At 32.7% G+C, this 70,503-nt stretch overlaps 9 protein-coding genes across 15 annotated transcripts; 4 read left to right on the top strand and 5 right to left on the bottom strand.

Moving 5' to 3' along the window:
- The first annotated feature begins 15,020 nt into the window (after nucleotides 1-15,020).
- On the top strand, nucleotides 15,021-20,342 carry LOC123883460 (U-box domain-containing protein 44-like). Its single transcript, XM_045932272.1, has 5 exons — nucleotides 15,021-15,442; nucleotides 15,748-17,123; nucleotides 17,203-17,506; nucleotides 17,707-18,194; nucleotides 18,851-20,342. Exons 2-5 carry the CDS (start codon nucleotides 15,894-15,896, stop codon nucleotides 19,847-19,849), a joined length of 3,021 nt encoding a protein of 1,006 aa, XP_045788228.1. The 5' UTR covers nucleotides 15,021-15,442; nucleotides 15,748-15,893; the 3' UTR covers nucleotides 19,850-20,342.
- A 941-nt stretch (nucleotides 20,343-21,283) lies between these two features.
- LOC123883461 (pentatricopeptide repeat-containing protein At5g08510) lies at nucleotides 21,284-25,341 on the top strand. Its single transcript, XM_045932273.1, has 2 exons — nucleotides 21,284-22,335; nucleotides 22,681-25,341. The coding sequence occupies exons 1-2, from the start codon at nucleotides 21,412-21,414 to the stop codon at nucleotides 23,275-23,277; spliced, it is 1,521 nt and encodes a 506-aa protein (XP_045788229.1). The 5' UTR covers nucleotides 21,284-21,411; the 3' UTR covers nucleotides 23,278-25,341.
- Nucleotides 24,050-29,320, bottom strand: LOC123883459 (calcium-transporting ATPase, endoplasmic reticulum-type). 3 transcript variants are annotated; one of them, XM_045932269.1, is made up of 8 exons: nucleotides 28,946-29,320; nucleotides 26,670-28,157; nucleotides 26,450-26,571; nucleotides 25,937-26,215; nucleotides 25,465-25,848; nucleotides 25,259-25,368; nucleotides 24,944-25,172; nucleotides 24,050-24,778 (listed from the first exon to the last, which is right to left on the bottom strand). In XM_045932269.1, the coding sequence occupies exons 2-8, from the start codon at nucleotides 28,138-28,140 to the stop codon at nucleotides 24,218-24,220; spliced, it is 3,156 nt and encodes a 1,051-aa protein (XP_045788225.1). In that variant the 5' UTR covers nucleotides 28,141-28,157; nucleotides 28,946-29,320; the 3' UTR covers nucleotides 24,050-24,217. The 3 variants fall into 3 exon arrangements, with proteins under 3 accessions (XP_045788225.1, XP_045788227.1, XP_045788226.1); XM_045932271.1 differs by having other exon boundaries at nucleotides 28,849-28,946; XM_045932270.1 differs by lacking the exon at nucleotides 28,946-29,320 and adding an exon at nucleotides 28,802-28,926.
- Nucleotides 29,321-33,742: 4,422 nt separating this feature from the next.
- LOC123883463 (serine/arginine-rich splicing factor RS31-like) lies at nucleotides 33,743-36,455 on the top strand. Of its 3 annotated transcripts, none has more exons than XM_045932275.1 (6): nucleotides 33,743-33,871; nucleotides 34,051-34,189; nucleotides 35,179-35,291; nucleotides 35,415-35,638; nucleotides 35,751-36,047; nucleotides 36,131-36,455. In XM_045932275.1, exons 2-6 carry the CDS (start codon nucleotides 34,084-34,086, stop codon nucleotides 36,159-36,161), a joined length of 771 nt encoding a protein of 256 aa, XP_045788231.1. In that variant the 5' UTR covers nucleotides 33,743-33,871; nucleotides 34,051-34,083; the 3' UTR covers nucleotides 36,162-36,455. The 3 variants fall into 3 exon arrangements, with proteins under 3 accessions (XP_045788231.1, XP_045788232.1, XP_045788234.1); XM_045932276.1 differs by having other exon boundaries at nucleotides 33,802-33,871; nucleotides 34,051-35,052; XM_045932278.1 differs by lacking the exon at nucleotides 33,743-33,871 and adding an exon at nucleotides 34,642-35,052 and having other exon boundaries at nucleotides 34,054-34,189.
- A 1,693-nt stretch (nucleotides 36,456-38,148) lies between these two features.
- On the bottom strand, nucleotides 38,149-38,788 carry LOC123883465 (calcium-binding protein KIC). Its single transcript, XM_045932280.1, has one exon. The coding sequence runs from the start codon at nucleotides 38,659-38,661 to the stop codon at nucleotides 38,281-38,283; it is 381 nt and encodes a 126-aa protein (XP_045788236.1). The 5' UTR covers nucleotides 38,662-38,788; the 3' UTR covers nucleotides 38,149-38,280.
- Nucleotides 38,789-51,777: 12,989 nt separating this feature from the next.
- Nucleotides 51,778-52,836, top strand: LOC123886391. The gene is made up of 2 exons (XM_045935711.1): nucleotides 51,778-51,794; nucleotides 52,314-52,836. Exons 1-2 carry the CDS (start codon nucleotides 51,778-51,780, stop codon nucleotides 52,834-52,836), a joined length of 540 nt encoding a protein of 179 aa, XP_045791667.1.
- Nucleotides 52,837-54,403: 1,567 nt separating this feature from the next.
- LOC123886390 lies at nucleotides 54,404-54,781 on the bottom strand. Its single transcript, XM_045935710.1, has one exon. The coding sequence runs from the start codon at nucleotides 54,779-54,781 to the stop codon at nucleotides 54,404-54,406; it is 378 nt and encodes a 125-aa protein (XP_045791666.1).
- Nucleotides 54,782-57,771: 2,990 nt separating this feature from the next.
- Nucleotides 57,772-59,979, bottom strand: LOC123883458 (protein yippee-like At4g27745). Of its 2 annotated transcripts, none has more exons than XM_045932266.1 (3): nucleotides 59,834-59,979; nucleotides 59,154-59,280; nucleotides 57,772-58,281 (listed from the first exon to the last, which is right to left on the bottom strand). In XM_045932266.1, exons 2-3 carry the CDS (start codon nucleotides 59,244-59,246, stop codon nucleotides 58,054-58,056), a joined length of 321 nt encoding a protein of 106 aa, XP_045788222.1. In that variant the 5' UTR covers nucleotides 59,247-59,280; nucleotides 59,834-59,979; the 3' UTR covers nucleotides 57,772-58,053. The 2 variants fall into 2 exon arrangements, with proteins under 2 accessions (XP_045788222.1, XP_045788223.1); XM_045932267.1 differs by lacking the exon at nucleotides 59,834-59,979 and adding an exon at nucleotides 59,397-59,542.
- A 595-nt stretch (nucleotides 59,980-60,574) lies between these two features.
- On the bottom strand, nucleotides 60,575-66,023 carry LOC123883457 (probable serine/threonine-protein kinase WNK10). Of its 2 annotated transcripts, XM_045932264.1 has the most exons (7): nucleotides 65,239-66,023; nucleotides 63,968-64,005; nucleotides 63,655-63,882; nucleotides 63,346-63,566; nucleotides 63,078-63,235; nucleotides 62,160-62,538; nucleotides 60,575-61,746 (listed from the first exon to the last, which is right to left on the bottom strand). In XM_045932264.1, the coding sequence occupies exons 1-7, from the start codon at nucleotides 65,353-65,355 to the stop codon at nucleotides 60,917-60,919; spliced, it is 1,971 nt and encodes a 656-aa protein (XP_045788220.1). In that variant the 5' UTR covers nucleotides 65,356-66,023; the 3' UTR covers nucleotides 60,575-60,916. The 2 variants fall into 2 exon arrangements, with proteins under 2 accessions (XP_045788220.1, XP_045788221.1); XM_045932265.1 differs by lacking the exon at nucleotides 63,968-64,005 and having other exon boundaries at nucleotides 65,239-65,276.
- Between the last annotated feature and the right edge of the window lie 4,480 nt (nucleotides 66,024-70,503).

The following is a 70,503-nucleotide window of genomic DNA, read 5'->3' as shown; positions in this document are numbered from 1 at the left end:
GATTTCAATGGATTTTAAAAGACTTTTTTATGATTAAAAAGTGGTGAGCACTCCGGTATACGTCTTATGTGGATGTGTACCGGTACACTGTTGAGGTGTATAATTTTAATTGGTCCACATATAATGATAATTTAACATGTCATTTAAAGACTTATTTAAATAGAAGTTTTCTAAATTACTCTTTTAATTTACAAAAATTTCAAAATGGAGATTATTGTAATTTAGAAACCTTAAAAAAGAAAGTAAATATCTCGCCTCTCTCTCTCCTTTAATCTTGGATTCTGGTTTTAACTTTTAATATATGTATTTTTTTCCATCAATTTCTATTTATTTTTTTTGTAATTATAGCACCCATTGAATTCAGTCTGATCTCTTTTTTTTTCCATTAAGTTTATATTTTTATTTGATATCTGCAATTTCGTGATTTTTCAATGTCTGACCAATGGATTTTTTTTTAGGCTGTGGGTGTTGGATTTTTTGTTTTAGGTTTATTAAGTATTAGGGGTCATAGAAAATTGCCCTTATTTTTGTTTTTTCTAGTGGGGTTAGGATGAAACACGAAACTAAAGAATTTTGAAACCGAAAATTAAAGAGAATAGAAATCTCATGATAAATTTGAACTGGCTTAGTTTAAGACAAAAATTTGAGAGTAGAAACCGTATATTTGCCATGATACCATGATTATATATTGAAGGGTCGTATTTCTGAAAATCAAAGTTGAAAGATGTTGTTAATTTTTGTTTAGAAAAATAGTATTTTTGAAGAAAATTAAAGTCGAAAGGTGTTGTTAATTTTTGTTTAGAAGGGTAGTATTTCTGAAGAAAATCAAAGTTGAAAGACGCTGTTGAGTTTTGCTTAGAATATTTGTATTTCTCGAAGAAAAAAAATCAAAGTTAAAAGATATTATTAATTTTTGTTTTCCGTGCGTGACGACGGAATGACATTGGGGATGTTGTTTTAGTAATAGCTTATGCTCTTTATATATATATATATATATATATATATAAAACAAAGGGTTAAATATGTTTTTGGTCCTATAGTTTCCCATAATTTTCGTTTTAGTCCCTAAAGTTTGTTTTCACACTTTTTAGTCCCTGAAGTTTCATCGGTCAATGTTTTTAGTCCCTACTTTTCATTCAACTCGTGCGTACCATTTGAAATTTTAATTTTTTTTCCGCGGTCATGATTAGTACATTATATGAATATTTGTTACTAAAGTTTAAATTTTTTGTAACAAAAGATGAATTAAATATGAATTTATTAGTTATTTGCACATAAAGTTTAATATATATTTACGGTTGAACCATTAATCTATATAATTATTAAAATACATTTTTTTTTACAAAAAAACTTATAATTCTTAATATGTTTATATATTATTGTAATACTGTTAATTTTTAGTGTTTCCTAATATATTTTATTGGTTAAATAAATTTAATTTTTTGTCTTCATAAAAATATGTCATGCTTTCATCCCTACAAATTGTTGATGCATGCAATTATCGCCATGTTGTTAAGTTGATGTGTATTTATGATAATTTTGCAAATACGTGTTGAACATTATAAAAAGTTTGTTCAAAAATAAGGAGCTCAATATTTGGTTTTTAAGTCAAAATATTTGTTACTTTTATCTTCATATTTTGATTTCAAAAACTCATATTTAATTCATTTTATTTTGAAAAATGCTAAAGTTTTGTAAATGAACTTCTTAGATTGTTTTATAAATGTTTGATTGTGGAAATTTAAATTCATAAGTTATTGTTAGTTCAATTAGGTGATATTGAACGACTTCATTGAGAATATTAGAAATCCTTAATGAAAGTAAGTATAATTATAATGATAGTAATTTTGAAAGAAATCAAACTTGAAAGATGTTGTTAACTTTTGTTTATAAAGATAGTATTTTTGAAAAAAATCGAAGTTGAAAGATGTTGTTGATTTTTGTTTAGAAAGGTAGTATTTTTAAAGAAAATCGAAGTTGAAAGATATTGTTGATTTTTGTTTAGAAATATAGTATTTTTGAAGAAAATTGAAGTTGAAAGATATTGTTGATTTTTAGAATGGTAGTATTTTTGAAGAAAATCAAAAATGAAATATGTTAATTTTTGTTTACTATGATGGCAGAATGACATTAAGGAATAAAGTTGGGATTTTGTTTTACATCTTTACTTTTATTACTTTAACAAGATGATTATTTGTCTTGTTGGTAAGTTGTATGTGTTGTTAACGTATGGTCATGGGTTCTGATTCTAATCCAGATAAATTATAATACAGACCACTTCATTAAGTGGTCCATGGTGGACCAGTCATTAATAACATTATAACGAATATAAATTTTACAAAATTCACCGTTGGATTGAAAGTTTATATCATATAAAATGATTTTCAATTTTTCTAATTTTTTTTATAGATGATCTATATAATATAAACTTTCAATCTAACTGTATGTTTTGTAAAATATGTATTCGGTAAATCACTTGTCCACGGTGGACCACTCGTGAAGGCGGTCCACCATAGCATTAGCCTTCTAATCCATCCTAGGCCAAATTTTGTTTTACTATTTTTTTACTAAATTTTTAGTCTTTACAAAATTAGAATCTTTTGGTCTAGTGGTGAAAGGTTTGGGTAGTCGCTTGAGGTCATGGGGTAGTGGTAAAAATGTCTATTTGGATTAAATTATTTCTAAACTTATAAAAAAAAATAACTTATGCAAATAAATAATTGTTAAATCTCAACTATAACTGAAATAACAGTTACTTAAAATTTCTTCATGAACCAATTTTTATTTTGCTTTTATTTTTTAGCTTATGAAAAATATTTTTTACAAACAACTAAACTTTGATTTATAAGTTGCTTAAAAAAAATATTAATTTACAAGTTTTCCCTAGTGAAAATGGTGAAGGCTAACATGCACAAATGTCTTAAGTGGTGCACGTGTGCTTGTTAAAATTATACAAAATTCACCGTTTGATTGAAAGTTTATATCATATAGATCATTCATACAAATTTTTCATAAATTCTTTGACAAGCTTATAAATAATATATAAGAGGTTATTTATTTTTCCAAGTTTAAAAATAAGTAAATCCAACAGCCCATAAGTTTTATCCTTAAATCATATTTAACCCTACGAACCTACTAATTTAAAAAATCCTAACTCAACTCTTAACGCCGATATTAAATCATATTTCAATTAGATTATATTGTTCAAAATCACTTAATTGGGATGACATACAGTAGATACTTAGAAATTGTAATTTTGATAATCTAATGGTTAGTCGAACAGATTGTGGTACCATCCGTGGGATTTCTGTAAATACCTGAAATGGAATGATGGCAGAAAGAATTTCGATACAAGCATAACGACTGTGACAAGGAAAATCAATTTTCTATGAAACAATTCAATACCACCTAGTTGGAATGACACACGTATGATTCAAATTTTTGACAATATAAACGCCTCAATATCAACTAGTTTGATTAATTGTTATTCAAAAAACCTAGTTATCAAGAACTGATAATTAAGTCTCTACCAATTCTTTTTTTTTGTCAATAGTCTCTACCAATTCTACCATAAGAACTAAGGAAATAAATTGACCAAATTGAAATGAAAAATATTTAAGAATTTAAATGTCGACAATCTAACGGTTCAACATCAACTAATTAGATTAACTATTACAATAAAATATTTAAGCATATTAAAAAATTTAAATTTTTTTGTACAAAAAAATAATTATATGTGTTAATGGTTAAACGGTAAATAAATATTAAACTTTGTAAATTAATAATATTAAAAAAAATGAAAGAAAATAATAATAATAATATAAAAAAATTGTTTAAATCATACGTTTTTTTTTATAGAAAATACAATGTGTTGAGTGTTGTTAAAATACTAAAATTATATTATTTTAAAGGATATTAAATAATATTAAATTATTTGAATCTTGTTAAAAAAATGTGACATAGATTAAAAGATTTGATGCATGTTTTGATTTATTGTGGAACATGATTGATTTACTATATTTATGTGAATGATACATTTATAAATATTAAAAAGTTGTGTCTAATGATGAAAACTTAATAAAGAAACGAAATCTACATTAAATGGTTGACACCTATTAACCACCTCAGCGGTGTACCGGTACACATCCACATAATATGTGTACCGAAGAATTCACCTTAAAAAGTCTTGTGGTATTCAATCAAGACTTTTATAAAAGTTAAACAAATCTTGAGGTATTCAATTAAGACAATTATGATTTTTTTTAAGGTAACAAAATCTGTAGGTATTCAATTGAGATTTCTCATACTTTTTAAAATGTCTATTGGTATTCAAAAATCTGTAGATTTTGATGACTTTTTTATGGAATGGATTTTGATAGACTTTTTTGTTCAAATTACACGTAAAATACTTTTCCAACAATCCCACTCAAACCCTTGAGACTTTTCAGAATTTTCCAAGACTTTTCTCCAGCCGTCAGGACTACCATCATCAGGTTCTTTCTTACAACTTTGATCAATTTTTTCATACGGATCTGTCTGAAATTTGTTCATGCTAGAATTTTTTCATATGATGATTGATTGTGTTTTTTTGATCAATTTGATATGATGATTTTTTCATACGATGCTAGAACTTTGAATGATTTTTTCATACAGGTTCTTTCTTAATACTTTTTCCAAAAAAATTTCATATGATGATTGATTGTGTTTATTATTATACTTTGATTGTGTTTATAAGGGATTGGAAAAAAACACTATATGAAAAAATATGCCAGCATTGTTACGGTTCTAGAGACAACTTTTCAATTTTTTCATATGATTGATTGATTATGTTTATGCACTTTTTATGTTACGGTTCTTTTTTTTTTATATATACATCATTGTTATTATTTTGATTAAAAAAAAACACAATCTTTACAGTTCATTGTTTTTAATTTATATATTATTGTTATTATTTTGATTCAAAAAATCACTATTATTACTTGTCCTTTCATTACAATGTTATTTATTAGGTTTGATTTTTCTATTAAATTATATATTATATCGGTGTATAGTTGTTATTACACTTTCGACAATTAGAAAATCAGCTATCAAATAATTAGTTTATTATATGTATATATATTAGTGATCAAATGGGAGACTCGCAAGAAAATAATAGAGGAAAAAGTAAAGACAAAGATTATGTAACTTGGACAATGGAGAAAACCAATGAGTTGTTACATCTCTTGGTGGATGCTATGAATAGGGGGATGCGTGATGCTAATGGATCACTTAGCAAACAAACTGTAGAACGGTTAATACTTCTTGAACTAAATGCTAAGACTAGGTTCCCTAAAACTTATAGTCACTATTTGAGTCGGATGAAGTGGTTTAAGAACCAATATAACATGATGTCAACACTTATGCGTCACAACTCTGGTTTTGGATGAGACTCAATTTCAAAAACTTTCACCGCTCCTGAGGAAGTATGGAAAGATTACTTAAAGGTGAGCTAAGTTCACAATCTTTTAAACATATCTAATAGTTACAATTTTAGTACTTTATAATATTTGCAGTATATTAACAATGTTTTTTTTAGTCACACCCAAGTCACAACAAACTTCGAGGAAAGACTATGATTGATTATGTGCTTGTTTGGTTTGGAGTTTTAACACTCCTAACGTGCGTTTGAGACTATCAAACGTGGTTTGACTGAACTTTTGTATGTTTGGCTTGCCGTCAATGTAAATCGATTGTATCCTAAAACGCACGTTGATCCGAAGCTAGGATTCGGAGCTTCTGCGTTTGCGTGAAGCGATTCTGAATTTCATGTTTTGTTTCCCAAAGTTATCTATCCTTATTACCCTTTGTGTTTGTTATGGTAACCAACGCTGTTGTTCCAAACAGTTGAAGAAAAGGAAAAGAACACAGAGTGGAGGGTTCTTCAGTGAGAAATTGCTGCCCACTTCCAGTGGTAGAGTTTGTTTTTGACGGCGAGTCGGTGAATGGTCTCAGTCTCAGATCTCAATTTGTATGACGATACAATACGATATTTGTTTATGAATTAATTATGTAAACGTCTCACATCTCAATTCTTTTTTATTTTGGCATCACACCGTTTGATGCTTTGTACTACTCCTATATATATTAAAAGTAACACTTATACTTGACAAAAAAACAAGTAACACTTATAAATTAATTAATATTATATGTACACAAAAAATTAATTAATATTATTGAATGAATGTGAGAACTGAGAATTATTTGCTATTATATATTTTATTAAATTGTAAGTTCATAATATAATTTGCCAGAAAATAGTTTCTAAATATTTACTGTTTATTATTTTTCAATTATTTGTATAAATTTTTTAAATGTGGTTTTTTTTTTATTGTTGTTTAAAAACCCATTTTAGTAATTAGCCACCCCAAAAGCAATTTTGATCTAAACTATCCAAACAATATAAATTGGTGAGAATCACTTTTACTAAATGCATCCAAACATAATTCAATTCTGTTCAACTCACTTTTAACCAAAATCAATTCTCTCAAACTCAATTCTGTCAAACTCAATTCTATTCACCGCCAAACCAAACACACACTATGAGAATTTAAAGATTGTTGTTGGGGGTGGAGTTTCTACCGGGAATAATTCCATAGCAGTAGATCCAGATGATACAGATGCAACAACTTTAGAGCCAGAAAATGCAACAACTTATGAGCCAGAAAATAGAAGTGTTGGGATAGAAGAATTTTCATATGATGCTAATAGTGACACATTTGTACCTCCAGATAACTATGAACCACAATATCAAACTTTAGAATTGCTATAAAAAATTTCGTTTTTATTTGCTTTATTCAAACTTTAGAATTTATTTATGTAATAAATAAAAAGTTAGAATTATATGCACCAAAAAAAAAGTTATCATCCTTTTTATTCACTTTTGTAATTTTTTTGCTTAAAATTCAATGAATTCTTCAAAATCTTAAAAAATTCAATTAGTTATTCGAAATCATAACAATCTATAAAGTAGTTTGAAATCTGAAAAGTCTGTATTGTAAATCCATCAAAATCCTGTTTAAGAATCTTGATTATAAAAAGTCATTTAAAAAAAGTCATTTACAATCCCACAAAATCAATAAAATCTCACGAAAACTTTAAAATCTTCAGGATTTTGTTTTGCCAAAAAAGTCTTTTAAAATCCCAATCCAATACACCCCCCATTCACTCCACACATTCTTCATACATTGAATTTTGGTTAAATTGCACTTTTGGCCCCTTAAGTTTCAGAAAGTTGTGATTTTGGTCCCCTATGTTTCAAAATAGCACTTTTGGCCCCCTTAAGTTTCAGGAAGTTGCAATTTTATGAGGAGAGGGGAGGGAAGGGGAGGGATTCAAAACACATTTTAGACAACTTTTTGCTTCCCCCCAAATTGGGGGGATTTGGAGAGGAGGGGAGGCATTATATGTTATTACAATTTTAATTATATCCTTAATATATTAAGGCAAAATACTGTTGTACACACTTTAGGCGCCTAAATCATCCACAAATCCCGCTTAAACCTCTGCCTTTTTTTTTTTTTTTTATTTACTCTGCCTATTTATTTATTGTTCACGCCTAACACTACTTAATTAATACTATCACGTGCTAATGTTCCTTGATTAGCACCCAACCATTTAGTTTCCAAATTCCAACTGCAAAATGCTTTTCCCCAAACCTCACCCATTCACTCCACACATTCTTCATACATTGAATTTTGGTTAAATTACACTTTTGGCCCCTTAAGTTTCAGAAAGTTGCGATTTTGGTCCCCTATATTTCAAAATAGCACTTTTGGCCCCCTAAGTTTCAGGAAGTTGCAATTTTGACCCCCTATATTTCAAAATAGCACTTTTGGCCCCCTAAATTTCAAAAAGTTGCTATTTTGGCCTCCTATGTTTCAAAATAGAAATTTTGGCCCCCTATGTTTACCCCTTTTGCAATATGAAAGTTCAAGACACTTTTCTAAATGGAAGTTCAAGACACTTTTCTAAATCAAAATGACATAACAAATCAAGTCATTACATATATGAAGTCATTACATAATTAAAAAGACATAACAAAAAGCACGAAGAGTTTTCAATTTCCATTGTTTCCTATTTTTGGATTTGGAATTAGGTTTTTTTTTTTTTTACGTATAGTGAAAAATCCTTTTGAATAAACATCACGAATTATTTGGTTAATTCTTTAGGATTTGAGATTATATATGTGTGTTAGTGAAAGAATAATTTTTTTTTTTGAACGTAGTGAAAGAATAAATTTAAAGCATGTGACTTCTTCCTTTTATTTTTTTATTCTTTTAGTTTTTTTAATTATAAGATGACAAAAAAATATTGACGTGACAGCTGAGTCACTTAAGTGACTTGCCACATCAACTTTAACTCGATCAAAATTGACCTTTTGCAAAAGGGGTAAAGATAGGGGCCAAAAGTGCTATTTTGAAACATAGGTGGCCAAAATCGCAACTACTGAAACTTAGGGGGCCAAAATTGCTATTTTGAAACATAGGGGGCCAAAATCGCAACTTTTTGAAACTTAGGGGACTATAAATGCTATTTTGAAACATAAGGGGCCAAAATTGCAAGTTTCTGAAACTTAGGGGGCCAAAAGTGCAATTTAGCCTTGAATTTTCACCGTCTCTATGACAAGTCCAGAGGAATGCTCAGTCTTAATAGTATATTTCCGTCGCAACCAGTAGAAATCATTAATTGCGGCAACCCCGACCATGCGCGCCGAGTCGTCTCAATTTTCCTTTTAATTTCATGTTTCACTTGAGTAGCGCCTCTTCGCTGCACCTTATTTTCCCTTTGCAAATCCCTCACTTTGAAATAGAACAACAATATTCCCACAAGTGTTAATATTCCTCATTGTTTTGTTTGTTAATCACTTTTTTTTTTTTTGTTACAGCTGGTTGGGTTATTCTTCCTCTAATGTGATCACCTCTTTTTTTTTTTAATTATTAAAGGTAAATTTAAATATTTTGTTTGTTCATATTTATTTTGCATTATATTCTTTACACTATTTTGCTCATTGATTGTTTTGATTCAGCATTAAATTAACCATAGATAATTCATAGATATGTTAAAGAACTGATGGATGAATTTCAAAGTATATTATTCATATTCATGGTTCCTTGCTTTTGCACAAATTCTTTTAGCACATGTTTAAACTACCTGTTGTTGACATTTATGCATTCATATAACAAATTGGTTAGCTATCCAGCTATACCATTTTTTGTTTTCACGCAATGGGTTAATTAGATCAACCTTCAAAAGAATATGATATATGAAACACCCTCAATCTCATAATTTATTTTTGGCAATGAGCAAATCATGTTTTTTGTTAGTTGTTCGGATTGATTTGTTTACCATTTTATTTTCAATCAAACCTTTCCTTCCTCATACATTGGAAAAATTTAATGCTGAGGAGAAAGTTCTGATTTTGAAATGGGTAGCAATATTTGCCTAATCTCTTCTAAAACTGAACTGGCAGATTAAAGTTTGTGTACTAAGTTTATTGAAAGCCCATTATTGGAATGACCTCAATACTATCACCAGTTTAGAAAAGATTTTGCTTGATTGCAAAGTGAGTATTACATTTGTTGTTTATTAGCTATAATGTGTTATTTAATCTATTTATTATTTTACCAAATTATTACATTTTTATCTCTTCCTGTGTTGTTTTCCCGTGTTCAAGAATCCAAGCTTAGATGAAACGACAACTATTTGATCAATTTGAGTCGGATATTGAAGAGGAGTCTTGCTATATTATTTCAAATATTTTGGTTGGATTGCATGATCCTAAGGTCATCCCGACAGATCATAAGTACAATATTAACTTCATCAAAATCACAAGTTGTACTAAGATTGGAGAGTTCCATCAATTTCTAAAACTTATTTCAAATTTGTTGCTTTTCCTCAAATTCTGTTTGGCCTTGACCAATCACGTGCCATAGTTTAGTCGTACTTCAAATTTGGATTTTGTAATTCTTCTTCTTAAGTTTAGCCCAATATCAACTTGGAGATTTATATTTTTGTGATAATTGTGTTGATGTGCATCCAGCAAATCCAAGGTATCAAAATCATTGTGTGTTTTTTTTTTATTTTTTTATTTACATTCCATTGTAATTTTTATATTTTTTGTACAGAATAAAGTGACATGTTCAAGTTGCTGATAAGTGGCAAAGCTATACTATTATGAAAATCACTACAAATCAAAATTTGATTGATCAGTTCAAAATGAAACATGGCATGAAACACCTTCATTTAACATATAACTTTCTATGATGTTGGCAGTATTATAAATTTAACATATAATGTTAGGATGATGATGAAATTGATCAAGTTAATAACAGCCCTACTGAAGTGCAAGGCAACATATATCAAAGGTTATTTTTTTAGACAAATCTTATGTTATTTGCTCTCTTCCCCCATAATAATAATGAATTACATATCAACTTGGAGCTAACTTTGCTGCTAAATAACTTATAGGATTATGTTGCTGAAGAGTTTCATCCAATTTATGAACATGGATCTGTTGCTGAAGAGGATGTTCGATGATGTTGACGTGTCCACTGTCACGAATATCGAGGCCTAACTCATCCTTACAAAACCGGCTTGTAAGGTGAGGATTGCCTCCTCTTTATAAACTCTTCTCAAGAATCCTATCTATCCGATGTGGGACTAAATCCCACCGAGTGTTGGCCGCTAACACACCCCCTCACGCTTCAGCCCGGCCCAATGGGCCTGAAGCGTGAACGATGTCGAAAGCCCAACGATAGACCCGATAGGCTCTGATACCATGTTAAATATGTTTGGATCTCATCCCCAAAAGCTAGCTCAAAGGGTGAGGTTGCCCTCACATATTTATACACTTAAAATATGTTGTTGTGTCGTTGGAGTTTGTTTGAAGTCCCACATTGCTTATGTTCCCGGGTGGTTAAGTGTATAAATATGTGAGGGCAACTTCACCCTTTGAGCTAGCTTTTGAGGATGAGATCCAAACATATTTAACATCCACAACAATTGAAGAATGTGCTGCTCAGGCGTCAACCACAAAAATGCCCATGTTTGGTGAGATTAAGAAGGAACCCACCGAGTAGATGTTTATAATTTAGCTGCAGTTTTTTTTAAAATGTATTTTGGGTTTGAAATTGTGTACTTTGAATGTTTTTCTACCTGCCGATAAGTAATTATAATGTTCATATTTGAATGTTATTCATTTTCTTTCAAGGCTCAATGATGAATTTATTCTATATTTTTGTTCAATTGCAGGGAAAGTCAGAGAAGGGCAATTTATGTTTTCTATCCAGTTCCCATTTTGATTTTTATATCTTATTGTACTTGTGTAATGTAATTTTTTGTTTGGTATTATGAATGATACATTTTTTTGTTCTTTTGCCACATTCATATTTTTTCTATAAAAAATGCAATATTTATTCACAATTTGTCCTGTGCAACGCACGGGTAGAAGTACTAGTTGACATAAGAGGAGTGCTAGCAACACACTCTTTAACAAACACACTCTAACACATTTTCTTCTATTGGTTAAAATTTATATGGGTCCCATAAAAGTTACATGGGTCCACATTTTTTATGGGACCCATGTGAATTTCAACCAATAAAAGAGAGTGTATTGGAGTGTGTTTGTTAAAGAGTGTGTTGCTAGCATTATTCATTGACGTAATTATCGTCATATTTACTTTTAAATACCAAAATCATCCTTACTTGCATTTTTAATGTTGCTAACTTGCTATTTTATTATTATAAAAAGAGAATTTGCTATCGTTCATTATTATCCATATATATATATATACATATATATATATATATATATATATATATATATATATATATATATATATATAATTTGTTTTCAAGTTTTTTTTTTGGATTCGTTGATATTTCTTATTTCCACACAATTTTCGATCTGTTGTATCGAATGAACAATTTTGTCATATAATTGTTTTGCCTATTACATTTATATTTTGTTACATGTGATTAATTTGTTTTATATAACTTTTTCACCTATTACGTTAAATGTATATATATAATTGTAAATTTTTTTTTATAAGATTAAATTTTAAAATTTTGTGTACAGTTTAATTTTATAAATTATATTTATTAGATTAGATCAACCATCAAAAATAAGAAAAATTAATATCAACAAATAATTACATTTGTAGAGTTTCGTGTTTATTGAGTTTTATATTTAAATATTTATAAAGTGAATATTTTTAAAATTATCAGACTCTTATAGATTATAAGGATAAAAAAATAATTTAATTATATCATCCCTCCCCTCCCCTCGTGAACCAAACATATTTACAATTAAAATCACTCTCCTCCCCTCCCATTCCCTTTTTTGAACCAAACACATCTGCAATTAAAAAATTTCTCTCCCCTCCCCTTCCTTCCCCTCCCCTCCTACTCTTTTGAACCAAACAGACCCTAAGTAAATGGTTAGAGATTCGATCATTGACTTTTCTATATGAAAAATTCAGTTGGAAAGAATAAGACACCTTATATGTCTCACAATGAAAACTCATGAATCATGATAATAAAAAAAAACTTATGGATTAATTTTTTGTTGTTGTACAACTTATAGGTTAAGTTAACCATAAAAGATTACTTAAACATAAAGACAACTCAAGAAAATTATACAAAATAAGTCAAATGCTCATCATGGGACAACAAACCAAAACAAAATTCAGAACCCCTAAAGCAATAATACACGAGCCACCACACCAATAGAACTTAGAACGTGAAAACTGAAAACAAGCATACCCTAGTCTTGGTGTTTCCACCAAATAGTACCTTTTGTACCCAAAAAAAAACAAGTAGTACCTCTGAAATTCTAGATGCGTATATCTTTGTTTGCATAATAATTGCAATTCTTGAATTTTAGGGACATTTTATTCTCATCTTCGCCAAATATTTTGAAAATTTTGTTCTAATGTTAAAAATTAAATTCATAATAAAAATAAAGTGCAATTTTTTTTATACAAAAAGAGGGCAAAATGATAGAAAGATGCAATTATATTTAAAAAACTTAGAAAATTAATTTAGTTTAGTATTTATATTAGTTACTCTGTTTTTTTTTTTGACAATAGTTAGTCTTTTATTTTAATAGTCTTTTAGTTGGACTTATCTTTGGTCTTTAGTCTCATATAGGGTGTGTTTGATCTGTTAAAAAACAAGGGACTGGACTGGACAATTTTTGTTGTATCCTATTTGATTTGAAACTGGTTATGAGACTGAACAAATTAGGTAGCAAGAGACAGGACAAAAACAAGATTTTTTGTCATCACTGAACCACATGACAATTTTTTGTTCACAGTACAACTATAAAAAAAATACTAAAATACTCATTTTATTTTTGAATGTAAAGATATTATCGCCCTATATATCTCCGGTACAGTTTTGTCCTGTCCTGTATTATATTGTTCTGTCCTATACTATTCTGTCTAGTCTTTGCTGTTTTACGAATCAAACACACACATATCATTAGTATCATTATCATCTAATATATGTAGTCTTTGAGTCACTATGCAAGTTAACCAAAAATTAATGAAAATGTCTTAATTTCTTTAGTTTAATTATCTTTATGTTTAATTACTTTTATATATATATATATATATATATATATATATATATATATATATATATATATATATATATATATATATATATATATATATATATATATATATATATATATATATATAATTAAGCTAAAATTTGAATCATCTGATCTCAAATAAACGGATGATATCTATTATTACGTAAAAACATGCACACTCTATAGTGAATCTAGATTCTAATGTAAATCCTTCTTTCTTTCTTTTTTATCAACCCCTTAATCATCATACTAAAACAAAATGCGTAAACCATCAAATTAATATATGTCTATGTAACTCACTCTCAAATTCTTGTTGAAAAAACTCACTCTCAAATAGATCGCTGACTCTTCCAATATGTCAAATTAGTCATTGTCTCTGTCAAATATTTTTTTAATATGATCCCTCAAATTAATATATGTCTATGTAACTCACTCTCAAATTCTTGTTCATAAAACTCTATCTCAAATAGATTGCTGACTCTTCCAATATGTCAAATTAGTCATTGTCTCTGTCAAATATTTTTTTAATATGATCCCTCAAATTAATATATGTCTATGTAACTCACTCTCAAATTCTTGTTCAAAAAACTCACTCTCAAATAAATCGCTGACTCTTCCAATGTGTCAAATTAGTCATTGTCTTTGTCAATTTTTTTTAATATGATCCCTCTGTTGATATCGGTTTTCTAACACCATTAAATGCATTGACATGGAGTGTTAAGTATCACGTGCACAATAACCTTATAGAGATAGACTAATTTGATAGTTTACTCGAAACAAAATAGTCTGGGTTCACTCTCATTGGTGTATAAATTCCACACAACTGGACTTGGTATTCCCGTTGAAAAACAAAGATAGCAGGATGCCTGGACTTGGTATGTCGGTGGAAGGTGTCAGAGCTTATTTTATATTATTACTATACTAACAATAAGAAAAAGACTTGTTAAAATTATAAAAAAAGAAAAAGACTTGTTAAAAGCAATCAAAATAGCTGGTTTTTGAAAATACAAATAAAAATTCCTACTTAGTATTAAATAAACTCCACCAACATAGTGTTCAGCGAGTTTGATTCATGTACTCGTCAATGTAAAAGATTTTATACAGAAGTTAAGTTCGATTTTTGAAGTCATCTATTTAAAATTCAGCTTAATTCTAAAATAAAAAAAAATAAAACAAATTTACCTTGTCATGTAAAAACTAGCCTCATTGCCCATCAATAAAATTAAACCATAGAAAAAACTTTGAGGCGTCTATTGAAGGACAAAGATTTTAATTAAGGCGAACGAGTTAGAAAAAGATTAAATATTTATGCAAATTATGTAATTTTATATTTTCAATAAATTATTTAAACATTTAGATAATTCAGTACTGTAAAACAAAAATTGACACAAACAAGTGTAACAATCATTACAATTTACATTAGACAAAGATTTACTGACATCATTTTCATTTTCCGTTATGTTTTGATTCTATCCTTTGAATTTTCAAAACTATAAATAAATAAATAATTGTTTACATTCATAATTCACCTCTCTACCAAGTCAAAGTCTCAAAAGACAAAAAATGGTTTGGAAAATTCGTCTACTACACTTGGAAACACAAGTGTGGATAGAAAGAAAAAACCAAACAAGACTTCAAATTGAACTCTTCTTTATTTGCTTCATTCATCATTTCTTCAAAATTCAATGATATTATAAAGTTTTTCATTTTATGCTAACATCTTTGTTTTTCCAGGAATAGAGTTTCTTTTGCTCAAAAGGGTTTCTCAAATTTCATGGCTTTATTGTCTTTTTAAGTCTTTCTCAGGTATTTGTTGACTTTTGAGTCTTCCTTTGTTTGGTTTAATATGTTAATAGGGTCTTTCCAAGTTGGAGTTTTTTTTATCATTTTCAGTAAGAAAAAAGCTTTTTTTATGTCTCATTTTCATTGATTAATATGAGTTTTTGATGAAGTAATTTTATGCTTCTTTTGTGTTTGATATATTGCTGCAATGATTAAGTAACTTATGATAGTAATTTAGTATTGGTTCTATGTAGAAAAAATGTTGGTATATGAATCTGATAAACTGTTTCTGTTTTTGTTTTATACTTTTCTTTATATATTGTTATCAGATTTAGATTGTTGTGGAAGCGTTCCTCGACGAGAAGGCTTTGAAAGTTTGTGCAAATTGCAACCCTTTTGGTAGCATTTGTTAGTGTTATTGATTCATGGGAAGAAAAGGGTTGTTATTTTATTTATTGCTGAACTGCATTGTAAGATGATGGGTGTAGATTTTCTTACTTCTGGTCCTACCTCAACTGCGATTTCTCAAATCATAGAAACCATTAGTGAGTTTGTAACTTGTGCTAGTGATGCACTTCTGGAGAAGGATAGTTTTAAGGAACTTGGCACTTATTTGGAAAGAATTATGCCGGTTTTAAAGGAATTGAGGAGAGAAAAAGTGAGTGATTCTGAGACATTCAACCGTGCTATTGATATTATGAATCGCGAAACGAGAGAAGCGAAGATGCTTGCTCTAGAATGTAGTAAGAAGAGCAAGGTTTATCTGTTAATGAATTGCAGGTCTATTGTACAGAAGTTAGAAAATCACACAAAAGAGTTAAGCAAGGCGCTTGGTCTTCTTCCTTTAGCTACATCAGGTCTTTCGGCTGGAATATTGCAAGAGATTGGAAAGATCTGTGATAATATGGAGAAAGCTGGATTTAAGGCTGCAATAGCGGAAGAGGAGATTTTAGAGAAAATTGAGTCAGGGATAAGAGAAAACAATGTCAATCGTTCGTATGCGAATAATTTAATGACTCTCATTGCTGAGGCTGTTGGAATTACAAATGAGAAGTCGACAATTAAGGTTGAACTTGAAGAGTTTAAGAAAGAAATTGAAAATGCACGAGTTGATAAGAAAAAGGCTGAAGCTATGCAAATGGATCAGATCATTGCTTTGTTAGAAAGAGCTGATGCAGCCTCGTCACCAAGTGAAAGGAAACTGAAATACTTTGCAAAACGGCAATCTTTAGGTAGTCGGATATTGGAGCCTTTACAGTCATTTTATTGCCCTATCACACATGATGTTATGGTCGAACCTGTTGAAACTTCGTCAGATCAAACATTTGAGAGAAGTGCAATAGAGAAGTGGTTTGAAGAAGGAAATAAGTTGTGTCCTTTGACGATGATTCCTTTAGATACATCAGTTTTGAGACCTAACAAAACTTTGAAACAATCCATAGAAGAATGGAAGGATAGAAACACAATGATTACAATTGCTACATTAAAAGAAAAAATACATCAGTTTGGAGATGATGATGAAGTGATTAATTCACTAAAAACTCTTCAAGATTTGTGTGAGCAGAGGGAGCAACACAGGGAATGGTTGATGCTTGAGGACTACATACTAGTTCTTATTCAAATTCTCGGTTCGAGAAACCGTGATATAAGGAATCATGCTCTTGTCATCCTGTGCATTCTAGCAAAGGATAATGAAGAAGCTAAGGTACATAAATGAATACTTCATACATTTTCTTCTTTAATACTAGTTTACACATTCGAGGACTAAACTTTCTTCTCTGCAGGAAAGAATTGTAACGGTTGATAATGCAATTGAATCGATCGTCCATTCTCTTGGACGGCGTCCGGAGGAAAGAAAGTTAGCAGTAGCATTACTGCTTGAATTGTCCAAATATGATTTGGCTCGAGAACATATTGGAAAAGTTCAAGGTTGCATACTGCTATTGCTGACTATGTCTAATGGAGATGACAATCAAGCTGCTGAAGATGCAACTGAGCTATTGGATAATCTTTCGTACTCTGATCAGAATGTTATACTGATGGCAAAGGCAAATTATTTCAAGCATTTACTGCAGCGTCTCTCCACAGGTTTTTATCTACAATAAATTTTGACAATAATTTAAATTGGTTAACACAGTTCTTAATTGCGTTCAGTTGATGGTTAATGAAGATAACTTTGTCATAACTCATTAACTATCCACTGAGCTTAATTAACCATATTTTTCAACACTAATCTTCATAAGAACAAGGCTTAATCGTAACTTGTTTCTCTCTCATTATCTGTACAGGAGCAGATGATGTAAAGATGATTATGGCGAAAACTTTAGCAGAAATGGAGTTAGCTGACCACAATAAGGAGTCCTTATTTGCCGGTGGTGTATTAGCTCCTCTTCTTCACTTGTTCTTACATAATGATCTTCAGGTTAAAACAGTGGCCACAAAAGCTCTTAGGAATTTATCTAGTTTAAAGACAAATGGACTAGAAATGATTCGACAAAGGGCTGTGCGGCCGTTGCTTGACCTCCTTTTCCACCATAGCATACATACATCAAGTTTATGGGAAGATGTAGCAGCCATAATTATGCAACTTGCTGCATCAACTATCTCTCAAGATGCTCAAACATCAGTTTTATTGCTAGATTCTGATGATGATGTTTTTAATCTTTTCCCTCTTGTCAGTGTGACACAACCTGGTGTTCAACAAAACATTATCCAGACCTTTTATGTCTTGTGTCAGTCACCCTCCTCGTCGCATATCAGGACCAAGCTAAATCAGGTATGAATCTTAGTACTGAAGTTAACTGCATTTACGAAAGGTATAAATAGTTTTCTAGTGAATATGCATACCAGTCCTAGAAATTGTAAACATTGATCAAAATAGATCCTCATTTTTTTCGAATTGCAAATACATCCTCAAAATTGTAAAATGCCATTCAAAATAGTCCCTTTGATAACTTCTGTCGTCAGAGGCTATGATGCGGCACGTTAACTGGAGTACTGGACATGTCACATTGCAAATTGTTCTCACATTAATGTTAGTTCACAGGGATTAATTTTCCTATGAAGTTTAGGTAATCTTAGGGACAATTTGGTCGGTAATTATAATTATTCAAATACTAATTACCGACAAATTAGTCTCCAAGAGACCTAAATTTCATATTTAATTAACATGCCGCGTCATAGCCCCGGCGATAAAAGTTAATAGAATGACTATTTTGACTGAAAATTTACAATTTCACGAATATATTTTCCAATTCATGAAAGTTAGAGACTACTTTTACCAGACCATTTAGCACCATACCATTTGCTAATCCTTATTCCTTACCCTGTGCCTACTATTCTATAATTTTTTCACTTGATCTTCTAATGTTGAAACAATTTTTATGTCAATATATACTATATAACTAAATGAATCCGTTTATATATGAACAGTGCTCAGCTATCCCAGAATTGGTTAGGTTGTGTGAGAATGAGAATCTAAACCTAAGAGCAAGTGCTGTAAAGTTATTTTCATGCTTGGTAGAGAGTTGTGATGAATCCATCATACTAGAGAATGTTGGTCAGAAATGCATCAATACTTTACTTAAGATCCTAGAATCTTCATCTGATGAAGAAGAAATACTTTCTGCTATGGAAATAATATGCCATCTTCCAGAAATTGATCAGATAACTCAATGGATTCTAGATGCTGGTATACTTCCAATCATTTATAAATCTGTCCAAGATGGTAGAGACAGAGATCTTCAAAAGAGTAACTTGGTAGAGAAAGCGATTGGTGCTTTACGTCGTTTTACAGTTCCAACGAACTTGGAGTGGCAAAAAATTGCAGCTGAAACCGGGATTATAACTGTTTTAGTGCAGTTACTTGAAAGTGGAACAACCTTGACAAAACAACGTGCGGCGACGTGTCTTACTGAATTTTCTAAAAGCTCGGTTAAGCTCAGCAGACCGATTCCAAAGCAAAAAGGACTACTATGTTGCTTCTCAACTCCAAAAGAAATTGGCTGCAATGTTCACGGAGGAATATGCACCGTTAAGTCATCATTTTGCCTTTTGGAAGCTCAAGCAATCGGACCACTCACAAAAAATCTTGGTGAATCTGATTATGGAGTTTGTGAAGCTTCTTTGGATGCTTTATTAACATTGATTGAAGGTGATAGAATAGAGAGTGGTGGTAAAGTGCTTTCAAAAGAAAATGCAATACCATTAATAATAAAATTTCTTAGTTCTTCCTCTCTTGGGTTGCAAGAAAAGTCTCTACAAGTTTTGGAAAGTCTTTTTCAGCTAGTAGAATTCAAACAAATGTATGGAGCCTCAGCTCAAATGCCTCTAGTTGACTTAACTCAAAGAAGTAATGGTAGAGTTAGATCCATGTCAGCTAGAGTATTGGCACATTTGAATGTACTTCATGATCAATCTTCATACTTTTAAGGAAAAATGCAACTAAGCTAACCTATATAGTGCCAAAACTTCATATTAAAGGCGTGTCAAAGTGTATGACACGTGTCTGTGTCGGGCACTGATATGACATTGACACTTGTGAGTTGTGATTAGTACAATCGATTTTGTGTCTGTGTCAGTGATTCATAAGCTTCAACTCTGAATGACATCGGAGAAAACCTGACATGATGTTCCTCGATCTTGTGGCCCGAAATGTTTTGAAACTCTGGATTTGGCTAGCTCTCATCTCTTGGTTGAGCTGTTGGTTTGTACATATAAAGGAAGGAAGGAGCCCCATTGGACAAGAAAGAATTTATTTATTTGAGGCTTATATTAAACGCCTCAAATTACTTGTAATTTTGAAGATTGATTGTATTCTGTTGTTATTTCTTAATAAAAAACTGTATTATTTTGATTAATCAAAAAAGCCCTTTCTTTCACAATTGTATTCTTTTGCTATTTGAACTCATTGTGATTCTTCTTATATGCCAACCAAGATCACAATCTCTACTTCCATTGTAGCCAACCAAGATCACACGCAACTTACATTTTGAAAGTGTGTGAAAATAAAGTTTAGTAATAAAAGTCAAATTATAATATGACACACACACACACGTAAAAAAATGTTAAATTTAATTTTATGTACAAAAGTGTAGGGAAAAAAAACTATTTAATTTGTATATATTGTCAAGCATAATTATTTTGTTTACATCAAATCATATTCAACTATTATATACTCCTCCTCCGATTAATATTATAAACAAATATTCATTTTTCAAATTCATTAAATAATTGATATATCTAATCTATATTATAGATGAGATACATCAATTATTCAATAGATTTAAAAAGTGAATAATTGTTTATAAGAGTTTCCGGAGGAAATATTTTCTTAAAATATCTACTTAATTTAAATGTCTACGCGGTGAAATTTGAGGTTCAAGATTCCCTATTATAGGAAAATGCCACAGTCACACGCAGTCACGCAGTAATGTATAATAGCTGTCAATTTAAGATAAAACAATTTAAATCAAACATTTAAAAATCAATCTTAACCGTTGATTATAATCGGATGGGCCTAACTGTTTGTCCATACCAATTAAACTAAACAAATACTCCCTCCGGTCCTTTTTATAAGAAACACTTTGAAATTTTTATTTGGTCCTTTTTATAAGAAACACTTTGACACAATTCCATTTGTACCCTTATTAAATACAATCAAATAATTCATTATAATGCTAGTGCATTAATTAGAGAAGTCTATTTCCCATGCTAGTCAAAGGTTAGTTTTGGAATATAACATAAAATGTTAGAATCATTAATGAGAAAATTTACCTTCCTTGGTCTGTGTAATTTTGTCAAAGTGTTTCTTATAATAAGGACCGGAGGGAGTATATAGAAAAGTAAAACACATCAAATCATAACATATTGAAATAGTACAAAATAAAAACCTAAGACGAAAATGTTTTGTGGCTTTGTGTGTCCTATGAAGTGCCAAAAACAAGACCAAAACTTTCCAACTTTCTAAGTCACACAAATTCAAAAACATTGTGATGAACCAAGTGAAGCAAATTCATGGTTACACACTAAGAAATGGCATAGACAACACCAAAATCCTCATTGAGAAACTACTTGAAATCTCAAACCTACACTATGCCAAATTATTGTTACAACATTCTCAAAAACCAACTGTTTTTCTTTACAACAAACTCATTCAAGCTTATTCCTCAAAAAACCAACACCAATGTTTCACCCTTTACTCCCAAATGCTCCTTCATGGTCACTCACCAAATCAACACACTTTCAACTTCATTTTTTCTACATGTATATCAACTTCATCACTTACCATTGGCCAAATGATTCATACCCATTTCACCAAATCAGGTTTTCAACCTGATGTATTTGCTTCCACTGCTTTGCTTGATATGTATGCTAAATTGGGTGATTTGAAATGTGCATGCCGTGTGTTTGATGAAATGTCTGTGAGGGAGTTACCCACTTGGAATGCTATGATGGCGGGGTATATGAGGTTTGGTGATATGGAGAGTGCGTTGGAATTGTTTCGGTTGATGCCTTCGAGGAATGTGGTGTCGTGGACCACTATTGTATCAGGTTACTCACATAATAAGCAGTATGAAAAAGCTTTGGAGTTGTTTTTGAGGATGGAGAAGGAGAAAGATGTAATTCCTAATGACGTGACTTTGGCGAGTGTTTTGCCGGCTTGTGCGAATCTTGGTGCACTTGAGATTGGGCAGAGGGTTGAAGCGTATGCAAGGAAAAATGGGTTTTTTAGGAATTTGTTTGTAAGCAATGCTGTATTGGAGTTGTATGCAAAATGTGGTAAGATTGATGTTGCTTGGAAGGTGTTTGATGAGATAGGTATATTCAGAAACTTGTGCTCTTGGAATTCAATGATCATGGGTTTGGCTGTTCATGGACAATGTCACAAGGCTATTGAGCTTTATGATCAAATGTTGGTAAGCTACTTGCTTGACATGTTTAAATTCCTTCACATATTCATGATAGACCTTTTTCGGAAGTTATTTTAGGGTCTGTTCGGATTGGCTTATTTGAGTCTATCTACTAACATAAGCACTTGTGACACTGCTTGAGATAACTTATGGAAACATCTTATGACATGTCCACAATTTGTTTTCAGCTTATACGAAAATGGTTTAACTTTATTTTATCTTTTGTTATAGAAATAGCTTATGCATAAACACTTATATGATAAACACGTATGCTATAAGAGCTTAAGTAAACCTTGAGAAGTTCTAAGTGATACTAACATTGGTGTTTCTTTGTGTCACTAATGGTGCCAGAGAGAAGGAGCTTTGCCTGATGACGTGACATTCGTGGGGCTTCTCTTGGCATGCACACATGGTGGCATGGTTGAAAAAGGCAAGCATATCTTCCTGTCAATGACAAGAGACTTCAACATTATTCCCAAACTAGAACACTATGGCTGCATGGTTGATCTCTTAGGCCGTGCCGGGAAACTAAAAGAAGCTTATGAGGTGCTACAAAGTATGCCAATGAAGCCAGACTCAGTAATATGGGGTGCTTTATTGGGTGCTTGCAGTTTCCATGGTAATGTTGAGCTGGCTGAGATAGCAGCGGAGTCTTTATTTACACTTGAGCCTTGGAATCCAGGAAATTACGTCATTCTTTCGAACATTTATGCATCAGCCTGCCAATGGGATGGAGTTGCAAAGCTCAGGAAGGTGATGAAGGGAAGCAAGATTACAAAGACAGCTGGACATAGCTTCATTGAAGAAGGAGGTCAATTGCATAAGTTTATTGTGGAGGATAGATCCCACTCAGAAAGTAGCGAAATTTTTGCGTTGCTAAATGGAGTTTATGAAATGATGAAGTTTAATAGAAATGAATATGAATGCCATTTGGATATTTTTCTTTGATCAACCAATCACAGGGAGTAGGATTCATGGTGGATACACCAAAATGCAACCATGGACTTTTCCACCAATCCCATTTTGGCCAAGCAAATGCGTTTGCGCAACGTGATCAGTTTAAAATCCTCACAACAGTCCATTATTGTGCGGTCACAGCTTATCAAGAGTCGTGAATCTTATTCTTGAAAAAGAGCTCAACGCCTGGTTTGGCTCTTTCTGCAAGATAATCATCTTTTGAATATAATGAAATCGTTCAATATCATTACTATCCACTTCATAAATCACAAAATGTTACTTTTCTTTTGATTGTTGGTTAAAATCACTATGAAATAAAGAAAATAAAGGGTTGCAGAAAGCCTCTTCCTGTTCAAACATATCAAGGTCAGGAAAGTGAACAATGGAGGTGAAGATCAAACTTATGTTAAATGGGAAGGAGAGCTTTTTTTAACTCAACATGCATTTAATTTTGATGTCACTGTCTCTCTGATTTGGTGTTTTATGTGTGTTTGTGAAGATAGAATCATAGCATATGTTTGGTTCTGAGGCGCGTTCACCAAAAAAGTCACGATGGAAACAGTCTAGGATGCAAGTTTGAAGAATCAAACACAACCAAACACAGGAATAATCCTTGGACTAACTCACAAGCTGAATTGCAGGTACAGTAGCTTGTGAAAACTGCCCTTTTGTTTACAGCAAAAATAAATGATTAAATAAAAAAGTACTTTGAAAAAAATTATGGAAAAGAGAGAAGTATATTGATAAAAGAGATGTAAAAGTGTTGTTAGAACTGAGAAATCAATATTCATATTTAAAATAGACTTTCTATAATGATTACAAAAGGTGACAAATTTCTTGTCACAGATTAATGAACTGTTATTTTCCTAAAAGCTACAGTAAAAATTTATCAAAGAATTTGGCTTGAAGTGTCCATTGAACTGAGATTTCATCATGCTTCTTTCTGTTTTGTCTTCTTCCTTTGACTCCTCACCACTAATTTTAGAATCTCATCAATAAGAATAACAGGTGCTGATATCAGAATCACCAAAAACCACTCCTTTAAACTTAGTGGAGCAACACCAAACACCTCAGAGAGGAATGGCATGTAAAGTATGAGACAATGTAGTCCTAAAGATATTGTCATGGCTACCAAAAGCCAAGGGTTTCTCCAAGGTGGTAATGTCCTCAAGCTATTCTCTTCTGAGAGAGCATTCAAAGAATTAAACATCTCAATTGCTACCAAGACAGAGAGAGAAAGAGTCATGGCCTTGACTTTTCCAACTGAAAAATAGTCACAGGGGTTTGAGAATGTGATTAAGCGACCGCCACCAGCGTCAAATGAAGAAACGGTGAAATTAGACCATGAAGGACATTCCCTCCAGTTGAGAAGCTGTGATAATTCTATGACTGTGTGTCCATCACTAACAAGATTCATGCCAAGAAATGATGCTTGTGTGTACCACAAGACAAAAATGCCAACTGTTGCAATTCCCACATATGAACCTATTACCTGCAATGAGCATTAGTGTATGATTAAATTAGCTTGATGAATTTATGACAGACATTGGCATCAAAGTAAGGGTTCAAATTTGTATCGAATTGAGATACAACTCGCATGTATCGTAAGATACTGATAACCATGGATAAAATTGAAGAGATTTTGAGCTAAACTTACTAGGTAACGGAAAAGAACCCAAGCACTTATAAGAGTGTCGTCACTTTTTCGAGGTGGCTTCTGCATAATATCAACATCAGCAGGGTTGAAACCAAGAGCTGTTGCGGGTGGACCATCGGTGACCAAATTCACCCACAGAAGTTGCACTGGTATCATACATTCAGGTATCCCTAAAGCAGCTGTCAAGAATATGGATATTACTTCCCCAACATTTGATGATATCATGTACCTGAAGAAAGTCGAGTAAATTTGAATGACTTGTATAGATCAACCAGATGTAAAAATGTGGAAGGAAAAAAAAACTAACATGCATACCTTATAAATGCTTTCATGTTATTATAAATAGCGCGACCCTCAGCGATAGCTGAAACAATAGTACTAAAATTGTCATCTGCAAGCACCATATCTGAAGCTTCTTTTGCAACCTGTGGTAAAATATTATTTTAACCTTTATTAATTATTACTGCAATATATAGGTTTGCAGCATAACCGTGACTTCAGAATAGCAAAATTCAGGTTACCTCTGTTCCGGTTATTCCCATAGCAATCCCTATGTCAGCAAGCTTAAGTGCAGGTGCATCATTCACACCATCTCCAGTCATTGCAACAATCTCTCCCATTTCCTTCAATAGTCTCACAATTTCTTGCTTGTGTCTAGGCTCGGCTCGAGAGAAAACCTTGCCTCCTTCTCTCAACAATAATTTAATTTGTTCTGAATGAGAAAGAGACATGAATTCTTTACCTGTCAAACTTTGACCTGTAAGATCCTCATCTCTAGAGAACAATTTGATTTCCTTACAAATAGCCTCAGCTGTTGATTTATTATCTCCGGTTATTACCATAACTCGAATACCAGCTTGCTTACAATCCTCAATTGCTTTATGAACTTCCTCTCTAGGAGGGTCCTAATCAATTCAATTATAAACTAAATTAATTAATGCCTTCAAAAATTTGCATCACAAGAAGATTGATAAAGGTATAGTGCAAACTTACTCTTAAACCAACAACGCCAACAAAAACTAAACCGCTTTCAATCGATGAGTAGTATGTTGGATCAAGCAATTTCTTATGAGCAGGATGAGTGTCTGCATAATAGTCTGAAAATTCTCCCAACTCATCTTTACATGCTAAACCTAAGCAACGCAATCCCTTTGAACTCATCTCATGGAGTCTTTGAAGAAGTAGTTCCCTGCATTGATCATCTATTGGAACAACAGATCCATCGGCAAGTTGCACATATGAACTTCGCTCCAATAAACTCTCAACAGCACCCTGTGATATGATTCAATTACTTAGAACTTGAAAATGTAGCACTAGAATGAAATCAGGCATAGAAAGATGTCGTATTTTTTATTTCGAAACTTGTACTAACGCATATATCTTAAGCTATATGCAGCATAGCATGTTTTAAGTATCCAACTTCATGTGTATAATATATGCTTCAAACAAATTATTTGAAATTTCATATCTGATAAAAGTCGATCTATTGATAAAGCATCAAATCACCTTGACCAGAAGCCGATTTTGCCCATCTGGTTCGCGAACAATAACACTCATTGACTTTCTAACGCGGTCAAACTCCAACGTAGCTACCCTTTTGGATCTTCTATTCCACCACTCACAACAGCCTGCACAATTAAAATCAAATAGCATTTTGTTATTCATAGTACAATAGTATATTTTTACGACTAACTTATATCTTTCATAAATTAGTCCATTTACCAACCTAGCTTCAAATTATTGCAATCATTTGTGTTGTTTGTCGCATCGCGTGTTTTGTTCCTTGACTTAATATCTGGAAACCCCATCTTTTCAACCAAAACTTTGAGAGCAGCTTCAGTAGGCAAACCTGTGGCTCGAAATAAGCGACCATCAAAATATACCCCGGCATCATTACAAACAGCACATATTTCTGCCATGGCTAACAAGTTAGCATCCATGTTATAGCAAGTCCAATCAACAATGCCTCCATCTTTCGGATCATAAGTTGTCCCTTCAACTCTAAGGACTCTAGAAGCAGTGGTTTTCCCTCCCAAAGTAAAAAACTCAGTCGCGGACATTTGATTCGTAGTCAGTGTACCGGTTTTATCTGAACAAATCACAGTGGTACATCCTAAAGTTTCAACACTTGGAAGCTTTCTCACAATTGCATTCTTTTGTGCCATTTTTCTTGTGCCAAGTGCTAAACAAGTTGTGATAACTGCCGGAAGACCTTCTGGTATTGCAGCAACAGCAAGAGCAACGGCAATTTTGAAATAGTAAGTGCATTTCTGAAAAGAAAATTGAATGTTTGAAGGCCATCCATCAACAACATCCCAAGAAATGAAATTTTTGTAGTTTATAATCCAAACAACTAGACAAACTATTCCGATAGAAGTTGTAAGCCTTCCACCAAATTCGTCCAATTTCTTCTTCAACGGAGTATCGCTCTCCTCCAACGAAGCTTCGTGTATTTGCTTTTGTATCTTTCCGATTTCAGTGTTCATTGCTGTGGTAATAACAATGCAAATACAGCTTCCATTGACAACAGTTGTTCCTGCAAATACCATATTTTCTTTGGCCTGCAATTCACAATCGTCCAAGAAAATAGGATTTATTCCTTTGAGAACAGGCATTGCTTCTCCGGTTAACGAGCTTTGTTCCGCTCTCAATGTTGAGGTTTTCAAAGCTGCAACTCTCATGTCAGCAGGGACTTTATCTCCAACACGCAACTCAACAATGTCGCCGGGAACAAGCTCTCGCGCAGGCAAGTCAGGAACAAAATATCCATCCCTTAACACTTTAATAGATTCACATTGCAATTCTTTTAGAGCTTCAAGAGCCTTTTCAGCATTATTCTCTTGCCATACTCCGACAATTGCGTTAAGGACTAAAATCAAAATGATCACGAGTGGCTCTACATAAGCTTCAAATCCAGACTCGCCCGATTCACTTCCTTCAATGTATGCCAAAAGAAACGATACAAAGGCGGCAACCAAAAGTATCTTCACCAACATGTCATCAAATTGTTCTAACACTAGTTTCCATAATGGCTTTCCCTTTTCTTTTGCTAACTCATTCCAACCATACTTCTCGCGCCGCTTCTGAACCTCAGAAGAGCTCAAACCCTTGTCTAGTTTCACACTGTACTCTTTCAAACACTGCTCAACAGACCATGACCATGCAGGGAATGGCTTTTCCTCCATTGGAACTTTCATGTAGAAGTGATTCACCACTGAACATAAAAAAAGACACACACAAAAGAATCTGTTACAACAATTCATAAACATATTGTAAATAATCTTAGAAAAGTGTGAATTACACATATTAGATTGGACATAGTCACGGAATATAAAGATATGGCTTGGTAGCTGTGGTGCAGGAATTAAGGAGCTGAGTGGTGAACCTCACTCTCAGAGTGTCAGCATAATACTAACTCTCGGAATTGGGAGTTTGACATAACTCAACCCTACAAAACCGGCTTGTAAGGTGAGAATTGCCTCTATTGGACTTGAGGCGCAAATATAAATGGTGGATGGCCCGATCAGAAACTTGATAGCAGGGGGCCAATTGATTGTAGAATTGAGAGTTGGGTCTAACTCAATCCTACAAAACCGGCTTGTAAGGTGAAGATTGCCCTCACTTATAAACATAAGTTCAGGTCATCTCGCAACCGATTTAGGACTTCTTAACACTAACAATACTAACATCGACCGTTTCACAAAGAAAATTGAACACAGCCACAAATTCATACAGTCACAGGTGAAACATTTAGGACAGAAACATGTTTGTTTTATTGGTATGACAGAAACATGTTTTTGCCTATTAAAGATGAACAAAGTAATTGTACAAGATAAACATAAGAGGACAATATCATACATGAAAAAACATCTTATAAGGACATGAAATAAAGACAAATTGCATACATATCAAACACTTCCAAAGATACAAAATATGTTGTTATATTTTATCTTATATATACACATGAAGAAGAAAAAATATATAAAAAAACAAAAATTGTACCATTAGAAGAAGCAGAAAAAGTTGGAATTTGTCAGCTTGGAAACCAAGCAAAGGCAGGGAATTTTCCTGCTTTGTGAGGAAACCTTTTGTACAAGAAATTAATAATTGTGTACTTGTGAAGACTAAGGACTAGTGACTTGTCTTTGTGTTTGAATAACTTTAGACAAATTGTGTTGTGAGGTTATGAGAGACTTAGAATTGTGAAAGAGAATTTTGGAATCTGATGCTTTGGAAATTCTTGTTTTTCTAAAGAGACAGTTACTTTAGAATTTTCTAAAGAGATGTGTGAGTTGGAACAAACTGCATTAGCCCACTTTCTCTTCTTTTGACTTTGTGTATTTATTAATTAATATACTATATGGTAACGTTATGCTTACACTTTTTCAAATCTTGTTTCTCTTTTTTTTTTTTTTTACAAGCTATGAGAGGATCTCACATAAGAATTTGATCATGAGAGAGAAACTCTCAAACATATAATATATAGATATAGATATAGATTTTATATTGTAATAAAAAATCAATATTGACGATTATGAGTAATAAAAATTAATTTTATTTCTAATTTTTTTTTAACAATTTTCATAAATAATGTATTTAGTTATTATAATTTTCTTCAATGATAGATAAAAAAAGTTCAAAAAAATAATTATTTATCTATTAATTTAATGACCTAATATACTTATATATTCGAATTTTAAATGATAGTAAAAATTACCGAGTTTTCAAAAAAAAAAAAACACAGTAAAAATTTCTAAAATTTATTTTTTTTTAAAAAAAAGAATGGCATGATAAGGAGATAAAGATATTCTCATTTTGTTGACTGATCTACTAAAGTATAGTAGGTACAGACGTACAATTGTTATTGAAATAGAAAACATGATATCCACAAAAATGGGCGAGGAAGTTGCGTCGAAGCTTCCACAAGTCAGATATCTCATTTGTTTGGAGTATATTTTTATCTTTTTTTTTTGGCATAAAGTTTGGTCACATATAAGCAATTACTACTAATTACTATATAATTAAATATAGTTGGTAAAGTCCCGTTAGCTTGACTCAATTGATTGGACATTACATTATATATGCAGGGGACCGGGATTCGAACCCCGGTCATCCCACTTATCCACTTTAAGGGTGAAATTTCTAGCCACTGAGCTACTTGACCAAAAAAAAAAAATATAGTTGGTAAATAATTAGTTGGTTCAGTGGTGGAATTTGATAGGGAGGACCCCGGTTCGATCCCCGCAACTGCGATCGAGAGGGGACTGAAATCACTTGATGCCAGAACTGACCCTCAAATCAGATTCAACTGGTGGTGAAAAACAAAAAAAAAATATAGTTAGTAAATATGCACAAAAAATAAATAGGAGGAGGGATCCGTTGACTCCAGGAGTAAATCTCCATTGACTTACTCCGCTTAATAACTCGATATCGGCATTATATTTCTTCAATCCAACCGTTGAATTCAAATATCTCATTGAATAGATCAACTCCACAAATTTTTATAAAAATTCAAAACCGTTTGATAGTTTTTCTGATAACTTCAATTAAACGTACGACAAATTTTTAAAAAAATCGTTGAATTTCAATAGTCCGAATACATAACTACATTTTTTGAATTTTTATAAAAATTTGTGGAGTTTATCTACTCAATAAGATCTTTGAATTCAATAGTTGGATTGAAGAAATATAATGCCGATATCAAGTTATTAAGCGGAGTAAGTCAATAGAGACTTACTCCTGGAGTCAACGGATCCCTCCTCAAAAAATATAGTTAGTAAATTACATGCTCATTCATCCCGGTAAGCTTAGGGACATCGCCTACACAACCAGAGTTTAAATTTCGGACACTCTATTTATTCGTTTTAAAGTGAAATTTCTAAGCACAAAACTATTTGACAAAAACAAATTACATGGTATTTTTTATTGCAAAAATATATTATTATTAGTTTTTTTGAAAAAATAATCACTACTTTTTTTTTTTAATTAAGTTATAATGAAATCATAGAAGATCGAACCTAGCTATGAACTCTTTCTCCTCCTACTATCATAAGAACTGTTACTAAAAATTATAGGTATTATTATTTTGTAGAGTAATAAATTCGTCTAGAATATAAATTTGTAAATATATTAATAAATATATTTAATAAATAAAAATAAGTAATAAATATATTTAAAAGTTTGTAAAGGATGTTATTATATTAGGAACAAAGAAAGTTACATGGTCATAGTTGGAGCACTATACACAAGAATAAGATATCATAATTAATCATGACACCAACACTTTGCCTAACATTTTTTTGGTATTAACACTTGGCCTAACATGCTTGCATACTCATGTCTTAAAGTATGCCTAAAGTATAAAAGATAATCTTTTTTTTTTTTTGAAAGGAAAAGATAATCATATTATTCACGTTTAAATTACAATAGTTCAGTACATGTTTGCTATGGAATCCCATTTCATTATGATTGTCTCTTATAAAAAATTCCTTTTTAACATTTAGATACAATACTACTATAAATTAAAAAATAATAAAAATAATTTGTCAACATAACATAAAACAAAATCATTTTCAGATTTCTAGTGTTTTCTTTTGATGAATTGTTGCTTTCCTCTACTTGCAATACAACCAGCATTTACCAATCTTCTTTAAAGGATAAACAAATCTAATAAATATAGTACATTACAACATTATTTTATTAGATACATATGTAATAATAATTTACACTATTAGTAAATAATAATTATTCTCATATAATATTTGTTTGTATTATTCTTAGTTAAATTTTACTTATCTTGTAGATGAACTCTAAATAACTCTAAAAACTAAAGTTGTAGTCTACCTTGGTACATCTTGTGTCAGGGGGACTGATTTGATTAATATATCTCATTTTGTCTTGTTCAAAAAAAAAAAACTCTAAAAACTAAAGGGTTTAATTAATATATACAACCCGACTTTCTTACATGACAACATTAATGAATTTGTCTATATGCATCAACCTCCTAACTTTCTTTCGTGATCTCACCATTTGATTATGTTTGTCTACTAAAAAAGTCACTATATGGCCTTAAACAAGCCCCCCGTGCTTGGTACCAACACTTCACTGAATATGTTGTTACATTAGGCTTCTTACATAGTGCATGTGATCGTTCCTTGATCATTTATCACAATGGTAATGACACAACATATATTCTCCTATATGTTGATTACATCATTCTTACTGCATCATCTGATACTCTTCATTAGCCCATCATGTCTAAACTCATCAGTTATGAATTTGCTATGAAAGATTTAGGCCCTCTTAGTTATTTTTTGGGTATATCAGTTACAAGACATTCAGGTGGTATCTTTCTATCCCAACATAAATATGTCGAAGAAATTATTGAGAGAGTCGTCATGTCATCTTGCAAACCAATATTTACCCTCGTGGACACTAAAGCAAAACTCAGTGGACTCTCAGATAACCCATATCATAATTCATCTGAATATCGGAGTCTTGCACGGTGCATTGCAATATTTAACTTTTACAAGACCTGATATCGTCTATGGCGTCGAACAAGTGTGTCTCTTTATCCATGATCCCCACACACAACATATGACTGCCTTGAAGTGTATTATTCGAGACATTAAGGGTACCATTCACCATGGTCTACATCTTTCTCCTTCCCTAATTAATACTCCCACCTCATATACGGATGCCGATTGGGGAGGATGCCCAGATACTAGAAGGTCTATTTCCGAATATTGTGTCTACCTTGGGGATAATTTAGTATCTTGGTCTGCAAAGCGACAATCAACCTTATCCCGCTCCAGTGCTTAAGCAGAATTTCTTGGTGTTGCTAATGTTGTTACTAAATCATGGTGGCTTCAAAACTTATTGTTAGAAATCTAGTGTTCGATCATGAAAGTCAATCTTGTCTATTGTGACAACGTTAGTGCCGTTTACTTGTCAGGTAATCCTATCCAACATCAACGCACAAACACATATTGAAATGTATATCCATTTTGTGTGTGAAAAGGTTGCTAAATGAATATCCATACTTGTATTATTACATTGGACATTTTTATTTGAGTTTAAACTTAAAACCGTTCAACTACGTGAAATGAATTTCGGTGGTGTTGGTTACTTCTTTTCTTTCACTTTTACGGTGTGTTTGTTTGAGTAGATTTAGATAAGAGAGAAATAAAGAAGAGAGAAACAATAAAGAAATAGGGTATTTCTATTGTTTGGAAGAGAGTATAAATGATGAGCGAGAGAAATATAATGGATGATAACTACCCAATAAAAGATCTCTCCATAAGAGGCAAGATTTGTGAGAGAAATAAGCTAATATTTATGATTTCCCATTATTACCCCTTTTATGGCAATTATCTAATTTTTTTAACTCCCACTATTTTTTTTGTCAAGTAGTCTAGTGGCTAGAAAATTCACCTTAGAGGTAAATATGTGGAGTTTTCGGGATTCAAACCCCGAATCCTGCACAAATAGTGCGATGTTCATACCAACTGAGCTAAGTTCACAAAGACTTTTATCTCCCACTTTTATAAAGGTTAAATTTAAATTTGTCTTTTGTCGTTTATATTAATTTTTTCTATTAATTTTTTTATTTATCTAAAATAATGAAAGAAGTGCTACTATTCTTTCTTCTCCATTTCTATTCATCCAAACAATACAAGATTTCTGCTCAAGTTCTCTCTTATTTCTCTTCTCTCATATTTCTCTCTTTACTATTTCTCTTGACATCCAAACACAGTGTTATTTCCGTTCACTTTCTTTCACAAACCAAACAGTGTAAAAGGTAAACTTTCTTTCGTTTTGGGCTTTATTTGGTATTTTTCGAATATATAAAATACCCGTCTCTTCTTTTTGAAACCCTAATTTTCAAATTACGCAGATTTCCCATTACACACCGAAGCTTTTTCTCAGGTTCTCCCTCTCTCTCTCTCTCTCTCATCACAATTTAGGGTTTGTTTAATTCGCCTTCTTGAATTTGTTAAATCTTAAACTAGGGTTAGTGATGAAGGGTTCTTAGGGTTAGGGCATTGTGTGTTCTGTTCAATTTTTCTCATGTTAATTCTTTTGATATGTTGCGTTGTGTGAAACAGGTTTGATTTTGAAAGCGATTTGAAGAGGAAAAGATGAGACCTGTTTTCGCTGGGAATTTGGAGTACGATACTCGTCAATCAGACCTCGAACGCTTGTTCTCAAAGTATGGCAGGATTGAACGCGTTGATATGAAATCTGGTATAATTGTTACTTTGTTGTTGTAGAAGTTTTTAGTTTCAGTTTCAAGATTATAGCTTAACCCTTTGATGCTTTTTGAGTACTAAATTTTTCTTTGTTAAAAAGTGGTTAACAAAAATCTGCATTGTCACCGAAATTTGTGTCATTGTGGGTCTGAAGAACTGTAAGTAATGACTTGTGTATTAATAGATTAGGTGTGTTGTAGATTGTGTGAAGTTAGTGTGTCGATCGGTTATAAGCAAAAAGAGTTTTGTTGTTTATGGTATAAACAAGGCACTAGGGTACTGCGAACGACCATGTTCTGGAATTTGGATATGGAGTTATGGACATGTAGCTGCTAATGTGGCTCGAATGTCTAGTTCCTATATCCTGGTGGAAAAAGAAATGGCAGACGCAAAATTGCAATGCCTTTGAAAAAAATCTTTGGTTTTTAAGTGTTTCTTTTGACGCAGGAACTTCTACTAAGGGAAAATATGCTGAGCATCTGTCTTGGCTTGCCAACCTCTCTGCAAATTTTTTTTTGGAAGGAAACCTTCCTGCTTGTCTGCTCTCATTCTATCCATCCACAGATCTGCATTTTCTCACGTGATCATTCGTCACTCACTAACCTCATCACCTATCATTCATCACTGACATTTCAACCAGAACGATTTTAGTGGGATCATCAATCAATTTATTAAGCCATGCCTAGCTTCACTGAATATATTTCTGAAATCTCTTGTGCTGTCTGAATGGAGAAGCATGCTTGGCACTTACAATCTCAGATCTGAATTTTGGATTTAAACCTTTAAATGCAATCATGATTTGTTTCCTCATTCAACACATCTACAGCTTCATGTGCATCAGTCCACACTTATATTCAGGTGTTGTATTCCTTTGTTCCTAACAGGGAAAATAATTTCCTGGTTTGGCTGATGTACTTGGTGAGGGATAACGTGCTGAAATTTGTTTTATTGTCATATATGCCTCTAATTCCAGTTATGTTGCAGGATTTGCTTTTGTCTATTATGAAGATGAGCGTGATGCTGAAGAAGCAATCCGTGCACTTGACAATGTTCCATTTGGGCATGATAAGCGACGACTGTCTGTGGAGTGGGCTAGGGTATGCCAATATTTTAAAGATCATGTTTTGGTTTTATTTACTTATCGACGAGGACATGATAATATCACAATGCCCTGCCTGTGTTCTCGATATGAACTTACTGATTTGTTTTCATTTTGGCAGGGTGAACGTGGGCGTCATCGTGATGGTTCAAAGGCAAACCAGAAGCCCACAAAAACTCTTTTTGTGATTAACTTTGACCCAATTCGCACAAGAGTTAGTGATATAGAGAGACACTTCAAACCTTATGGGGAGCTTCATCATGTTCGAATTCGTCGGAACTTTGCATTTGTGCAGTATGAAACACAAGAAGATGCTACTAAAGCCTTAGAGTGTACAAATATGAGGTCAGTGACTCACTCAGTGATGAGATTGTAATATCTTATTCTATAGTCCTCAAAGTTTCTTTTTTTAACATGTACAATTAATAATGAGTTTCCTCTCTCATTGCTCTTGCAGTAAGATACTAGACAGGGTGGTGTCTGTGGAGTATGCTCTGAGGGATGATAGTGAGAGGGTCGACAATTATGGAAGTCCCAGAAGAGGAGGGGGTCTTGCTAGATCTCCCAGTCCAGGTTATCGTAGGAGACCAAGTCCTGACTATGGCCGTCCACGCAGTCCTGTGTATGATAGGTATAGTGGACCGGACAGGCGGAGGAGTCCTGATTACGGAAGGAACAGGAGTCCTGATTACGGCAGGAACAGGAGTCCTGATTACGGCAGGAACAGGAGTCCCGAATATGGAAGATATCGCAGGTATTGTATTTGAAGTCAATTTTAATTATTTCCTGCAATTGTGTTCCTTTTTTAAACTTACTTATTCTGTTATTTATCTACAGTCGTTCACCTATACGAAGGTCGAGAACTTAGGTGATGTCTGGTTTGACTTTGAGGGTAAGTAGCAGGGCTTCGGTCGGTGGCACTTTATTACTGTCTTGATTTTAGAATAGTAAGTGGTATGCTATTATGTACTTAAGAGTACTTGGGTCTTATGTGGATTAGAATGGTTTGGTTTGCCTCTTTGCTATGTAGTAATCATTGTGCTCTTATAGGAACTGAATTCAAAACTGTTTAGAGTCGGAATTATTGATCATATTATTGCAGGGACATCATGTTATGCTGTGACTGAATGTGAATGCTAATTGAATCTGTGTTTTTCTAGTATATTTGTGAACTATGTAAGATAGAAAAATGTCAACATTGGAAATGTTTGTGGACATGAAGTGGATGGTGTTCCATGTGTCTCAGCATGGTTCTTGGCAAGGATAGTAGTTAGATGTATCATTTGCTTAATGCTTGATCATTGGTTGCAAATCATCTTCAATACGATTAACAAAAAAGAGTAAGAATAACAAAAACAAAAACCATGTTTAGCTAAACAGTAATTTAATACTTGGACTGGTTAAACTGTACACAGACAGTGCTAAATAATATAGTTACCCCTAACCTAATCTATAACCAATCCATTCCATTCTATATTTTTAAGAGCTCCACCACTTATGAAATAACTAAACAAGCTAATTCAAAACAGTAAACCGGTGTACCCATTTCACTAATTGGGTTAGCTCCGGTTTTGCAAAAGCAAGTTGCACAAGCACTTTTCAGCTTCCATCCTTCCAATACATAGTAGCTAAACCAATTAGTTAATGGGTACGCCGGCGAAACTTGGTTCATGTTTCACGTTCATCCCCACCGACGAGACCTGGTTATGGTTCCTTCCCGCCTCCATTACCGGATGCTTCTGTTTTCTTATCTCTAAAGTTTTCTGTGCTCTTGATTTTTCTCATTCTTTTTCTTCTATTTTCTGTGATTTTCACCATTTTGCTCCTTGGAAGTTTTGATTCCGGTTCTTTTCTTTTTTCAGATCAGGTGGTGATTGTGTTGTGTACTCAAAAGCTGAGCAGTTAAATTTTCATCAATGACAGATGTTATTAACTAAATTACCGTACATGTTAACTCTTTATCATGACAGAGTAACAAAAAAACACTGATTATGCTTTTATATGTGTGCGTATTTTTGTCAAGCATGAATGAATTATTTACAACTTATCAAGTGTTAAACATATAGATAGTAAAAAAAAGGTAGATTCTTAGATAAGCCAAAAATATTTAGACAAAATTTAAAATATCCAAAACTGATTCTTAGATAGTAAAAAAAAAACAAGTAGATTCTTAGATAAGCCAAAAAAGCACTTTAATTTAAAAGAATTCTGATTGTTTAGTATTTTGGGGAAAGTATGTGGTAACTGATTTGAACATTAAAAATGGAATATGCTGTAATGGAACAAAAATCTTCCAACATTATTTTCTTTTGATGCTAAACCACTGAATGTCATTTTTCATATAAAGTAGCTCATATTTTAGCTGAAAGGTAACGCAACTAGCTTTTACACTGATGTCTCATGTTTGCAGCATCTACAAATAATCATCAATGTTATGCATAGATTATAATTTTAACTTTGGTTTAAGGAAAAAATTGACTTGGAGCCAGTTCAAATCAGTATATTTGAGCTTTATCTATTAGTATAAACACTTGTAAGACAGTTTCAAAGTTTATAAAAACAACTTGTAACATGTTCATACGCCGTTCTTAGCTTATTTTGATAACTATTTAGGATAACTTATAAAAATAGCTTATAACTTATACATAAACTCTGGTAAAAAAAACTTATACATAACTTATATAATAAGCACTTATATACTATGAGTATTTAATTAAGTTGTTTATCTAAATAGAACCATAATTTATCTATGTATGATGAAGCTAGAAAATTATGTTACCATTTACTAATAAGCTAAAAAATGCAAGATAACACCTTACCTGGGTCTTGTACCATAGTCATCTATGCTACATACATAATAGAAATTTATTTCATTAATAATCAAATACCTTTCTTACATAAATTTTTACACCTTAAACAGACAAATAATATATATTTAATTCATATGATCATGACAATAAGGGTAAAATAAAATCTAAGTTACAGATTTAATTTTTTGGCTGTTCCTCAATTGCTTTCTCCAACCAAGTCTCAGCATCTTGCATCATTTCAGGACTAAGCCTAACCATCAATATGCAAAATTCAGTCTCATTCAATTTTCCATCTCCATCAAGATCACCTTGTTTGACCATAGCTTCAGCATCTTCTTTACTCATTCCATCCATACCAAGCATAGCTGAGTTTTTCCTAAGACTCTCACTTGTGATCAAACCTATTTCTTGGTCTGCAAGAAGATTAAAACCATTACATAGTTCAGATACAAAGGTTTCTACATCAAGTTTCTCTGCCATCACTGGTAGCAAATCCTCAAACTCTGCTTCTATGATTGTAGTGGTTGAGGTTTGATTCATGTTCTTGTTGGTTTCCATTGTTAAGAAGTTTTTCTTTTTTTTACTTTTCTTTTAGTTGGTAAACATGGAAAGAAAGGTGGATGAAGAAAGTGACTTTTGGAAGAGATGTATATTATATAGTATTGAGAACTCAATGAGAAAATTCGTTAGGGAAATGGCCTTTTATATAGATGTAAAAGTCTTTGTTTTTTGGAATAACTCTCATGGTAGCTTTTTGGCACTTCATGGTGTCAAATTGGTGGATTTGGTACATTTCGTCGGTGTATGTGGAACTTGACTCGAATTTCTTAAACAATGTCTCGGGTTAGAGTTTCGTATTTGAAAAAATACGTGGTTAGGATGAAAGGTTCTAATAAAAATGGTCAGTTAAGTTATCCGACGAAACTTATTTGTGTATGGATATTTTACACCAATAACATAGTGATCAAAAATTGAGAGATTTGGATTTTATACGGACTTATGGTCTTGATGGGATATAGTTGTTGGACGCAACAAATTTGCACCGTTGATTTAACAATTGACATTTTACATTTCAATTAGAATTGATCATAGTTGACACAATTTTGATCCAATGGTACATATTTGCAGACTACAACAAATTTATCCTTATGAGTTATGACAATAGAGAATCTATAACTTAAATTATTTTATTTGAGTATGTGATCTCAGCCGTCTGGTTGAAAATTGTATTCTTAATTGATATAATATAAAATAACAATTATTTATTATTTTATAATCTATCAATGATTTTCAAAAGTTGGCAAATGATTATCAAAATTTATTTGTAAAAATTTAATTTGAATTTATCAAAATATATGATAATCATTTAGGTACATAAATATAGTGTGTTTTGCCCTTGTCTAAGAATATACTCCTAGTTTGTGGGGGATCGTGATTCTCCCCCAACAAACTCTTCACAACCAATTAAGCCACATGCATTGTATGTTATTGTTAATTATTATGATTATGATTGACAAAGAATAATGTGTATAAACGAAAATTTTCAAATGGTTCACATGAGAAAATGTGCGGCTCATATAGCTTTTAGGTAAGATGGGGAGATGGGATTTGTATATAGTCAAGAAACTTTGGAAATTGTCTAGTGGTTTTTAGATGATGAGATTTCTGATAATTCGGAGTTTACTTTGAAACATGAGTAGAATTTGATAAAAAATTATGGGTTAATAGGTTTTTTCTCCTTTATTTATAATGTTAGCGAATTTTGGATTATCCTTTTTAATGTCAATATTCTGTCATTTTATCCTCTTATTGAATATGTTGGTTAAAGATTCCGCAATTTGCCACGCATAATGTTAACAAATTTTGATTTACCCCTTACTAAGCATGTCACGTCATCATTTTTAGGAAATCTTAAGACAAAATATTCCATGAAAGACTAAAATGATATAGAATCTTAATATTACATGGGAAAATCGAAAAAAAAAATTACAACAGGTAAAACAAAACTCGCTACCTACACCTATTAACCCAAAAATTATTTATTTTAAGAATGAAATTCAAATTATTCCAAATTCATTTTTAAGTGAATTCATTAACTATTTGAAATTGATCGCCTCATTAAAACCTTTTTGTCACGTTACAACTTACAAGTAGATAAATTTTGAGGAGTGTTATTTAAACACAAAATTTGGGGACACAAAATTGACAAATTTTTACCTCTCACAAGCACGGAAATTGATGCATGCAGATAATATTAAAAAAATAAAAAATGTATATTTGTTGTATTTTTGTTTGAAAATTGTGGTTGAATAACATTTTCCATAAATTTTTGTGCCATTGATTTTTAAATTCATTTTATATTTTAATGAGTTTAATATATATCCATCAATTTCATGATGGTTTCTAGGAAGGTGCCTTTGGTGGGAACCGCAGGATATTCTGAGCAAGACATTATCTTTCTTTGATTGGAACTGTTTGAGAGTTTGGCTTCCATGAAGCTTCCTCTCTTACTTATATCCACCAAATTTTGAAATTTCTGCCCCATTTTGTCGTGTTCATATGGTATATTATATATGCCAAGTGTCATAATAATAGTTATTTTTTCTAAGAATAATTATTACCTGACAAAACTTATTAGCACCCTTTTCACATGGGGACTCATTCTTTTCCCCTCACAAGTCTCTAAAGACCATGTTTTGATGATGAACAAATATGGTTTTTATGGGTTTCATTGAGGGAAAAAGGAGAAAAATGGAGGTTAGGGGTTTGGTGGAACTTTTATGAGGAAGAAAGGTTACAAATATTTGACAAATGTTATTTGGTTTACAACAATTTAAATGATTTAGAAAGCTCGGCATGATTGTTTGTTTATTAATAAAACTTTTGAATGTGATCTTGTGCTTGAACTAATAAAGGGTCATATTTGATGGTGGTTTAAAGTGAAGCTTAAAGAGTTTGAGAGTCATTTTACTCAATGGTTTTTAAATCCTTTGGATTGTCTGGATTACGGGTATTTTTAATTCTTATAATTAGAGGGTGGTTGTATTCTGCTGTTTCCGCATACTTTTACCTCTTTGATTTTGCACATCTTGTGTCAACTAAATGGGCGGTTAAAAATTTTCACTTTTTAGGGTTGTTGGATATATGCACTTTCGCATATGGGTGAGTCACAACTTTGTGTACGTGAGTGTGTCGTCGTAATAAAAACATTATCGTATTCACAAGGACTTGTGAGACTAGCGGTATATAATATTAAAATTATAAGATTTATAAGAGAATATGAAGTGAATGATGACGAAGATGATTTTGATTTAGATTTGAGAAGACAAGAAATAAACAATATAATCTAAACACCTTAGAATTGCAATATGTCACAATGGTTTCGATTATGTTATCCTCTCTTTACTTTATATATATATAGAGGATGTATCACATGAGAATGATATCTTTATATGAGAATATGAGAATGAATTTTCAGCCTTTGGATTAAACTTAATGACTTAGATTAAAATGTTCCACAAAACTTTAATGTGTGCCTCATCTCTTCTCCTTCCACAGAGCTTGCAATAAAAATCTTTTCACGACCAGATCTGTGGCCGTTGAACCACCTCCACCCCGGTCGCCACCGCTGACCATATGGTGTTCCGCATCTCTTTTGTTGTGCCAGTCTGCGAGATCTATTCCTTTGTCTTTTTTTTTTTAGGTAAAATGATGGCTTTAAAATCAAAAGGAGAATTTGGGATAATGGAATTTTTGTATAGTGCTAATCCCTTAACTCTCAAATTCAACGTTTTTTTGTTTAAGATAAGTTTACAATTTACAACAATATATCTCAAATTCAACGTTTTTTTGTTTAAGATAAGTTTACAATTTACAACAATATATGAAATCTAAAACCCAGAACAATGAATGAAAAACAAAAAAACAAAAAAAATCGACTTTGCCCCACAAAAAAAAAGATGATGTTTGAAATCAATTCATGTTACAAAAAATTGTCATGTGGATGAACATGAAGCGTGAGTGGCTTCGCCAGGAGAGAGACTTGATCGACGGAGGAGTGAGTTGGAACAGAGAGTTGATCGCCAGAGGACGGCAGAAATTGGCCAGAACATAGTGATTCACAGTCGGAGGAGGTTGGCCGGAACAGAGAGAGAACACGAACGAAATTTATGGTCAAAGGAGGTTGGCCAGATCTGTCGGTGGATGGCGGAGAGGAGATGAATAACGCGAGAGGTTGAGAAAAGCAAAAGTGTGGCACCTAAGAACGAGGAAGAAGAAGATAGAAAGATGGTTAGTGTGTAATTAGGTACAAGAGTCACTTTTTAATCTCAGCCTTTCATTTAAATCTTAATGATTCATATTCATTCTCATATTCTCATATATCTTTATCATTCTCATAATATACATCCTCTCTCTCTCTCTCTCTCTCTCTCTCTCTCTCTCTCTCTATATATATATATATATATATATATATATATATGCTTAAGGACGAGGTACTGATCCCTCAAGTCAATTAACTAAATGCTCCGCGTAGTGTGCTCATCTCTTATCTCAATCCTTCGATTAGAGGAATAATGAACATTATTAAGCGCAATTTATATTGAATCCTTTCGTCCAAATATCCCAAGAAAGTCTAGGCTATTTTCATGCTTTCGGCTAATCTCATCTAATCCTAATTGCCCAACGGTGGTCTTCATCTCTCGATCCATTGGTCACTATCTACGAATAAAACAATATAAAACATAGGATTATATTAAACATACAAAATACCATAGATTAAAGTACCTTAGCATCATACATTTGTCATGTGAAAACCTTCTTTTTAAAAGCAAGCAAAAATGTACCTTAGCATCGTGAAATAACTTTCCTTGTCACCGTGGTTGTCAAGCACGTCAGTCTGTCATAGCCAAACACCTTAGCACCCCCAACGCCTTCCTGCTCGTAAAGCATCTATCCTTGTCACCACACTGGAGAGCCCAAATGTGTCAGACAGTCACCCCTCGAACATATACGAAAACATCGGTCACAAATTGCAGAGGATCAAGATACCGACTTCATCATTCAATCCTTCACCAGGTACCCCAAGATTGACAATGAAGAACGGCTGCAAAGTGTGATTATTCTTGATAGCAATCGCAATCAACAATGGATGATCAGGAGAGGCTAAACTTCTATTTGATGAAGTAGTTTGGTTACAAGCTTGATTGATGCCTTTACAAGTGAATATAGACTCTTTATATAGGCCTTACAACCGAAGAATTCATAGGCAATGAATAAGTATTACTTAAGTCCACATAAGTGTTAAAGATTGGGAAAATCAAAAGCCAAAACTGTCGATGCATTAGCAAAGCCTCTCACAACCATGAGAATCAATGTCACGGCCGTGACAACATTTCCAGACACTAAATCCTCATATGTTTTGTCTGTCACGGCCGTGATAGTGTTGCTGACCTTTGATCATTGATTTTCTCATCCTTTAAGTAATTGGTAAGGCCAAAAAAGCCATAATGCACGATTTTAAATCTTTGACTTTTAATTTCCGCTTATCCTTCATTAAGGAAACCTCTCCTTTGTCATAGAATAATGTCTTAGTCAATAAGTCATCAAAATAAGTATTTTTCCACTTGTTCATGCATTTAGACCTATAAAATGTAAACCAAAGAAAATGAAGTAAAATAACTCCAATAACTTAACAAACAAGTAAAATTTATTAAGTAAAATACTACTAAAATCATACTCTCTCCGTCCCAAAATATAAGCAAAAATTGGTCAATGAAAGTTGATGTATTTGGTTTAAAATTTAGTCCAGATACATTCACTTTTGTTGACCTCCTTTTACTTATATTTTGGGACGGAGTAGTACATATTTTAGAGGTGTTATTCTCCAAATTATTTTCATTCAAATTTATTTTAGTCTTTATAGCAACAATTGAAGTTCCTGTGTAACTGTGTTACCAAGTAATATAATACGAGTCTTACTAACGAGTGTCCCTGGAGTACTTTTTAAGCATTCCATTTAAAAAATTAAACACTACAATTTCCAATGCGTTGACTTTACGTATTCCCATAAAAATTCTTTAAAATTAGTTTTAATATCGGCACAAATTTTATTTTTTGTTTAATTTATAAAAAATTTCTTTAGTAAAAAAAAAAATTATTGGCCCACCCCAACTTTATTTCCTAGTTCCGCCACTGGCACGCCTAACAATATTACTCATAAATAAATCATTTATGCGTACATATGACGAATAACATAATGTAAAGTTAATGTTTTTTGAGAAAAACTAACGGAAAAGACCAATATGACAAACATAATTTAAATTAAATGATCAAATTGTAAAGTCAATTAGTTAAATGACCAATTTATAAAGTTAATTAGTTACTAGACCAATATGAAACCAATAAATAACTTAAGGGACAAATTGTCCAATTTAGCCATAAATATATGTATGGGTCATGCTAACATATGACTTTATGACACATGTTAATGATACTTCAAATAACAATTATGTCTTGAACAAAATAACGTTTGACTTCTAAAAAGATAAAGTGCACAATTCGACAATTTGACTTCTAAAATAGCAATTATTTATAACATGCGGATGCAGGATGGATACTAGAGTACCTGCATTCATATTCGCTTAATTTTGTAATTACCCTTGCGTCCATAAGTGTTTTACCCTATCCACGGTCAATTTTTTTGCGAGTATCCATTGAATAAGAGTTTAGTTTGTGATCCCTAATTAAAATATCATTACTAGAAAAATTAAATTTAGAGAGGGTATGAATCCGTCGCTAAATTAGTAAAATATGGTAGTTATTTTTTTACAAGAAAAATATGGTATATTCTTAAGTACTTTGAAATTTGACATGAATTACTATTATTATTTGAATAGGCTAAATTTTATTGAGAAGCGCAATATACCATAAAAAGAAGGAACAAGACTTTCACGGTCATGTGACCATATAGACACACTCTAAGTGAAAAGAGCTTACAGAAAAGGAATCAGAAAAGAAAATACAAAGTACTACCTATCCATGGATGGATAGGATTAAAACAAACAACATAACAGTTGCCTATGACCACAAGGACAGTTCAAGGACATCCAATAAGAGTGAAAATTATCAATAAAGTGCTACGTTCCTCGTGTGATATATTACTTCCTATGCGAAATATCTTAATTAACAATTGAAGTTCCTGTGCTAAGTAATTCAAACAACAAATTTGTTAGAGATCATTCATAATATTGGCCACTAAAATTTTCGTCGTCTCAATATTAAGTGTCTCATTGAAGTTAATTTTAATGATAAACATTAATTAGTTAAGAGACCAATATGAAACTAATAAATAAGTTAAGGGAACAATCGTCCAATTTAGCCAATAATTAATTACCTCTAGTTAAGGGGACATGCAAAATGAAGTGGAGTCATGCCTTATTCCCTCCCTTGAACTCTAGCAAGGTTTTTATTGAGTGAGGTTCAGAAAGCGATACACCATCAAAGTTTGGTCATTTTGCATGGCAAGATGGATGGGGCTGAATCCTTGATGGTTTAGATTCAAAGCAAATGAAGGTTTCAAAATCATAATTTCGGTTGCCAACTCGAGATGACCGATATATGCAGCAAGCAACATGTAAAGGAGTTTCAACAAATGGTATCAAATCTATATGATCCAAAATGTATGTAATATGGATCATTCTGGATTACCCGCTTTAGCTGCGGCTTGCAGTTGCAGCTCCTTACTATTATTTGCGTTCATGTTTCAAGCACTCAAGATAGGTTTTCTGCAACTATTGCTGATAAATAAGATAACTACTCTCTCTTTTTCATACAAAGACTAGTTATGTATATACTTGAGACTAAAACGTGTGTGACCAACCCAAACAATCTTTCACACCAATCCAGACTTATGGGACACAAAACTCTGTTTGGATATTTCAAAACCAGCCGAATGGAGCGAAATAGAATAGAATGAAGTGAAGTGGAACAAAGTAGAATTCATGAGTATAGTTTTCATACCGTTGTTTATATATTTTACGACGGACTGGAATAATGTTCCATTTTACTGTGAATGGAATAGAATGAGTTATATCTTTTTTTAGTCCATACCCTATTATAAACAACATTTCGTCGACAAACGTTCATCAGCTTCGATGGTATGAGTTTATGCCGTGACCTGAATTCATAATAATATGGGTTAAATATATTTTCGGTCCCTATTAAATTTTATTTGTAACTTTAGCTCTCTATAATGTTGCAGTTTGTGAGACTAGTTCCTAGCTATTTTTTAAAGTTTTTACAAAAAATGGATATTTTATTTTTAGGCCTCAAATTAATCCCTATAAAATACAAATAGGACTAAAACCAAATTTTCAACTATTTTTCAATATTTTCCTGCTCTTGTTTTATTATTTCCATTGGAGTTCAATTTTTCTTAGTTCTAAGGCTGGTTGTACCGTAATACACATTACCAACAAGTAGTTCATACAATGTCATGTAATACTTATGCAACGCATACATATTTTGCTTTAACGGTGATACCATTTTGAGTATCATACATTATTAATAAGTGGTACCTTCAATATTTATTTTTTTAACTTAAATTGATAATATGATATCTTAAATAAGGTACCATATCATCAATTTTGATACCCTTTACTACGTCATAGAACTCCAATAATAAAACAAATAAGGTATGAATCATTAACATATAAAACTCTCTTTGATACTGTTATTAGAGATGTTCTATTAGGTTTTGTGCCTTAATAGGGTGTAAGTTTTTATTTTATTTTCAATAAACACCTTTAATAGCATTTTCGAAAAAACGCTAAAACTTAGACATGTAATTGCGCCTATAGTACGGGCGCTATTAAATCTTGTTTGCCTGCAAGGCTACTATAGCAATTTACGGGCAGGGGCTATTAAAGAGAGGGCCTATAATAGCGCTTGTTTAAAAACCGATATTATAGCATGTTGAAACCGATATTAACGTTTAATAGCCTTTTTTTAAAGGTTAAAATAAGTGCTATTAAAGCTTTTGTTTTTTTTTTTGCTAAAAAAAAAGATTTTATTTTTTGTTGTAGTGAAGTGAATAATTTTTTTTAGGGACTAAACTTAAAAACTCATGATTTTGTAGCGACTAAAAGTGAATAGTTTTTTGTAAGGGACTAAACTAAAAACTCATGATATTTAACTCAAATAATATTAATATTAATAATTATAATATAAAATAAAATTAATAATAATATGAAACAATATTTTCTTTTGAGAAAGAATATGAAACAAATTTTACTAATATGAACAAATTTTGCAATTAAAAATCAATCTAGCTTAGAGGCATTCTTACATAATAATATGAAATAAAATAGTCACATCAATTGATGTCGCTTTAATCATTTTTTTAATTTTTTTTATTTATTGTGAGTGTGCATAAAATAAATTTATTTGAGTTTATGTCTATACGAGTATTTCACATCCTGATGACCACTCAAGTTTAGGGATGGCAACAGGTGCTCACGGGTGTTATACTACCCAAATCCACACCCGAAATCACCACCCAAACCTAAATGATGTTCGGGTTTTTTCACTCAAACCCAAACCCGCAACACATTTTGTACTACTTTGCAAATTTAAGCCAAACAAGGTCTGTCAAGCCAATCAGTTAGCAAAACGTACATATTGTAAATTTAAGCAAAAACAAGGGAATTTAAACATATTGTCAATCAGTTAGCAAAAATATATGTTGTAAATTTAAGCAAAACATATTGTCATTGATGAGAATTAAAGTAAAACAAGGTATGCCAATTGAAAATGCAAAATATAGGTAATTTAACATATATTCAGGTGGGTGTTCGGGTTTCGGGTGTGGGTTTGAGTGATCTCAAACCAACACCCGTGGTATCGGGTGTCACCCAAACCTAGTCAACTCGAATTTCGCTCGTTGATTTGAATTCGGGTGGGTCTCTCGGTTTGGATTTTCCTGTCATCCCTACTCAGGTCTTCCTCCGACTTAAAGAGTTTTTTTGAATAAAAAAAGTCAAATTTCCTCAAAGAGTTAACCAGTTAGAGATATAGCTAATCTTACTCAATGTTGTAACATATCTGAATCGTCCGATCATAAATCGGCGGTTCAGATTGTTTTAGTGAGTAAATCAGTATATAGAATCTGTGTCGTCCGATCACAAATAAATGATCGAGATTTGTTAGTGCATTAAACCGTGTGAAAATGAAACTGCACCAAATTCGGGTCCCATGTTTCCTTATCATTGACGATGTTCAGTTATGTGGTTTAGACGACTTTGATTTGTATGCAAGGCTTATACATCAACAATTCCAAACCTATTTGATGTATGTCCAAACAGGGACGGATCCAGGAATCTATAAAATGGGGGGCCGGAATAACTAAATAAATAATAATTATAATAGTATTTAAATATACTCAATAAAAAATACATCACATTATTTATCTAAATTGTACACGACATTGCTCTATATCATAAAATTCATCAACAACTGAATTTATATTAAATTTTTTAGTAATTCTTCTCTCGGTGTAAGTAATCACATAATTAGTTTAAAATTCATTTTTTATTTTGTTTCTCAACCTATTTTTCACAATCTTCATAGCAGAAAATAATCTCTCACTTGTAGCAAACAATCAGAACTAACTTAATTGAATTTGGACTTTAGTAGTGTATAATATATATTATCAAAATATTTTAAAGTAAATTGTTACAATCACTATGTTGTGGGTACATGTTTTGCACCAAACGGTAGTTACTAATCTTTAAACACATCTCTCAAATATCAATTTATGTGTACATATGTATCAAGAACAAGTATATGAAAAAAAAATACGACAAGAGGGGGGGCTCAGCCCCTACTTGCCCCCCTTATGTCTGTCCCTGTGTAGTGTGTACAAAGAAATTAATTATTTTTTTTTTTATAAGCAAAGTATATTTATAATAACTTGTAAGGGAGTACAACTCAAAGCCAAAGATTTAAATGCTTTGGATACAACTCATAGGTTCATGACACCAATCCGAAAAAAAGTAACTAGAATTTCTACCAAACCGACAACTAAACCACGCCTAAGAACTAAATTTAATATCTTCTACAAGTTGGGAAGCACTTGAGAAAGCTCCATTAAAAATCACATTATTTCTATGTTTCCAAAGATTCCAAGTAGTAGCCATGCCAAATCAAGTGTCTAACACTCCGTCCTTTCTTTGAATGAACCATATCGCCGAACAATTCAAAATGATTCCAACCTTCTTTGTCGAATGGAAGATAGTTACCCAACCACCCATAAATTGCCTCCCACACACCCTTGCTGAATGGACAGAGAAAGAATAGATGGATGCAATCCTCGTTATTAAGAAAGCAAAAAACACAGGACAACTCATGTGAATTAGCTAAAATACCTCTGTGATGGAGCGCATATCTCGTTGGCAACCTTTCTAATAATAACCTCCAGCCAAATACATGTACCTTTGACGGTACATCATTCCTCCATAGTTTATGAATAACAGATAACACATTAGAATTCAACGCCTCAACCTGTCTATGTTCTAATAACCAATCATAACAAGACTTTACAGAAAATTGACCAGTTTTACCAAGAGCCCATCGCCATGTATCTCGCATGTTTGGTTGTAACGATAAACCCACCAGCAACTCCTTAAGGTCTTCCAAAAGTTGTTCTTTGCTCGCGGTTAAATGCCCAGATCACTGCCAATACCACGATAAAGACACTCCATTCCCATTTATCCTCTCAGCTATCATTACATCTTGAGAAGCCTCTTTAGCAAAACGATTAGGGAATAAATCTCGAAAAGTATGATTCCCAAACCATTTAAAATACAAATAGGAGCCTTAAAAAAAGAAAAAAAGTAAAGAGGGAGACTGACTAGTACCAAATTTATGAGAGTAATCCGACCACCATAGGATAACTGTCTACTGCTCCATGTGTTTAATCTATTAGACATAGCATCGACCACTGGTTTCCAAGTTTCTCTTCTTCTAGGATTAGCCCCCACCGATATTCCCAAAAATTTAAAAGGAATGACTTCTGATCGACAAGATAGAAAAGATGACCCGACTGCCAACAATCTAGAGTCAACATTTAGACTGTATAACTTACTCTTCACAAAGTTGATTTTTAGGCCTGAAACCAACTCGAAGCTTCTAAGAATTGTTTTAATGGTCCGAATATTGTCCAAGGAGTCTTCTCCCAACAATATAGTATCATCTGCGAATTGGAGAATCTGAAATTGAATATCTTCGTTAACCCGATAACCCTTAAATCTACCAATCTCAACCGCTTTTCTCATTAAACCCGCCAAACCTTCGACAACAATTAAGAATAAAAAAGGAGATAACGGATCTCCTTGCCGCAGTCCTCTACCTACCTTGAAATCAGCGGTCGGGCTACCATTAACCAATATGGACATTGAGCTTTCAAAGACACAGGCTCTCATCCATTTTAACCAACCACCAGAGAATCCCATTTTAAGCATCATGCGTTCCAAAAAGGACCAACTAACGGTGTCGTAAGCTCGTTCAAAATCAACTTTAAACAATAAACAGTCATCTTTTCTTCTTTTAGCAAGATCAATGATTTCATTTAACACCACCACTCCATCCAAAATCTGTCTTTGTGGAAGGAATGCCGATTGACATTTGGAAATCAATTTTCCCAATACTTTTTTCAGTCTATTTGATTCTATTCCAACGTTTAATTTAGAAAAGTAGTACTAATATCCGAACTTTTTTATCATTGATCTGATTGAATGGTGGAGCTAATATAAATTTTAAGAAAAGGTCAAATATAAACAAAATATCTACAAAGAATCTTTAAGCAAAGAATCTGTAAAAACCAAAAAATCTACGACGAAAGCGCTATTAATCCTATAGTGAAAAAGGGTCTATAATAAATAATAATAATAATAATAATAATAATAATAATAATAATAATAGCACTTTCAGTTTTGGTAAAAAAAAAAAATAGCACTTTCAGCACAGGCACTATTAAGGCTCTCTTTGGTAAATATAGCAAATGGCTGATAAATTAGCTGATAACTTATAGTTTATGGCTGATAGCTGACACTACAAGAAAAATAGGGATTTGCGGAGGCCAAAAGCCCACAAAAATGCACAAAAAACAGTCGCAATGGCAAATTTGCGGTGCCCAAAAAACACAGTCAATACATTTGCGGCGGACTTTTACGGTTTTACTGCCGAAAAAGACATTTTTTTTTAAAAGTTATTTGCGTGGGCCAAAAGCCGCCGCAAATTACAATTTATTTTTAAAAAAAAAATCATTTGCATTTTAAAAAATGCAGTCTTTTTTTTTGGTAAACTTTTAAATTTTTTATTTTATAGTTAGTGAGACAACTTATTTTTGCATTTTAATTTTATGAAAATTAAATATTTTATGGTAATTTAAAATAAGCTAAAAAATCACTTTTTCTTATCCCAAATTATAAGCAACACAGAAACAGAAACAGTGAAGGGTTTGGGTCGACTAATCCGAAAGAACGCTTTAGAACAAAAATGCAGGAAAGCATAAACAACACAGAAACAGTGAAGGGTTTGAAACGCATAAACAACAATTTCACCATTCTTTGTGAAATTTTAGTGAATGCTTTGATCCTTTGATGTTAGTTTATGGCTATGGTTGTGCTCTGGAGGTAATACTAGCTATGGTTGATGCTTTAATGCTTTGAAAGATCCATTCGGATCCTATGTTTCGAAGTGTTACAATTTCAGATCCTGCATTCCGAAGTTGCTCTAGAGGGTAATTTCATCAGTTTGGGAGGCCTGAGAGCAATATAAGGGGCATAAAGAGCAACTTTCCCAAAAAGCTAGCCGCTTTTCTCAAAGCATCGATAACATAATTTCACACCTTCTTGGATTGAGCCCATAAGAATACCCAAAAAAGATTATTGGACTAGCTTATAAGCTTGTTTGATAAAAATGGACGTGTTTGCTAACAAACTTATCTAATTAGCTTATAGCGCTTCTTGAGATGCTATTAAAGTGGCGTATAAGCTTATAGCTTATAGCTTTTTACATTCTATTTCATATTTACGCTTATTATTTTTATTATTTTGTAAAATTATAATAACTATCCACTAACCATGTATTTTTATGTCATTTTATACTTACAACAACTAAATTTTTCAAACACTTAAATTTTATTCTGCTAGAACTGATCCTTCAGTCCAGCCGAGAGTGGAGGAACACAAGTGGAAAAAACTGGCGACAGGGTGGGTAAAATGCAATGTTGATGCGTCTTTTTCATCGTTAAGTAATAGAGTTGGTATCGGTATATGTATTAGAGACGAGCTTGGTGCTTATGTATTAGGAAAATATGAACAATTCACTTTGTTATGTGATGTGAAGATTGGCAAAGCTCTCGATCTACTTTCCGCTCTTAATTGGGCGCACGAGTTGAATTTGGGTCCTGTTGATTTAGAACTTGATTCGAAAGTTGTGGTGGATAAATTTCATTCCAACAAGAGTGATGATACTGAGCTGGGAGATATTATTTCGCATTGTAGACAACTCTTTTTTAATTTTTATAATAACTCTAGTGTGAAGTTTATCAGGCGACAAGCAAATAAGGTGGCTCATAGATTAGCTAAGGCGGGCTCATATATAGTTAGTCCTCAAATTATGGTTGACATCCCTTATTGTATTGAACGCCTCTTGATTAATGATATGCTATAAGTGCATTTTTCTCAACAAAAAAAGAACTTTGTTATAAAAAAATAAAATCTTGTTAACATGTGCCTAAGGTATCTAAATATCAATGTTTTTAAAACCGGATCGGTCGGTCCGACCGGTTCGGCCGTGAACCGGGCACCTCAGCGGTCCGGATGACTAGCCATAACCGCTAGGCAGTGGAACCGGTAAAAAACCAGTGTGAACCAGTATGAACCGGAAAAACCGGCCGGTTTTTAACTCAGTTAAAAAAAAACAAAATGTTTTTTTAAAAAAAATCCATTTTTATTTTTCTTTTCGCTGAAACCGAACACGCATGAAAACACTAAAACATCATCGCTGAAACCGAACCCGGAAAGCACTGATTTTTTTGTTTTATTTTCTATTTTCCACTAAAATTTCGATCTTTATTGTTTTTTTCTTTTCTCAGATTTATTGATTCGAAATTTTTAATTCCCTTTTCACTCTCTCATATGATCGAAGAATCCCAAAAGTGTTTGATGGAAGTGAAAGAATAAATGAAATTGAAAGAAGTTTTTGAATGAAATTGAAAGAAATTTTTGATAGAAGTGAAGATGAAGAAACCATTTATTTGTGTTGTTGTTTTTATAATTCATGTTAATGGTTAGAGAGAGAAGAGGGAGAGGAAGAAGAAGAGATGAATTTGAGAAGAGATAGATAGTGGGGGTTGTTTTCACCGTGTTTTCATTTTTTTGGCATATGTATGTGAGTTTGCAACTTTCTTTTATATCTAGGGTTAGTGTAATGGGCTTGGGTCATGTCTTCTTGAAATGTGGGTTAGTGACATAGACATTTGTATTTTTATTTTGAAAATTGCTTTTTTCGCCCCCTATGTTCCTCTTAAACCCCCCCAAAATCCCAAAATAACCTTGAATTTGGGGGGGTTTAGGAAGCTATGGATCCTAGGATCTGAAATATATTATGTGTGGTTCGTGGGATCTGAAACAAGCCAATTATAGATGGGAACACGTTTTTTTTTTTTTTGGGGGGGGGGGGGGGGGGGGCGAAAATTGTGCTTATACGTTGGTTTGGAGTCTACAATCCAAAACCAATTATGTTCGGATTCTGCGAACCGAAATGGTCACGAAAATCACAGGTTTGGATCCTGCGAACCGAAATGGTCACGAAAATCACAGGTTTGGATCCTGCGAACCGAAATGGTCACTAAAATTACAGGTTTGGAGTGTACAGTCCAAAATCAAGTTTTATGCAGAAAATCACAGGTTTGGATCCTGCGAACCGAAATGGTCACGAAAATCACAGGTTTGGATCCTGCGAACCGAAATGGTCACTAAAATTACAGGTTTGGAGTGTACAGTCCAAAATCAAGTTTTCTGCAGAAATTTTTTACAGTTTTACGGGCCAACATTATGCATGTTCGGAATTTGCTCTTTTGCACTAAATTAAAAGTTAAAAATAACCATTGTCATTACATACGATAACTTCAAACATAATCAAATAAATCACAACTTCAAACTCTAAAACGTAAATTACAACTTCAAACTTAAAAACAATTCAAGCAAAATGAGTTCGTCTTCATTTGGCTCCATCTTCATTTGTCTCTCACAACTACAGGATCATCTTCATTTGTTTCCATCTTCATGTCACCTTTTTCATTCTTCATGAGTTCGTCAAACTCAACCATCCGGTCCATAAATGTATCCTCCCAAGTCTCAGCCTCTGGCGCCCTATGATTTTTCCATTCCTTACAAGTTGGAGGCAGTGGACACCCAACCTTCAATTTAACATACACAAAATGGTTTGGAACCATACCAACACACATAATGCGTGCATATGGATCCAACGGTGGACGACCGCGCAGTGGAAAATAGGTTTCACAATAACCAATCTCGTGTTTAGTTAATAAAACTACAACGCGGTTGTAGGCCGTTGCAAGGATATGCCCCATATCTGATTTCACAATCACCATAGTAAATCCAGCTTTTATAGCCTCTTTTTTGCACCATTCGATCATCTCATCTCAGACCTTATACTTTTCACACTTAAAAAAATAATTGGCAGTGTTAACCAAAATATTTGCGGGTTCAACTACATTAGGTTGTGCAATGTCGGGTTCATCGATGTTCGGTTTCATTTCAAACGGAGGTTCGACCATCACAAAGCCTACCTATCACAATAAATTTCAAAATTTTAAAAAGCTGTCCAGTTTGGCATGTGGGATCCGAAATGGGTTCGGATTGTATGAGCCAAACGCGATTGCGATCATAAAACCATGAAAATTGAAAAAATTAACGGTTTAAAGTGCTTATTACCTCTTGTATGACTCCGATTGAGTATTGCGCCCCTCTTTGAGTGAATAAACGTTGCTTTCAAGTCTCTGATACGCCAAAAAAATCGCCCTAGCTCCAAAGCTCCCAATTGAGTGTCCAAGTGGTTATGGAAGTGCAACTTCTGAAATATAGGCTATATAGACTCTATTCGGATCCTACACACCGAATATGAGCGTTTCCGGTTGGTAGAATCCGAAATGATGCAAAATTTTAAAAATCAAAGCATTTCGGATTGTACAGTCCAAAATCAAGTTTTCCCGGGAAAATCATCAACGATGTACAAGTCAGGCATAGCCAGCCAATGGCTTGTTTAAACTGGTTTCGGATTGTATGGTCCATATCAAACAAGTTTCGGCTTCCATACTCCAAAACCGTTAAAAATAAGGACGTTCGGATTGTACAGTCCAAACCCAGGTTTTCCTGGGCAAAACATCACGTACAAGGCAGGCATAACCAGCCAATTGCTTGTTTAAACTGATTTCGGATTGTATGGACCATAACAAACAAATTTCAGATTCTAGAGTCCAAACGCATTTATAGGGTCAAAATGGTCACTTTGGGGGGCCTTGGAGGAAACAATGGGGGGGAAAAAAGCAATTTTCTTTTATTTTTTGTGCTATTGAAATTTGAGTTTGAAGTTGAAATATATATTTTATATTTTATTATATATTTATTTATTTATTATCTGGTTCTAATACGGTCGAACTGATTGAACCGGTTGAACCATGAACCAGAGGCCACAACGGTTCGACATCCGGTCCGATTTTTAAAACATTGCTAAATATAGAAAATTAGCAATTAATAATAAAATAAATTTAATGCTTAAAAAGTTAAATACACAAATTCTTAAAGAACAACTAATAACTCAAAATTTATCATGTTTTCCATCATCTTTAAAATGAACAAATAAAAACACATTAGCTACTCTCCGTCAGCCGCCTCCCTTTTTTCAACCTTTCAACTCTAGTTTATTTTTTTTCTTCATCCACCAAAGAGGATGGTTTTTGGGTCAATTTTTGACCCAAAATCACGTTGTTTTTTCTTTTCTTTTCAATTAAATAATTGACTTTCACATATTTGTTTGTTTTAATTTCTCGTCTTTGTACGGTGTATTATGTTATCACATCTTTGTGCGGTGTATTTGTTTGTCTCGTTTTTGTGCGGTGTTTATTTGTTTCAGGTTGAAGAGTTAATTCCGATATAGTGCAGCTTTAATCAATGTCGACTTTGGTGTCATCAAAGCTACAGATTCGGAGACATAGATATTCCGGTCACTTCAGTATAGTCTTATTTAAATTTGTAGGCATATGCAATTTGCCGTTTTATGCTACTGTGAGTTAGTTCGCAGATTTATCCTTTTTGGTTTTAGCGACTTTGAATTTGTATTGCATCAATGTATTCTATCAATTTGACCGAATGAATATCATTTATTTTAAGTAAAAAAAAAACTAATCATCTCTTGTACTCACTCCGTCCCATATTATAAGAAGAAGAAGAAGAAAAAATCACTTTTTCTTATCCCAAATTATAAGCAAAAGCAACTCACTTTTATCATTTTCAAGATTTACTTTTACTTATATTCTTATGAAATTTAATGAAAATTACATTTAATTTACTTTCTCTCTTCTTTTCTCCATAATCAATAACCAATAAAAATTCTTTTTACATCTTCCCATAAAACTTATTTAAAAAAAAACACAAAAAAATCATTCTTCAAATTATCATATTTACTTTTCTTAATAAGTCTGAATTTTTTTTCTTATAATATAGGACCGAGGGAGTACAATATAAGAAAACAAAAATGAGTGTTTTATTCAAATAAATACTTGTTCAGAGTTCTTCTGTTAGCTCCACAATTGGACAACACTTTGAAGTGTACTCTGAACAGAGCCAACACTGACTATTTCTGTATTTTTACCAATGAACAGTTGAATTATCATGCAATAGCTCAGCAAACACCAGTTACTAGGGTTAGAAAGTGTTACATGTGATCTACTATCTACATTGGATTGATTTTTTAAAATCGTTCGGAACTTTTGACGACAACCAACGATACTAGTTTTAAGTAAAAAAATTAGGGTCTTATGTTGTTATGGCTGAAACAGTGACATGTTCGGTGTTGATTCATAAAAAAAAAAAAAAAAAAAATAGTTTTCTGTTAAATCTTGAGATACTAATGTATGAATTTCAGTCTTACAGTATAAAGCACGGACACTCTTTAGATTAAATATATTCCAGTGTCTGGCACACATCTATTTTCTCAAATTATTATCACTGTCAGACATGTCTCTGTCATGCGTGATGTTTATGCTTCATACATTTTACATGAACTTTACTGTCAAACAAAATTCATGCAAAAATAGAGGTAATCTACTGTCATTGTAGCTGATGAAAAAGTACAAAAACAAAAAGGGTCTTGCTAACGAGTGCCCCCGGGGCACTCTTTAAGCATTCCATTTAAAGAAACTTTTTATTCAAAAAGTTAAACATTACAATTTTCAATGCATTGACTTTACGCATTCCGATAAAAATTCTATAAAAAACTTACTATTTAAGGGCTTAAAGAGTGCCCCGGAAGTACTATTTAGCATTTGCCAAACAAAAAACCTCTGCTATTTGCCAAGCCTTCTGAACAAACCTGATAAATTATATTTGTAATTTTCTTGAAAAAGAATCTTTTGTACAATATGAACAAACCATTCATTCAATGATTCAACTATTAACATTAGGAGAGAATCTTTTGACAACTTTTTTTTTATTTTACAACTTTTTTGAAGGAATAAAATCATTTTTTTTAGTTTGTTGAAAGAACCCTTTTTTTTTCAATGATCAAGCAACATTTACACACAAAATAAATAAAAATTCACAATTATCTCCCATGAACAATTAAGGTTAAAATCAATTTTGATTACTACCCATTTCCTAAAACAATCTTGAACTTCTCAAGCACACATTTTCCTTCTTTATACTTCTGTGTTTCTTCATAAGCTTTAATGTATTTCCAACCAAGTTCTTCACCACAATCAGAACAATAAACATCAGCAACTGTGTGAAGACCAGTCATAAGCTGTCTATCTTCTTTAGGTCCCAAAAATATGTTCATAGCATGAGAAAACAGAAAAGCTCTTCCATTACTTGCCTGTTGAACATAACCTTTGAAAAAATTTGGTTAAAAAGGAACTTCAAATATCATAATCATCCATCATTTACTTCAAATCCATGTAAGCAGAAGAAAACTACGTAGCTCCGACATGTGTAGGTGTCTGACGCAAACATGTGTGATTACATTCAATTACTTTCATTTTCCTAAACTATGTGTTCCTGTTCTATGAAGCACGGACACAAACACAAGACACAACAAAAACATTGATAATAATTAGAAAAAATTACATAATTCAACGTAATCATATATGTCAGTGTTGTGTCACTGTTAAACATCAACGCGTGTCTGATATTATGACACACCTAATTCAAAGAGCTTTTGTTTGTGCTTCTTGGGAAGAACTCAACAAAATCATGAACTTTATAATATGATTTGAAATGAAATTGTTCACTTTAGACAAGTGAAATTAATTTCAGAAATAAGGATCATGTTCAAAATCCTTTCAATATGATTTATATTGGGTTTGGTTATATAAATGATAAATCCCAATCTTTACCTAAAAAAGTAACTCTAAAATTTTGTTCTGTTCTGATCCTATTCTGAACCCAAAACTTTTTCTACAAATGGGTATGGATGAACAAAACTGGATCATCTATAAACTAACTCTAGTATCATATTGCAGCCGTACAAACCGTACCGTAAGATTTACAGCTGCAACACAATACTTCAATACTATCGTCTACGAATGTAGTATTGTGTTGCGGCCGTACAAACGGTACTAACAATTCTTACGGCTGCAACACAATACTGCAGTATCAGATGATCCAGGATCATGAATGAACAATTTTCAATATAGAAATCTAGCATAAAAATGAAGAAAAAGTCAAAATTGAAAGAGAAAAGTTCACCTGAAAATCTTTGGAAACAATATCATCATGGAAAGCAACAAGGTTCTGGCACTTGAAGCAGCAGTATGCCCGTGATCCCATCAAATCCGCCATTAATGAATCTGCCTAACACTTCCACTTTTATCTCCTACTCATAATAATAATAATAAGCCTAATAATATTATATAAAAATTAAAAAATTTCAAAAAATAAATAATAAAAAAATATATATAAAAAAAAGGCTTGGTCAAAGTTTCTTTTTACACAGTTATGACAAAACACTAGGAACCAATTTTTCCAAGTCAGAATAAGGTGCAAGATGTGTATTGAATCAATGAAAAAATAATTTGAAGCAAAGAATATGAATGAGAAGGAGAATGAGTAAAGAAGATTCCAAAACAGTTGGACAAAAGAATATTGCTTAAAAAACAAAAAGAGATGATTAAAATGGATTAAAAAAAGTTTGGCAAGAAAATGATGTTATTGTTTTAAGAAATATTTTTATGTTGCTTGAAAAGTTGGGTTTTCCTTTTTGTAGCAACATATAATAGAAGAAAAAAAAATACAACCAAATATGTAAAATTAGAACCAATAGAAAGGAAGATTCTACTAGCAAGAAATTTTTTTGATTGGTTAAAAAAAAAGGTGTTTTAATTCATTATGTTTTCTTGCTCTAGAGTCAAAGTGTAAGTGTAACCTACCTTTGGCCTTTTGGCTTTTGTTGTGTATGAATATATGAACCTTTTTGGGTTTGTTGTGCATTAGTACATGCTTAGAGATAGGTATATATATGCAATTTTAGGATTGGATTTGTGTGCAGTAGGAAGATAGTGCAATCGGATATGGATTGTGAGATCAAGATCGAACGATTTAGATACTAAGCTCGAATTTTATATTTATAAATAATTAAAATCTAACCTTAAAATTTAGAATGTTTGATTTTAATATGACAATTCAAATGTACTGACTGCATGCAGTCACTCTGCACTGAATCCAAATCTGCAGTTTTGTTGGGAGTTTACAGAAAATACATGGTTCAAATATATGCAATTGTTTATATTTATAAACAATTAAAATTCAACTTTAAAGTTTTTACCGTCTCATTTTAATTTGATGGTTCAAATGTTTGAGTGCGTGCAGTCACTCAGCACTGAATCTAAATCCGCAATTTTGTAGGGAGAGTTTACAGAAAATATATGGTTTTGGATTTTAATTACAAAACTGTCACAGAACTATTATTACTGTACTTTGATTTTACTTTGTTTTCTGTTTTTAACAGTTGGTTTCACCGTTTTATGTGGTGTAATTCACTTAGTCCTGTTTGAGGTCCGCTGCCGGAGAATTTTTCACCGGAAAGATAGGAGAGAAAATTATAAGCTTCTGAAAAAAGTAAAATGCAGAAGCTATTTTAATTCACAGTCTGTTGTTAAAAAAAACACATAGTTGTAAGATTGTTCATATATTTTTTTTTAATAAGACACATTCTGCTACATAATATAATGAGAGATCCACAATATATCCCCAAAGTATAAAAAAATGTTGGAGAGTTAAGAGTAATGACACCGGCTTCTGCAAAAAATGAGCCATCACATCCAATATATAAATTAAACTTTACAATGGAATAACTTCGACAAGGGTAAAAAAGGTTAGTTAGCTATGAAGCACTGACACAAACAAGACACTGACACAATGACATGTGTTGGATTGAACACCAGACACACCTTCAATCTGAAGTGTCGGTGCTACATAGTTAGTTAATCAACAAGCTCAAAATATATGAATAGCTACTTTTTCTTGGCCATCCATCTCCTTCGAGTGGCTTCCAATGCCTCCAATTTCATTCTAGTGAGTTCCTCAATCCAATTCTGATATTGCGACTCAATTGCCTCGAGTTCATTTTTTAGCTTGAGATCAATATCCTTTTCAGTTGAAGACATAGAACAACAGCTACTTGACAAGCTCACAGCATTTGATAATTCTGAGTTCACAGTGCTTCCCCCAATATTGTAATCTGCTGCCTGCAATTTACAATCTTCGAAATACGCATCACCAACTTCAAGCCCCGTTATCGACCTTGCTAGGCATTTAAAATATCCAACACCGAGAAATTTGGAATCATGACAATTGGCATTTTTCATTGAAACATCATCAACAGCTATCTCAGAAGCTCCTGATCCTCGTGAATATCGATCTTCTGAGTTAACCAAACTAGAAGAATCGACGGCACCCTTGTAAATAGCATTATCAGCATTTTTGTAAAAACAGGCCTTTCCAGGTGTCTCTAAACCATCTCTAGGAATTGTGTTAAACCCGGAAAAGACGTCTTGACCACTAACTGCTTCTGAGGAAACACTAGTTGTGATAGAACTCCAAGGGCATGCCATTTGGCTATCGACATTTGTAGAACCACTACAAAGACTTGTTCCTCCAGTTGAGTTATGATCAGGCGAAGGTTTCCACCAAGGAACAAGTTTCATTATCAGGTAATCAATAAGCTCAGCAATGAAAGCCACATCATGATCCGCCAGCTCCAAATGTTCAACCATCTCTGAGGCCACCGAGACTGCAGTGTCTGTATCAAGGTAAAAGAGAAAATGTATATTCCTTACTCGACCTGCAAGGAACACAACAAAAAATCACTTTAGACCCTGTTTGGATAAACAACTTAATTAATCACTTTTATCATAAGTGTTTATCTTATAAGTTCTTATGTATAAACTATTTCAATAACAAAAGATAAAATAAATTCAAATTGTTCTCGTATCAGTTATAAGCTATTTTTGTAGGCTATCATTGAGAGCATATGGAAATAAGCTGAGAATAACTTATTGACATGTCCTTGTTCAAAAAAAACTTATTGACATGTCATAAGTTATTTCAATAAGTTCTCTCAGACAATCTCACGAGTCTTTATATGTAAGTAGATAAACTCAAATATGCTAAAACAAACAGGCCCTTAGTATCAATTCAATTGCAAGGCACAAAGAAGTGTGTTAAAAACTAATTCAGGAAAGGCCACAGACTCACCACTTGTATCCGCAATACGCAAGGTCAATGATACCGAGTTATCATCATTTTTAGTCCCTTTTAACCTAAACTCGTTGTTCTTATTAGTCCTTTGAACATGATAAACTGGAAAATGTGGACTTCCCTGGCTGCTATCAGTATAGATACTCCCGGAAAAATTTTTGTAGTCAGCATCCATGTCCATAGATCCAGCCCTTGATGTAGATCTTCGAGTTCTAACAGGAGACGGGAATGGATCCTTTTGACTCTCAATTTGTAGAAATGGGTCATTAAGAAGTTCCTCTGCAGACAATCTCTGAGATGCTGGAACTAGGCATTTCTCAATAAACTCCTTAATTTGAGGGTCACTCACCTTATTAAGGTTAGCAGGTTTGATGCCCTGCAATGGATACATCATGGTTATCAAATGAGATTCAAATCTTATATCGAAGGACCTATGTTCCGAATCGTGAATTCAATCTTATAATGAATCATAAGATACATTACCGATAAAAAAACAAGTCATTTTCGAGTAAAAACGGGTGATATAGCAAAATTATAAGGTGATAAACATACATGAACCTCAAAATAATTCAAGTCATGAATCAAACGACAAAAGAAAAGTCGTCGGTTATAGAAAGTTGACCAAAAAAAGTGGGTAGCTACACTAAGTTTAGGTAGTGAATCATTAGAACAAATCGGAACTTGTTATAGAGATCGGGATTCATCGTACTGAATCGAGCTTCAAGATGAGATTCATGTCCAGAATAGATACATATACATATTAGAGATTCATATTGATTAGGTTCAGTTTAGTATCAAAGTAAGATACAACTCGTATGAATCACAATATATTGATAACCACGGAATGCGTCACAATAAAACACATATGCAGAAAATCATAATTGATAACGGTATGCCAATGATTTCCATACTTACCGAGGTAACTTTCTTAAATATTTGAGCTGGGTTGGTGCATTCGTTGTAGGGATATTCAAGAGTAACCATCTCCAACATTGACATCCCAAAAGAATAGATGTCAACAAGTTCATTGTACTCCTCTTCGTATAATTCTGGAGCCATAAACTCCGGTGTCCCTTTGAAAATAGAGAAACGAAAAAAAACAAAAGCATATTTCAGCATTCCTCATCGAACCAATGCGATAAAAAAAAAAACTTTCACATTTTGAGAAAGGAAAATGTGTTACCAATAACGCTCCGAGCAGTTGGCTGCTGCATGACAATTGCCAAACCGAGATCACCTATCTTAACTTCTCCTTGGTTTCCATTCACAAAGATGTTGTCGCATTTCAAGTCTCGGTGAATAATAGGTGGCTTGTGACCGTGAAGATATACTAAGCCTTGAAGAATCTGTCTGGCCCAACCTTTTATGGCTTTCACTTCAACATATTTATGCTTCTTACGGTACCTGACAGACAAAGGCGTTCAAGTGTTTCATATGTATACATTGAAGCAAAACGTCATAGACGAAAAGGGTTAAAATAAAGAGAACATACTGTCGTAAGTTTCCAGATGTGAAGAGTTCAGTGATCATGTTAACGGTTTTCTGCGTATCATCGATCCATGAGTCGTAGAACTTAATGATATTTTCATGATTCAAAGACTTCAATAGATGAACTTCAGAATACAATTTTGCAAGATCATCTACTGAATGTAAGAGGCCATCAATCCTAACTTGGTTCCAAGCAACTTCTATTCCATCAACTTCATCAAATGCCCTATAACTGCAAAATGGATAGAAATTGAAGACTGAATTTCCTAAAGAAATATTCCAATCCAGAAAAAAGAGATTAGGCGTCAGAATCGTACACAGTCTTGAAGGCACCCCTGCCCAAGATTTCATTGTACTGAGACAAAACAAGAGGGTAAAAAGTCAAATTAAAAAACAAGTATAGAAAGAACAAGTGAAACATAGAATCATTGGATACAATTAAACAAACCCCCTTGTGTGATATAAGCACATTGTAGTTAGTCTCCGGAGCTGAAGGATTAAAGTAGCATTTATACTTGTGCTATATCAAGATAATTCATTTATAGATGTGTTGTAAGGTCAGGATTGCTCTTACTTATAAACGCGCCCAACACTATTGGGCTTGGGGCGCGCATATAAATTGTGGATGGCCCGATCAGAAACGTGATAGCAGGCGGCCCAACAGATCGTGGAGGACACTCTAATACCATCTTAGAAATTAGAATTGGGAGTTGGGCCTAACTCAACCCTACAAAACCGGTGCTATTGTGTAGCTGAGTTTGAACAAATTTCTATTGTTTGCGATATACTGTTTAGAACAAAGTGTTGTCAAATAACAGTTATAGCAGCGCTATCACATCGTAGCATAGCATAATTTGAACAATTCACTGTCTTCCACAATCGACAACACTCGATACAGACTTCAAAAAATTCAAACATGAGAAGATCGAGTTATCAAGCAAAAATTTATTTTGGAAAAAAGCTTCCCTAATTCCAAATGAAGGTAATGAAGCATTTTTGCAAACAATACACAATCTCTAGAAATTAGAATCATCAATTTAGCTTATGGACATTGTTTAGTTACGCGAGAAAAACATAGCTAATCAATGTCAATATTACTTAGTTCATGTTTTAAGATTCATGATTAGAATTAATTTTGCCTCTAGAATTGATTCTAAGCTAACTTGATGCTATGATTTGTAGTTTTTGCCTACAAACATGATTTTCACTCTCAATGTTTCAACTCACTTTCACTAAACGTATCCAAACATAAATCATTTTATCATAAACTCTCTTTTAACTACAATCAATTTCCATCACAGAAGAACTAAAACACTCGGTTGTTTTTCTTTTTGGTCAAAAGGTGAATAATGTCTGGGGTTCGAGCCCCTACTCCTGCATATAAAATGCGATGTCCCTACCAACTGAGTTATGCTCACATGGACTAAACACACGCTTGTTATGTAACCCTCTAGTTCAATTAGCACCATTTCACCACATAAGACATATGAAACTTCAAATAACTCACATTAATCAAAAGTTTGAGCCAAAAACAAATGATAGTATAAAAAAAATGATAAATGAATCATGTTATGTGATGCATACATACCCTAATGTACCGGCCGGTTGGATCTTTCTCTACAAAGTCCTCCTCAAAATCATGAGATTCCCTTCTCCTGAAAACATTGTCAGAAGGATGCAATGCTAAAACAGAACCAGAAATCATTCTGGTTGCTGAATTAAAACCCAACACAACAAAAAGTACAAGAAATAATTTTCAAAGTTTCAAAATTTCAAAATTTAAATCTATTGGATGGGGTTCTATTGCTGATTGGAATAGAGAAATGTTGGAATTGAATGAAGAACAAGAATGAATCGAATGCCGAATATCGTTTCGGCATTCGATGACAATTGTTAGAGGCAATGAAAAAACATTCAATGCCCAACAACAACCTCTCATGTCATAACAACAAAAACTCATCTTCAAACAATTTTTCTCTCAAATTCCATTTTTTCAACATACCCAAGAACCAAAACCTCAAAAAGGTTCAAAATTTACTAGATGGGTCTCCCATTACCCAATCTGTAAAAGAAAAAAAAAAGGGAAAAAAAAAGAAAAAAATGGGAAAAAAATGAGGAATGTTGGTTAGTGAGGATTGAGGAAGAGAGAGAGAGAGAATTAGAAATGGTTGATGAGAAAAAGAAGGAGGGAACAAACAAGTGTATGGTGAATCAAAATCCTATTTTTGTGAAGAGATTTGTGTGTTGGAGATGAACTTGAACATGAAGGTCAAAGACAAGTTCGTAAGATACGAGGTTGCAAGCAACTCTAACTAACATATGCATGGAGAATTGAAGCATTCCATTCCATTTCAATAGTAAGGTTATCTTCTCAAATATTAAAAAGGAAAAATTTTGTCCTTTATTTTTTTTTTTTAACACTTTTCGTCTTTTATCTCTTTATAAATAGGAACAAATTAGTTTTTTATTTAATTTTTTATTTAAAAAATGATGAAGTGGCAGGCCACATGAAATACATTTATTTTTGTATTTCTGGGAATTTTTGTATTTCAATTAAAAAACATTAAAAAAAATATATGTATCACATGACATCATTTTTTAAATAAAAAATTAAATAAAGGACTAATTTATTCCTGTTTATAAAGATAAAAGACCAAAGTGTTACAAAAAAAAGATAAGGATCAATGTGTTACAAATATATAAGATAAAGGGCATTTAGCGTAATTTTTCCTATTAAATAATATCTATTTCAATAAGGTTATTTTTTATAATTTTTTTTTTTTTTTGCCTTTCAACACCAGGTTAATCCGGTTCGGAAGTGAGTTCTAGCATCAAGTAGTTTCAGTCCCCTCTTGATCGTAATTTTGTGGATCGAACTGTGGTCATCCCTACCAAATTCAGCGTCAATCATCACTGAACCAACTAACATGAAGGTCAAAGACAAGTTTGTAAGATACGAGGTTGCAACTCTAACTAACATATGCATGGAGAATTGAAGAATTCAATTTCAATAAGGTTATTATTTTGTCAAATATAAAATAAAATATATATATCTATTCCAAAAATACCTATTATTTTCTGAACATCTGTTTTACTATTTTACTTCCAGTCAAATACGTCTCTCTCTTCATCATCTTTCTATCAAAATAGTTTCTGACATTTTCAACTTACAATCAAATTAGTCTATAACTTTACCAATGTTTATCAAATGATCATTGTTTTAAATTTACTATTGACTATGTGACACTTAAATTGTGTTATATAGTCAATGGTCAATTAAACTTTACCAATGTTTATGTGACACTTAACACTCAACATGAACGCATTTAAAGGTGTTTGAAAATCGATGCAAACAGATAGACCATATTGAGAAATATTTAACAAAGATAATGACTAATTTGACAAAGAATCAAATATTTATTTGAGAGCGGATTAAAAAGACAAAGACTAGTGTAGTGGTTTACTCATTTAATTTTTAGTTGCTCAATTTCTTTTTTGAGATAATTAGATTCCTCTACTATAATAAAAAAAAAATTGAGCTAATATGTTGAACCATTTTATATACGTGTTGAGAATATAGTTTTTTATTTTATAGTCGTGTTGAGAATATAGTTAGCTAGGGTTGCTAGTTACGTTGTGAGGTATTATGCATAAGTCTCTTCCTTGTGCATGGTGCATAAACATTTCACAATCATCAGATTCGTTTTACACGTGTAATTAATAATCCTAGGCCCCTCAGCTCACACTCTTAAAATCTGATCGCACACACTCAGAAGCTTCACAAGCTCATCCTAGCTCTGACGCCGACGTGATTCTCATCGTAGCTCGCTCGCTCCGAAGTGATTTATCCGGCCAGTTGCACAGCGACGTGATTTCTCCGGCCACATTCGTACTGCATTTTGAAGAGGTAATCATGTGTATGATTTTTGTTGTGTTTAGGTTTTGATTCAATCTCTTAATAGTGATTCAAGACTACAGAATCAAAGAGATACTATAACCTACCTATATAAGACCATTAAATTCAGTATATGTGGTTAGGTTTGAGATTAAGAATTACACATAGTTAAATTTTGTACTGATATTAGGAGACCAAACATGCTAGAGAACTTGTTAAATTTTGAACCTCTAAAGGTAAGGACGCCATTTAAAGGTTGAACTCGTTAAGGGTAAGGACACGAGATAACGAAGGCTAAACCTAGTTTAATTGGTTCGACCTAAACAGATTACAATCGAAGTAAGTATAGTAAAACTAGGCTTATTTTAATAGAAATTAATCTCCAGATAATGCTTCAATAGTGAGTAGATATAACGTCAGTTACCAAGCAGAAATAGGGGAGGAATTCGAAAGCGCTTAACCTAATTTTATCATCTTAAACTCTTCCTTTTATCTTTAGTCTTATACTATCTAACTCTGTCTCAAAACCTTTTTCAAACAAACAAAGAGAACGCAAAACTATCCTAATTCCTAACCGAAACTGGTAGCTTTGGCGCAATCCCTGTGGAGACGATAACTTACTACTTTATTACTTGGTAGCGATTATGCACACTTGCAGAGCCACCATCACCATCTAAGTCTTCAAAAGCAGCTGCTGTCGGTGAACCATCTGCTGGGGTGAAGTCCATTGCACCAAAATTCAAAGAAAGACCAAATCCAATTAAGTGAAAGAAGCGACTTCAAAGTGATTATGAAAAAACTAGACAAAGGCATAAATTCCTTATACAACGGAAGAAACAAAAGAGATATGATGAGGCTTTAAAAAAAATGGTCAGTGATTGATTGTTTTTATGTTATAAGTTTGTACTAGAGTTTGTTACAAAATTATTAGACATGGTGATCAGCCAATTTATTGGGAATTATTCATTTCACGTTCTTTATTGGGAATGGGGTCCTAAGAGGACTCCTAAAGTCATTAGGATTTCCCTGAGTACTCGAGTTAATATGATTTAAAATTGGGGACACTTGTGTTGTCCCTATCACGGTAGAACTATTTCCACCAAGTGTACTTGAATTAAACATAGGGCTTGTCGACCCTATGGTTGAATTAAAAGGAGCGTCTGTAGTAAACGCTTGTGTTGGTTGTCCTTTCATGCCTACATTACTAGAGCCTGCATTAGTATTTATGGACAAATTATTTGTGGATGCGTTTTTTGGGGGTGGTCTCACCATTTTTCGACGAGACTTAGCATTTGTTAGATTTGGAAGAGATTTTCCACTTCTCAAATGCATACACTTTGAAAAACAAATTAAAAAACGAAAACTACTTTCTGAAAGAAAATAAGATGCACAAAAACCAGTCGCACTGAGCGTGCCAATTTGTTTACCCTGATTTTTGGTAAACAACCGCTAGTTTAATTTAATTACTTGCAGGATCAACTAGTAAATCATAGGACATGTTTTGTGCATTAATTATAGGAAAGTTTGAATGTTCATCATTGAAATAAACATTTTTATTGCGTTTGAAAACATTAAATGCATAAAAGGTTTAAATGCAAATAATTGTATAAGGTTTTGAAAAGTAAAGGTTTGAGAAGAAAGTGAAAAATGCAAGGTTTGAAAATGTAAAATGAACAAGAAGTTCACTCGAACAAGAGAACCATTTAAATTCTTGAAAGATAAATTGCAATGGAAGAATAAACTTTGCAGAAAATTAAATTTGCATTGAATTGTAAAGGTTTTACAAGGAAAATAAATGGTTCACAAGTTCATACATTTTCTTCACTGCACACTTTTCTCTCGAACGCATGGATACTTTGAGTTTTGTGAGATTTTCTGTATGTGAATTGTGGCCTCGATCTCGACTAAAGAAACTATTATTTATAGACCTACAAAAATGATAGTTTCTTTAGTCGAGTTGAACCGCTGCTTCTTCGAGTCGAAGAAACTATTATTTATATAACTGCTCCTTCGAGTTGAACCGCTGCTTTAATCGAAATCCAATCACAAACCTGAATAAAACACTTAAGTCCATAAAACATCATCATTTCAAATATTCATGTTCATATTCGAAACGAATTAATTCGAAGGCAAGACTTATAAAATAATAACAATCACATTACAATTTCTTTCTTGCCTTCTTAGTTAATAAAGATATATGAACCTTGAATAGGTCCATTAGGTGAATGTCCTTTATTAACTTAATAAATATGTTCATTCTTGGACTTTATGGATACATTTCATTTATAATGTTTGTCATTTATCATTATTAAATATGCACAACTAAAATGCACCATATTTGCATTAAATGCATTTGATAAAAAATTCGAGATAATAGGCGCGTATGGTTTATAATGACATGATTCTTTGCATTATTGTTTTAGAGGGTGCACATTTTAGCTTGTTTTTAACCAACTATAACGGTGCAAAGCCCACAACCATAAGTTTTGCAAAAGACGATTGTGACTCAACTTATTGCGGAGAATATTTGATTGTTAATATGATAATCAACGATGGCGAAACAAACTGAACTTTAATATTCAAAATTGACAACCTGTACCCTATTTGCACAAAAAAGCAAGTGTAGGCACCCCAAACATAAGACTTGCAAGGACAAAATGCTTAAGATAATAATCCAATATTATAAACATATATATGTCCACAAAGTACAATGGTATTCCCCTTTTTATTTTTCTATTTTGTAGAGCTACTCTTTCATGTTATCTGTTGGACTGTTACAATTTTAATTAATTTTCCTATTAAATTTAAAAATAACTTTATTATACCAACCTTTGAAGTACTTTTTTTTCTATCCTTAACTGTTGTGTATATAACTATATGATTTCATACAAGGCTACTACATGTTTGTGCGTTGCACGGGTTTGATTAGAATGTTTTAAAAAAAAGTTGCGTTTTATA

The sequence above is a fragment of the Trifolium pratense genome, linkage group LG5, assembly GCF_020283565.1.
Source record: "Trifolium pratense cultivar HEN17-A07 linkage group LG5, ARS_RC_1.1, whole genome shotgun sequence".
Taxonomy (NCBI): Eukaryota; Viridiplantae; Streptophyta; class Magnoliopsida; order Fabales; family Fabaceae; genus Trifolium; species Trifolium pratense.
Note: the sequence above shows the minus strand (reverse complement) of the source record. Positions and strands in the feature narration are given on the sequence as shown.

Excerpts from the sequence above, each read along its gene's own strand:
- LOC123883460 (XM_045932272.1), top strand. The coding sequence starts at position 15,894 with ATGATGGGTGTAGATTTTCTTACTTCTGGTCCTACCTCAACTGCGATT. Across the intron at positions 17,124-17,202 it reads AGGATAATGAAGAAGCTAAG|GAAAGAATTGTAACGGTTGA; the intron begins GTACATAAATGA and ends TCTTCTCTGCAG. Across the intron at positions 17,507-17,706 it reads ACTGCAGCGTCTCTCCACAG|GAGCAGATGATGTAAAGATG; the intron begins GTTTTTATCTAC and ends TTATCTGTACAG.
- LOC123883461 (XM_045932273.1), top strand. The coding sequence starts at position 21,412 with ATGAACCAAGTGAAGCAAATTCATGGTTACACACTAAGAAATGGCATA. Across the intron at positions 22,336-22,680 it reads AGCTTTATGATCAAATGTTG|AGAGAAGGAGCTTTGCCTGA; the intron begins GTAAGCTACTTG and ends TAATGGTGCCAG.
- LOC123883459 (XM_045932269.1), bottom strand. The coding sequence starts at position 28,140 with ATGAAAGTTCCAATGGAGGAAAAGCCATTCCCTGCATGGTCATGGTCT. Across the intron at positions 26,216-26,449 it reads AAAATCGGCTTCTGGTCAAG|GGTGCTGTTGAGAGTTTATT; the intron begins GTGATTTGATGC and ends ATCATATCACAG. Across the intron at positions 25,173-25,258 it reads AACATGAAAGCATTTATAAG|GTACATGATATCATCAAATG; the intron begins GTATGCATGTTA and ends GACTTTCTTCAG.
- LOC123883463 (XM_045932275.1), top strand. The coding sequence starts at position 34,084 with ATGAGACCTGTTTTCGCTGGGAATTTGGAGTACGATACTCGTCAATCA. Across the intron at positions 35,639-35,750 it reads TTAGAGTGTACAAATATGAG|TAAGATACTAGACAGGGTGG; the intron begins GTCAGTGACTCA and ends TTGCTCTTGCAG. Across the intron at positions 36,048-36,130 it reads GAATATGGAAGATATCGCAG|TCGTTCACCTATACGAAGGT; the intron begins GTATTGTATTTG and ends ATTTATCTACAG.
- LOC123883465 (XM_045932280.1), bottom strand. The coding sequence starts at position 38,661 with ATGGAAACCAACAAGAACATGAATCAAACCTCAACCACTACAATCATA.
- LOC123886390 (XM_045935710.1), bottom strand. The coding sequence starts at position 54,781 with ATGGTGATTGTGAAATCAGATATGGGGCATATCCTTGCAACGGCCTAC.
- LOC123883458 (XM_045932266.1), bottom strand. The coding sequence starts at position 59,246 with ATGGCGGATTTGATGGGATCACGGGCATACTGCTGCTTCAAGTGCCAG. Across the intron at positions 58,282-59,153 it reads TTGTTTCCAAAGATTTTCAG|GCAAGTAATGGAAGAGCTTT; the intron begins GTGAACTTTTCT and ends TATGTTCAACAG.
- LOC123883457 (XM_045932264.1), bottom strand. The coding sequence starts at position 65,355 with ATGATTTCTGGTTCTGTTTTAGCATTGCATCCTTCTGACAATGTTTTC. Across the intron at positions 64,006-65,238 it reads CAACCGGCCGGTACATTAGG|TACAATGAAATCTTGGGCAG; the intron begins GTATGTATGCAT and ends GTTTTGTCTCAG. Across the intron at positions 61,747-62,159 it reads GCGTATTGCGGATACAAGTG|GTCGAGTAAGGAATATACAT; the intron begins GTGAGTCTGTGG and ends TGTTCCTTGCAG.